Below are 72,089 nucleotides of genomic sequence, written 5' to 3'. Positions count from 1 at the left end.
TGTTGGACAAAGCAATGGTAGGTTCTGGAGGCAGACGCCCACATGTTATAATTGTGGAGAGTTGGGTCACATCAGCCCGCAATGTGATAAGCCACCAAGGATGGGGGGAGACATGTATCCATTGCCAAGACAGGTGCTAACTAGGTCAAATGATTATGGCATCGAAATTAAGGGAGACGAAGGAACGAGTGGACTGACCCAGGAGGAAAAGGGAAAGACAAAAGTGCTAAGTGTAGTCACCTTGGAGAAGGCATCAAAGCTAGAGGATACATTAGTGATGCCTATTGGGAAGAGGACCACAGAGGATAAGGAAGGAAGAAGTGCCCCAGGTCCTAGTAAGAAGAAAGGAAAGAGCCATGAAGGCGAGGATGTCAAGGCCAAGAGGAAAAGGAGAGCTCGTCGAAAGTTTCATGTTTCAGATTTTCCACTAGGGGATGGGCAATTAAGCTATCACTTGAGGGAGGATCTGACGAGCAGGAAGGCAGATGTTACTTTTGGGCAGCTTATAGAGATGGTGCCTAAGCTAAAGCGACAGTGGAAGAGGATGGTTAACCCAATGGAGAAAGAGCCAGAGAGAGGTTCAGTGAAGGTGTTGGCAATGGACGAGCTACCAGACATTTGTCCAATAGTAGATGTGTGGCATAAAAGGAAAAATTTGGGACAAGGTTATGTGGATGGCGGAGCCCAAATATGCGTCATAACACACTCATGCGTTGAGAAGATGGGTCTCACAGTGGCTGGGGTGTCAGGTTTTCGGATCAGATTGGCAAACCATCAAAAAGTAAAATGCTTGGGTGTTGTAAAGAGCTTAGAAGTGGAGGCATATGATGCAAAGGCAGTGGTTGATTTTCATGTGATGCCAGCAGGGTTGGGAGCATATCCTATTATACTGGGCAGACCATGGTTACGTGCAGTGGGAGCTGTTCAAGATTGGCGACATGGTACGATTAGCCTCTATGGAAAGACAGGTACCAAGAAGCTTTATAATATGGACACAAGGAAAACGATTAGAGGAGCTTTATGAAGATGAGGATGAGTCTAGTGATGAAGACTCTTCCACGGTGACAGATGAGGACAGTGATAGCACTACCAGTAGTGATGAGGATGCTGATGTTGCATTTCTTTTGATGGACAAAGAAATCCAGGAGATTGGTTTAGTTGCATTTGCGAATGAGGTTGAAGATGAAAGTGAAGGGCCTTATGAAGTGATTGAAGGGCTGATGCAAACCAAGGTTGAGTTGTCAAAGAAGCAGGAATTAATGACGCAAATGATTAGTGGAGACCTCTCAGCTATGGAGAAGGATATATTTTTGCATATGCTGGCTAGTTTTCCTGATTTGTTCATTACTTCATATGAAGAGATCAGAGGGTTCAAGGGTGGAGAGATGCATATAGAGCTGAAAGAAGGTGCTAAGCCAGTGCGGCAAAGGCTAAGAAGGATGGGTCAAGAGCAAATGGAAGCCTTGCGGGTAGAGGTGGACAAGTTATTGAAGGCAGGGTTCATAGTCCCTGTGGAGACCACAGAATGGGTGAGTCCAGTTGTAGTCAGTCCAAAGAAGGATGGGAAGTGGAGAATTTGTGTAGATTTTAAACCCTTAAACGCAGCCACTAAGAAGAACCCATATCCTCTTCCATTCATCGATCAGATCTTGGATTCAGTGGCAGGTTATGAGAGGTACAGTGTGTGTGATGGTTTTTCAGGCTATTTTCAATTGAAGATTGCTCTTAAAGACCGCACAAAGACAACATTTATTACGCCATGGGGCTGCTATTGCTACACAGTGTTGTCGTTTGGGTTGTCAAATGGACCATCTTTCTATCAAGAAAGAGCAAATTGGGTGCTGGAACCATTCATTGGTAGTTGTGTTAAGGCTTTTATGGATGACTTCTGTGTTTATAGCAGTAGGGTTGAACACCATGAGAAGCTGCAGATGGTATTGGCTCGATATGATGAATGTGGAGGACAACTAAATCCAAAGAAATGTCATCTAGCACAGCCAAGGGTGAAGTTATTGGGCCACATGGTGTCAGAAAATGGCATTGAGGCTGATCCAGACAAGGTTAAGTCTATTATTCTTCTTCCATCACCTACGAGTACGAAGCAATTGGCAACCTTTATACACAAAGTGAAGTACATGGCACGGTTTATTCCATTATCTTCGCAGCTTCTTTATCCATTACAGCAAGTGGCAAAGCATGATCCATTGCAATGGGATGACAAGTGTGAAGAAGTGTTTCAAGAGGTGAAAGAGGTGTTAGGGGGGTTGTCAGCCATGCAGGCTCCTGATTGGGAGAAAGTTTTTTATGTAAATCCATCAGTACGGGATGATGCCATTGGAGCCATGCTATTGCAAAAGGGGAAGGGCAGCCATTATATGAGGCCAGTGTATTGTGCAAGCCGAGTGAAGTTGGTAGCGGAGAGAAAGTTATCGGAAGTAGAGCTAGTGATGGCCAGTGTAATATTTGCTTGTCGACGATTTCGTCATTACTTGCTACCACGGCCTTTTGTTTTCTTGACGAGTTATGCCTTTTTGCCACAGTTAATTAATGGTATTAACATGTCAAATGTGGTGAAGAAATGGGTAATTGAGCTGCAAGAGTTTGAGTTCTCTTTTCTAGTGGAAGATAGTACAAGGGCTACCCTAGCTGATTTGTTGACCTACAAGGAGAATTAAGGAAGAGCTGGTGAGAAAGGTAGTTGAAGAAGTGCCGCAGATCAGCAATGCACATGTGTTGTTCTTTGATGGTTCATACAGAAAGAGCCACGATGCAGCTTCAGGGGGTATAGCACTTTATGATCCAGAGGGGAAGCTAGTATGCAAGAGAGGGTTCAAATTGGATGCGCATAGTAACAATGAGGCTGAATATGCTACTCTGGAAGCCGGATTACACATTTGTTTGAAGCATGGGGTTCGAAGGTTGAGCATAAAAGGTGATGCCTTGTTAGTGGTGAAGCAAGTGCTGGGTGTGTGGAAGAGTAAGAACACCTCATTGAAGGAAATGTGCTTTAGAATTAAAGGCCTGTTAAAAAAGTTTGAAGCATGGAGCATCAGACATATTGAACGTGCTCTAAATGGAGAGGCACATGAAGCAGCTCAAGGCATGATTGGGGAGCTATTCGTGTTGAGCACCAATTTACCTCTTTATAATGGCCGGGAAAGTTTGGCTCAAGAAGAGGAGTTTTTGCTAACAGGAATCATTCCAAAGGAGATTCAGAAGTCTAAGAAGTATGGCTTTGTGCGTAGAGCATACAGGTACAAATTGATTGGTGATGTCTTATACATGAAAGGGGCTGATCTCGTGTTGAGACGTGTACCTTGGCGGGAGGAGCTTTACAGAGTGTTGGAAGAGAATCATGAAGGCGCATCTGGTGGCCATTTTGCTCTAAAGATCACCTTGCATAAGATTTTGCAAGAGGGGTATGTATGGCCTAGTTTGCACAAGGATGTTCACCATTGGTGTAGGTCTTGCAATAGGTGTCAAGCATTTGGGAAGAGAGTGTTGAAGCCAGAGCTACGAAAAACCATTATGGCGTTTGATGTGTTTGAAAAGTGGGGGATTGATGCAATAGGCCCGTTACCTATCACAAGCAGGGGCAAAAGCTATATCTTGACGGCAGTGGACTATCTCTCTAGATGGGCAGAGGCTATAGCAGTAAAACAGATCACTGCAAAGGATGTGGCAAAATTTGTGTATGATGAAATATGTTGCAAGTTTGGGGTGCCATTAGAGCTACTTTCAGATAAGGGGCCAGGATTTAGAGCTAAAATGCTAGACTTCTTATGCACAAAGATGAAGATTAGGCACCAGCATACCACTCCTTATTACCCGCAGTGTAATGGCTTAAATGAAAGATTCAATGGTGATTTGGTACAAATTCTTTCTAAAGTGACAGAGCACCAAGGAAAGAATTGGGATTTGGAATTGCCTAGTGCATTATGGGCTTACCGTACTTCGGTGAAGACAGGTATTGGGTTTACTCCATTTCATTTGGTGTATGGAAAGGAGGCACTATTGTCTGTGGAGGTAGAGTTGCCTACGGTCAAGATGTTAGAGAAGTTGCTTGGGTCGCCTAGTGATGCATTCAAAGAGAGGCTCTTACAGCTACAAGAGGTTCAGTTGGATAGGATGAGTGCATTGGAACATTATGGGCAGATGCAAGATAGCGCTTTCGCAAAGATAAATGAAAAGGTCAAAAGTAAGGGTATCAAGAAGCATGACTTGGTTTTGCGCTACAACAGTAAGCTGTACAACACCTTCCAAAAGAAGTTTCAAATTAAGTGGGAAGGCCCTTTCAAGGTAGTGGAGTGTTTTCCAAATGGCACATATCAGCTGGCTAACCTGGATGGTGTTCTACATAAGTCAAGGGTAAATGGATTGCGTCTTAAATTGTATCATGCTAGATTGATGATGGTGGAGCAAGATGAGCTGTCTGTGGAGCAAGCAATGTTGGTGAAGGATGAGGAGACCTGTGATGCGGCGAGTCTCGTATCTCTCTTTGCTGTTGCTGATCATGAATGATCTAGCAGGCTAGGAGATGGGCAAATTATGTCAGGAGTTTCTTGGAGCAAGGGATTGCGCATATGTACATATACATGCATGGTGCATCAAATAAAGAATTGCCCATTTTCCTTAGCCAGGTGGTTACGTGGGGCCCACATGTGTACAGGTAGGACAGCATGTACATAGTTCATCGATTTTCACTATCACCAGTACCAGTATGTTTATTCTACAATAATGAGGAGTTTATAGCGCGTAAAACTTCTCGAGGAAGCTATCCGCGGGCCGACGACGTGAGGTCAGCAGGTGCGTCAGATGGCATCTAGTGGCGTCAGGAGGGCGAACGAGGTCAATATTTGCACGCGGATGAGGACGGACCCAACGTGGGTGTTTTCTTGTGATACTTATGCAGAAAGTTCATCATGAGGACCACTTTTTGGGGCCACTTCACGTGGTGGCGAGATGCATTATTGAGAAAAAGCTGAGTGCCAGGTGTGCGAATGATGCAAAAAGGTGACAACTATGCACTGCGAGGTCAGTTTTTGGCCTGTTCGGGGTCCGTTTGAGGTCATTTAAAAGGCCAAGGGTGCCCAACTAAAAAATCTAAGTGTGGGAACTGAAAAAACAGAGAGAAGACCAAAAAAAACGTGGAGAAGAGAGGAGGAACAGCCGCAGGTGTGTTTTTTGGGTTTTTGGAGCCTGTTTTGGCCGTAAACTGCTCATCCGAGGTCGGATTTGAGCACTTTGACATTGTAGACTGGGGTTTTGGGCCGTTCCGGACGCGATGGCGCTGTCCATTTTGCCAAATTCCTCACTCTTTTTCTGCTTTTTTTCTATGTAATCTTCTCCGGTGAGTGAAGCTTCTTCTCCAATTTGTGATTGTATCTGGTATCTTTTACCCATATTGTGTGAGCTGTTTGCCCCATTGATGTTGGCCCAAGCTCATTTGTATCTAAACATCAGAAATTCTCCTCTTTTGAGCTGAGTTTTTGTGTGTGTGTGTGTGTGTGTGTGTGTGTGTGTGTGTGTGTGTGTGTGTGTGTGTGTGTGTGTGTCTCTGTGTGGAGTGGGCAAGTGGATAGTCTCTCTCCTCTCACTCCAGAGGTGTGTTCCCTGTCTCGGCCAGGTGTGTTGTGTAAGCCGAGTGGTGCCCCATAGTGTGTGTGTGTATCTTCCCAAGAGTGTGTGTCGGGTCGTTATAGAGGCGCTGTGTGTGTTTTCATCCCGCTCACAACGCACTTGCTTACCTCATGTCATCGGCCCGCGGATAGCTTCCTCGAGAATTTTTACGCGCTACCAACTGCTCCTTATTGTAGAAAAAACACACTAGTACTGATAATAGTGAAAATCGTTGCACTATGTACACCCTGTCCTACCTGTACACACGTGGGACCCCACGTAACCACCTGGCTATGGAAATTGGGTAATCCTTTAATCGATGAACCATGCATGTGTATGTACATATGCGAAATCCCTTGCTCAAAAAAACTCTTGACATAATTTGCCCATCTCCTAGCCTGCTAGATCATTCATGATCAGCAGCAGCAAAGAGAGATACGAGACTCGCCGCATCACAGGTCTCCTCATCCTTCACCAACATTGCTTGCTCCACAGACAGCTCATCTTGCTCCACCATCATCAATCTAGCATGATACAATTTAAGACGCAATCCATTTACCCTTGACTTATGTAGAACACCATCCAGGTTAGCCAGCTGATATGTGCCATTTGGAAAACACTCCACTACCTTGAAAGGGCCTTCCCACTTAATTTGAAACTTCTTTTGGAAGGTGTTGTACAGCTTACTGTTGTAGCGCAAAACCAAGTCATGCTTCTTGATACCCTTACTTTTGACCTTTTCATTTATCTTTGCGAAAGCGCTATCTTGCATCTGCCCATAATGTTCCAATGCACTCATCCTATCCAACTGAACCTCTTGTAGCTGTAAGAGCCTCTCTTTGAATGCATCACTAGGCGACCCAAGCAACTTCTCTAACATCTTGACCGTAGGCAACTCTACCTCCACAGACAATAGTGCCTCCTTTCCATACACCAAATGAAATGGAGTAAACCCAATACCTGTCTTCACCGAAGTACGGTAAGCCCATAATGCACTAGGCAATTCCAAATCCCAATTCTTTCCTTGGTGCTCTGTCACTTTAGAAAGAATTTGTACCAAATCACCATTGAATCTTTCATTTAAGCCATTACACTGCGGGTAATAAGGAGTGGTATGCTGGTGCCTAATCTTCATCTTTGTGCATAAGAAGTCTAGCATTTTAGCTCTAAATCCTGGCCCCTTATCTGAAAGTAGCTCTAATGGCACCCCAAACTTGCAACATATTTCATCATACACAAATTTTGCCACATCCTTTGCAGTGATCTGTTTTACTGCTATAGCCTCTGCCCATCTAGAGAGATAGTCCACTGCCGTCAAGATATAGCTTTTGCCCCTGCTTGTGATAGGTAACGGGCCTATTGCATCAATCCCCCACTTTTCAAACACATCAAACGCCATAATGGTTTTTCGTAGCTCTGGCTTCAACACTCTCTTCCCAAATGCTTGACACCTATTGCAAGACCTACACCAATGGTGAACATCCTTGTGCAAACTAGGCCATACATACCCCTCTTGCAAAATCTTATGCAAGGTGATCTTTAGAGCAAAATGGCCACCACATGCGCCTTCATGATTCTCTTCCAACACTCTGTAAAGCTCCTCCCGCCAAGGTACACGTCTCAACACGAGATCAGCCCCTTTCATGTATAAGACATCACCAATCAATTTGTACCTGTATGCTCTACGCACAAAGCCATACTTCTTAGACTTCTGAATCTCCTTTGGAATGATTCCTGTTAGCAAAAACTCCTCTTCTCGAGCCAAACTTTCCCGGCCATGATAAAGAGGTAAAGTGGTCCTCAACACAAATAGCTCCCCAATCATGCCTTGAGCTGCTTCATGTGCCTCTCCATTTAGAGCACGTTCAATGTGTCTGATGCTCCATGCTTCGAACTTTTTTAACAGGCCTTTAATTCTGAAGCACATCTCCTTCAATGAGGTGTTCTTGCTCTTCCACACGCCCAGCACTTGCTTCACCACTATCAAGGCATCACCATTTATGCTCAACCTTCGAACCCCATGCTTCAAACAAATGTGTAATCCGGCTTCCAGAGTAGCATATTCAGCCTCATTGTTACTATGACCATCCAATTTGAACCCTCTCTTGCATACTAGCTTCCCCTCTGGATCATAAAGTGCTATACCCCCTGAAGCTGCATCATGGCTCGTTCTGTATGAACCATCAAAGAACAACACATGTGCAATGCTGATTTGTGGCACTTCTTCAACTACCTTTCTCACCACCTCTTCCTTAATTCTCCTTGTAGGTCAACAAATCAGCTAGGGTAGCCCTTGTACTATCTTCCACTAGAAAAGAGAACTCAAACTCTTGCAGCTCAATTACCCATTTCTTCACCACATTTGACATGTTAATACCATTAATTAACTGTGGCAAAAAGGCATAACTCGTCAAGAAAACAAAAGGCCGTGGTAGTAAGTAATGACGAAATCGTCGACAAGCAAATATTACACTGGCCATCACTAGCACTACTTCCGAGAACTTTCTCTCCGCTACCAACTTCACTCGGCTTGCACAATACACTAGCCTCATATAATGGCTACCCTTCCCCTTTTGCAATAGCATGGCTCCAATGGCATCATCCCCTACTGATGGATTTACATAAAACACTTTCTCCCAATCACGAGCCTGCATGGCTGACAACCCCCCTAACACCTCTTTCACCTCTTGAAACACTTCTTCACACTTGTCATCCCATTGCAATGGATCATGCTTTGCCACTTGCTGTAATGGATAAAAAAGCTGCGAAGACAATGGAATAAACCGTGCCATGTACTTCACTTTGTGTATAAAAGTTGCCAATTGCTTCTTACTCGTAGGTGATGGAAGAAGAATAATAGACTTAACCTTATCTGGATCAGCCTCAATGCCATTTTCTGACACCATATGGCCCAATAACTTCACCCTTGGCTGTTCTAGATGACATTTCTTTGGATTTAGTTGTCCTCCACATTCATCATATCGAGCCAATACCATCTGCAGCTTCTCATGGTGTTCAGCCCTACTGCTATAAACACAGAAGTCATCCATAAAAGCTTTAACACAACTACCAATGAATGGTTTCAACACCCAATTTGCTCTCTCTTGATAGAAGGAAGGTCCATTTGACAACCCAAATGGCAATACTGTGTAGCAATAGCAGCCCCATGGCGTAATAAAAGTGGTCTTTGTGCGGTCTTTAAGAGCAATCTTCAATTGAAAATAGCCTGAAAAACCATCACACACTCTGTACCTCTCATAACCTGCCACTGAATCCAAGATCTGATCGATGAATGGAAGAGGATATGGGTTCTTCTTAGTGGCTGCGTTTAAGGGTTTAAAATCTACACAAATTCTCCACTTCCCATCCTTCTTTGGACTGACTACTACTGGACTCACTGATTCTGTGGTCTCCACAGGGACTATGAACCCTGCCTTCAACAACTTGTCCACCTCTTCTCGCAAGGCTTCCATTTGCTCTTGACCCATCCTTCTTAGCCTTTGCCGCACTGGCTTAGAACCTTCTTTCAGCTCTATATGCATCTCTTCACCCTTGAACCCTCTGATCTCTTCATATGAAGTAATGAACAAATCAGGAAAACTAGCTAGCATATGCAAATATATATCCTTCTCCATAGCTGAGAGGTCTCCACTGATCATTTGTGTCATCAATTCCTGCTTCTTTGACAACTCAGCCTTGGTTTGCATCAGCCCTTCAATCACTTCATAAGGCCCATCAAAAGAAATGCAACATCAGCATCCTCATCACTACTGGTAGTGGTATCAATGTCCTCATCTGTCACCGTGGAAGAGTCTTCATCACTAGACTCATCCTCATCTTCATAAAGCTACTCTAATCGTTTCCTTGTGTCCATATTATAAAGCTTCTTGGTACCTGTCTTTCCATAGAGGCTAATCGTACCATGTCGCCAATCTTGAACAGCTCCCACTGCACGTAACCATGGTCTACCCAGGATAATAGGATATGCTCCCAACCCTGCTGGCATCACATGAAAATCAACCACTGCCTTTGCATCATATGCCTCCACTTCTAAGCTCTTTACAACACCCAAGCATTTTACTTTTTGATGGTTTGCCAATCTGATCCGAAAACCTGACACCCCAGCCACTGGGAGACCCATCTTCTCAACGCATGAGTGTGTTATGACGCATATTTGGGCTCCGCCATCCACATAACCTTGTCCCAAATTTTTCCTTTTATGCCACACATCTACTATTGGACAAATGTCTGGTAGCTCGTCCATTGCCAACACCTTCACTGAACCTCTCTCTGGCTCTTTCTCCATTGGGTTAACCATCCTCTTCCACTGTCGCTTTAGCTTAGGCACCATCTCTATAAGCTGCCCAAAAGTAACATCTGCCTTCCTGCTCGTCAGATCCTCCTCAAGTGATAGCTTAATTGCCCATCCCCTAGTGGAAAATCTGAAACATGAAACTTTCGACGAGCTCTCCTTTTCCTCTTGGCCTTGACATCCTCGCCTTCATGGCTCTTTCCTTTCTTCTTACTAGGACCTGGGGCACTTCTTCCTTCCTTATCCTCTGTGGTCCTCTTCCCAATAGGCATCACTAATGTATCCTCTAGCTTTGATGCCTTCTCCAAGGTGACTACACTTAGCACTTTTGTCTTTCCCTTTTCCTCCTGGGTCAGTCCACTCGTTCCTTCGTCTCCCTTAATTTCGATGCCATAATCATTTGACCTAGTTAGCACCTGTCTTGGCAATGGATACATGTCTCCCCCCATCCTTGGTGGCTTATCACATTGCGGGCTGATGTGACCCAACTCTCCACAATTATAACATGTGGGCGTCTGCCTCCAGTACCTACCATTGCTTTGTCCAACACCATTCCTAGGCCTTTCTTCACCTCTTGGCTGATTTTCAAACCTCCCTCGACCTCGATTATTTCCCACTGTACCTAGCATGTTTAGGCTGAGATTCTTCATCAAATCTACCACTTGCCTCATGTCTTGCCTTAGCCCATCATCTTGCACTGATGTAGTGACCACTGCTGGCATAACCCGAGTAGTAACAAGAACCACTGATTCATGATGAACCCCTGACATGCGACCTTGTAAAGACTCTATAGGCTGAAATTCAGACCTCATGGACAAAGACTCCACCCCTAACTGGTCATTTTCCTCAACTTCCACTCTTTGTTCCTTGCTACCTCTAGTGCATCTTTCTATGTCCTAGGCTTCTTTAGCTCCACTCTCCAATGTATATTCTCCTAAAGACCAGCCAAGAACCTGTCCTTCTTCATCATGTCAGGCGGGGGTACCTGTGGTGCTAAGGCCTTGCACATCCGCTCCCATGCCAATGAGAACTTACGTATGTACGCATCTACTGGCTCACCTTCCTTTTGCACCAAACCTTGTACTTCTTGCCACACTTTGTCAGGATCTTCTATCTTCACAAACTCCACTTCCAACCCATGCCTTAGATTGTCCCAACTCAATCTTACAGGTGGATCCACTGCACACAACTCCTCTTCAAATGTTTTGGACCAGACTCTTGCATCACTCTTCAAACAAATTTGGAGAAGACGTAACATCTGCGCAGGGTCATGAATCTGGTTGCTAATGCAGGCAACCTCCATCTTTTCCAAAAAATCTTCCACATCTTCATCACTTCTTCCATGAAACTCAGGATAAGAGAAAGCCATGGCTACCCAAGTTACAATGCTTTGAGAACCCCTTTGAACACACGTGCAAGAACCCAAAACTTTTGACTACCCAATCCCCAGAAACTTCAATGGAGCTCAACTTTAGATAAGGACAAACACATGCACATCAAATGAGTTTTCATAGTTGATCATCGGAATTACAACAGGCAAAGGACATTCCAAGATCTCTCGTAATATTCTTGGCCCGAACATAAAGACTATGCGCTGCTGGAAAAAAATCTTCCTGGACACATGAACATTTATCTGGATTCTTTGAGTTAAATGAAATGGAGTGAATTGAGGGCCATTTTGATCATCCATTAAAGCCAACCATGAAGCTCCCAAGAAGACACACCTGACTTAACCTCTGATTTTGCCAAAATTTCAGCAGCATAACAGCATAAATGGCTCAAAATACCACAAAACCAGCCATCATAACTTGGGAAAATTTCGACAGAGTTTCCCCAGAAATGGAGCAGTAGGAACCCAAAATATAGACTGTATATGTATGCATAAACTGTCAACAATAGAACCCGAGCATCAAATAGGACTCACTAGTACATAGCCTATGGCGAGGTCACAAAAAGGGTGCTCCAGCTACCTGTATCACCGAAAGGATCTCTACATTTGAGAATCCCCCAGCTCAATAAAAACCTCACGCTATCGACCCTCACACGAAGGCTAATGCAAATCGCGTATAGTCAAGTCTCAGAAATGACTATCTTCCAGACAAAGTCTCAGAAATGGCTGGGACTGCCAAATACAACCAAGTATGGCTCCACAAATGCGTACAATGGCAGTTTCCACAAGTAACGTACAATCCAGCAAACAATGCGCTCAAATAGGCGCCAAGTGATGCATACCCAGAACAACTGCAACTGACATCACTGCTAGTATATCACTGTACTCCAGCTACCTGTACCTGTGTGAATCACTTATACCTGTAACCTGTAATCCCGAATCTCGAAGCTTGAAGCTCGAAGCAAAAGGTACTCGAAGAAGATCCTCCGTGGGGGCGCCAAAAGAATGTGAGCGGGATGAAAACACACACAGCGCCTCTATAACGACCCGACACACACTCTTGGCAAGATACACACACACACACTATGGGGCACCACTCGGCTTAGACAACACACCTAGCCGAGACAGGGAACACACCTCTGGAGTGAGAGGAGAGAGACTATCCACTTGCCCACTCCACACACACACACACACACACCCAAAAAACTCAGCTCAAAAGAGGATAATTTCTGATGTTTAGATACAATTGAGCTTGGGCCAACACCAATGGGGCAAATAGCTCACACAATATGGGTAAAATAAGCCAGATACAATCACAAACTGGAGCAGAAACTTCGCTCATAGGAGAAACTTACACAGAAAAACAACAGAAAAAGAGTGAGGAATTTGGAAAAATGGACAGCTCCATCGCGTCCGGAACGGCCCAAAACCCCAGTCTACAATGTCAAAGTGCTCAAATCCGACCTCGGATGAGCAGTTTACGGCCAAAACAAGCTCAAAAAACCCCAAAAACACAGTTGCGGCTGTTCCTCCTCTCTTCTCCATGTTTTTTCTGGTCTTCTCTCAGTTTTTTCAGTTCCCACACTTAGCTTTATTAGTTGGGCACCCTTGGCCTTTTAGATGACCTCAAACGGACCCCGATCAGGCCAAAAACTGACCTCGCACTACATAGTTGTCACCTTTTTGCATCATTCGCACACCTGGCACTCAGCTTTTTTCCAATAATGCATCTCTCCACCATGTGAAGTGGCCCCAAAAAGTGGTCCTAATGATGACCTTTCTGCATAACTCTCACAAGAAAACACCCACGTTGTGTCCGTCCTCATCCGCGTGCAAATATTGACCTCGTTCGCCCTCCTGACGCCACTAGATGCCATCTGACGCACCTGCTTACCTCATGTCATCGGCCCGCGGATAGCTTCCTCGAGAAGTTTTACGCGCTACCAACTGCTCCTTATTGTAGAAAAAACACACTAGTACTGATAATAGTGAAAATCGCTGCACTATGTACACCCTGTCCTACCTGTACACACGTGGGCCCCACGTAACCACCTAGCTATGGAAATTTGGTAATCCTTTATTGGATGCACCATGCATATGTATGTACATGTTGGACGGGAGAGACTCACACACCCATGAAGTGCATGCAAACACTACCTAGATCAACATAATGTCAATGGAGAACACAGATGACACGATAGGCACACGGAGGAAATCTCTTTAGCTTGTCAGGCTGAGACCATCCTACACATACAACACTCTGGAAGGCCAACTAAACCACAATCAAGAACCTTACTGCTCTCAACTACACCACCTAACCACATACACATATACGGAAGGTAACTCACCTAATCATGCCAGATTCATACGAAACTTAAGGAACACCATCCCCTCACTAGGATACACCTGTCCCTAAGCTTCTACACTCAAAACCCTCACTCTAAACCCGTCTGCGGAAAACGTGTAGGATGACAGAGCTGAATTTTGAAAGTGCCCGAAACTGAAATTTATGAGTACCTATGCGTAGCTTATGTCGCCACGATTCTATAGACTACTAGCACGCAAAAACAGACATCGTTTGATACACTTACGGCCACAAATAGCTCGTAGATGCGTCGGCGTGTGCGCTTTGTCTCGCGTGGAATGCTTGGCGTTGTCGCGTAGCTCTCCTCGAGCCTACCGCAATGGTGCAGTCGGATCTCCAATGTGTTGAGCGAGCCGGGCGTAGCAGGAGGATGAAGCTCACACTCACTCTCTTTCTCTCTCACACACAGTAGACGGCAGCACTAAGTTTGATTATGATAAAAGTCTTTTTTACAAAATGACCTAGGTACCTTATATACTAAGGCTACCTTAGGTTTAACCAAAATTGGGGTTGAAAGGGTCAAATGGCTTTGTATTTACAATCTGGAAGTGCCATTACACCCCGGCTTCTGAAACTAGAATAACTACTCATTTCAAATGACATTTATAGCCATAATCCGCAGCATTTCATAACTCGCAAAAGATAAGACTTTGGTATGAAACTTTAGTTATGTTGTGTTGTTGACCCAGCGGTCAACAACACATATGCGAAATCCCTTGCTGAAAAAAACTCTTGACAACGTCTATGCATTTTTTCGTTGCTAACGAAAGTGGAAGCAAGATCATGGTACAATGCTTTGGTGCCAGCCACCAAGGAAAGGTGGGATCTGCTAAGAGCAACATTCCTAAGGTGTTTGGAGAAGGCACCACATCCGAGAAGCTATGGCAATTGCTGATGGAGTTGAAGCAAGGAAGTATGACTGAGTATGCAGCATACGAATCAAAGTTTGTGGATCTATGGGCACAATGGGTTGCATTGCTGAGGAAGGGTGAAGGGGCACCCATTTTCTTGAAGAAAGACCGGTTTGTGGCTGGTTTATGGCCAATCATTAAAGAGAAGGTGAAGGGATGGTTTCTTGCTACATATGAGGTAGTAGTTGGAGTAGCCCTCCTTAAAGATAAAAAGTTGCATCTACAATCCAGAACTACCGAGAAAGAGGAACCGGGAAGGGCCCAACCACACCTAGCTGCACTTGCAGTAGCCGTCTAGAGGAATCAGCCATAGGAACCGGCTGAAGATCAACAAGACTTGCTCAACCGAATCACCAACCAACTAGAGAATCTTTTAGTACATGTGGTGCAGCAAGGGCATGCACCTCTCAGAAATCCAGAGCAAGGAAGAGGGCAACAAAGACAAAAATCAAGACTACCATTGTTACAACTGTGGAGAGAACCGCCATGGCATGTACTATTGTCCTCATCCAAGAAGGCAGAACTTCAATAGAGGAGGAAGACAGAATCAAATCTCTCCATGAAAAGTGAGACCACCACCCAAGCAACCAGGGCCGATTCCACCGGTCCAACCGCAACCTCTCATTCCACCACTACCTCATTGGTTGGCCTCCCAAGGGGTCCAATGATAATTCATGGACCAATAGGAAGAGGGTGGTGGCCACATCTATACCCTCTCAAAAGGTAGGGTAGTAGGGGGCATGGGGGCCTATTTGTTCCCCTCATTATAGCTTTGTCCCCTAGAAAGAGAGAGAAGGGGGAGAAAGGGGGGGGGGGGGGGTTCCCTCCATTTTCATGGGCGCCCATAAAGTAACCCTAAAATTTCAAAAAAAAAATAAAATATCTAAATCTCACTTTTCACTCTCCAAAAGATCTCCTAACCAAATACATGGTCAAAAAACTATTTTCTTTGACCAAAAACTGCATTTCTCAGCAATACCCTCTATTCTACCTCTTCTCTCTTCTCTTTCTCCTTCTGCCTCCAAGCTTTCCATAGCTGCAGCACATGAGGAAGATTTTCGTAGATGCACCACTTGTCTCCCCCTTTCATCCACAGCATCCCTTTGAACTACTTCTTCTCCCCTTGCTCCCCATTAGCCACTTCTCTCCCTCCCGTCAAGCTTTCCATAGTTGCATCACAAATGGAAGCTTTCCATAGCTGCACGACCTGTCTCCCCCTTTCATCCACACCATCCATTTGAACTACTTCTTCTCCCCTTTGTTTCCCATTCAACCAATCCTTCTCATTTCATTCCTGAAACAATAGGCCTCTCTCTCTAACACCACAACTCTTCTTCTTCTGGTGCTACCATGTCAACCCCCTCCACTTCAAGGAAGCCAAAGAATGAGATAGAGGCGGTTTGCTTGTATAACACTAGGGATTCTGATGGGGAATGTGTGTTGTAGGTGTTTTCTAAAGGATCTTGGATCTTCATGCAACCTGCAGCTATCGGGCCTGATCGAGTTTGACACCGTGGCAGCCTTGACGAACATTGTAAGGGGAGACTTCTTGGTTTCAAAAACATAGAGTCAATGGCAAAGTGTCCATTGTTCAACACGTGTACTCTTGGCGTTCCATGCGCTTGAGGAATGGAAGCTCAAGAGATTTCCCAATATTGTAAGTCATAAAACATTGTTGGTTGCTGATTGTAAATGCTTGTTATTTGTTTTTTATTTAATAGTTGTTGGTGTTGTCATAGATATATTCCCATCCGACCTTGTTGAGGAACAACCAATCAAGAGTCTCCCAGGAACCTTCAACGCTCTTCATGCGGATACTAGTGTTATGATGCTTCCCAACTCGCCACCTTCAATTCTGTTGCAGCATAATCTTCTTCTACTCACACACATATGTAGTGCCAGCCTCGAAGGATGGATATGGTAAGATCATTGTTGTTGACAAACCTTCATTACTGAGTCCAGAATGGCCACAACCCGATGCGTTACTTTTATCAGTGAAGGAGAAGATGCTTTCCAATATTTGCTCCTCATTAAAATTTGGGAAGGCTTCCAGATCAGTAGGGCTTAGTTGGTGCTACCCCGTGCATGTTTTTGTACACCTCTTCAAGACATTGCCATTCTGTGTCACACCTACTATGTTTTGTAGCAAGAATATCATGTATGAAGCACTAAAACTGATATTTGCAGATAATTGGGGAATGGTTGAGGGAGCGCGCCAAGGAGATAAATACAAGTGTAAGGTGGGTGCTTTAGATATAGGGATATGATATTTGAAAGTGCACACTACTTTGTACTTACGTTTTCTATATGAGCATTGGATGTGTAAGAGTGGAAAGTGGATACCCTTACAATCTAGTGTTGCTAATTTTGTGACATTTGACATGCCCGTTACTTTGTCAAATGGTGTTTCTGAGATTGTGCAAGTCAGTGAACATTGGACACTCACCAACATACGGGAACACTTGATTATCTTGAGCTACGAAGATATCAAAGATGCTTACTTTCGTCTCAATCAGCAAAAGGTCAGTTTAGTTTATATGTTGTCTACATGTGCTAATTGTTAGTCTATTTGTTGTTTTAAATTGATAGGCGGATGAAGGCATCCATGAAAGTGCAAGAGGAGTGGAGGGTTGGTAGTGCACTATCTTTAAGTTGATCAGATAGATCAATGTAACTGCTCTAATGCCACGTTGTAAAGCCTTCTATTTAATGAAAATTCAAAACTTTTTTGTCATTAAAATATCACTTTCGTTGATTAAGTTTTCTAGATTTTGTTTGGGTGTTTGTGTGTGCACCCATGTGTGTTTGTTTGTATATCAAAGAGATCTGGGATGGTGTCTTTTTCTGCAGTCGGGGGGGTGTATATAAAGGGGAGGGGGCTTCTTACATTTCTGTCAACACTTAAAAGAGACAAAAAGAAGACACACACACACACACACACACACAGCCATGGCAGCACATGCTAGCACATCCTCCTCCCACGCAGCAGCAGCGTCGGAAGAGACACACACCCCCCTTTCGCGGTTTCTTCTTTTCTTAGAGAACACCAAATATGTTGGACGCAGTGATCTTCATGGCTTCTTTACCCGCACAGTGGACTTACAAAAAACCATGAGCTCCACAATGATACTTTTCACGACATCATAGAGTATATGCATGCGCGTATACTCAAGTATGTTGTGAGCTTTGAAGACAACGCCATGTTGTGGTTGCCATGTGATCTCCTTCGCTACATACACAAGGGCGACACAACATTTTCAAAGAGACTAGCTCGCTTTGAAGCGATTGCAAAAGAGGCGAACCACTTCCGTCAAGTGACAAAGGAAGTTGCAGACTCCTTCAAGAAGCGCAAAATTGGGCAATCTTTCTTGTCCAATAATATTGCCACTCTCTTCTTCCTTGTCAATGAGGAGCCCTCCTTGGAGGAGATGGAGATCCCACTTTTGGTAGTGGGTGGTGTGCTGGCGGATTGTAAAGATCCCAAGGCTGCACCTATAGATGTCCAAAGTGAGCAAAGACTGCAAGCTGTTGAATATCCCCGTGGCTTGGAAGAAGCAGTTGCAACGAGAGAGCAGATTGCTGGCACCTCCGAGGTGCTCGACCCCGAGTGTTGTGACCCTGCTGCGATTCCCAAAGTGGAGATCAGCCGTCTCAGCAGCATAATTATAGAAGATGAGGAGTATTTATTCTTACATGATCTTGAAAAGGCTTTTCGTGTCCGACTAGATGAGTGTCTTAGCCTCATATGCACCAAGATGGAGTTCCCCCTTGATCCTACATGAGAAGCTCTAGATGACAAGTTGCTTCCATTGGGGGACTCTCTTGCTGATACAATTACGCTAGTGATAGCGGATATTCTCGCTGCAGAGCAGAGCAAAGTCACGGACGAGGAGATCGTTTCCACACAAGCCAAAGTCTTTGCCAAACAAACTCATATCCGCCCCGATTCGCCTGGTTGGCAGAGCCCCCGCAAGGTTGATGAGAGAAAATCCTCTATCAACCTTGAAGCCACACCAACAATGGATGATGAGGATAAGCAACAAGAGGTAATACTAAGCATCTTCTATGTTGATAATTTAACCTTTCTTCTTTGCTTTTGGTTAATTACAATTGTGCAAGATGTTTTGGACGTGGACCTTTGGGCTAGCCAGAAGGGGGGAGAGCGCACGGTGTTTGGGCCTCAAGCTGCCCTTTTACCTAATGGACAATTTCAAGCCAAACAAAAAAATTATTTAGCTTTGGTTGCCAGCTGATTAGTCTTTTGTACAGCTGATTAGCATCTCACCTTCAACCATTTAACAACAAAAATGTAGACAAATAGAAAATAAAATTGGACAAAAAGAGACGGATTGTATTTGTCGCAAAGTGAAAATACATTGAGTTCTCAAGAAAACTTGAATCCAGTACAAGGGTTCCAAAGTAGATTGATTCCAATACAAAAGTTAGCTACAAAAAAAGGTTTTGACATCAAAGGTATCAGTCCTGTGCCTTAGGCAACCTGCAAGCTGCATGTCCTTGGCCATGATTGGTACATGCTTGGCATGGACAGCACATAAGAATGTGTCTTCAAAGAGACTAACCAAATAAGCCTCTACAACCTCTTGAATTGATTCGAGGGCAATTATAGACATCCGAAGCTCTGTGTTGTAGCTTTGTAGAACTTTTACATGTCCGTGCAAAAGGTGCTTTCCTAATATGCAGGTCTATTGTCTTCTGGTAATGCCGGATCTCAGCAAACGCTTGTCAAAATTGTCTTGTTTTTTGAGGTCGGCATTGTGGGGGCCTCTGAGCTCCTTGTGGCTTTGCTCTTTGCGGCTTCCTGTAGAATTTTGACTTCTAATGGCACTTGGGAGGTGGCTGGGGGCATCTTCATCTGGATCATAATCCTCATCTTCACTTCTATGCTCGGCATTGTTGTGTTGATCAGAAGGCATGGCACCCATTCCTTTGACCAATGACTTGTCGGCCACCACAGAGGGGCGACCTGGGCTAGATGGCCTCAGACCCATTTCGCATGGCAATGTCTTCCCACCCACCTAATGGTTCACTGGAATGTCCTCCCCTTCCCACGATGCACATTCATTAGACTTGTCCGTCTCTGTTCGATCTGGGTCAGCTAGCTCTTTAGATTATCGATTTGCACGCATCTTCTACTTTCTGTGCGCCTCAATAATCGTGCGATTCTTCTTTGCAGTTTTTTTTGTCCTTGCCATCGTGAAAGTGCTGATGGGGGCTTTTCACAAGCCAGGCTCCCATACCCCTCTTCTCTCTTCCCCACCCCATGGAAACCCACTCTTAGGGAGGGAGTGATAAAATGCATTGGAAAAATAAGAAAAACATAAAGTATGAGTATGTAAATAAGTAAGAAAGGTAAAATAGGCCACCTCGTGCCTGCGGGGCAGCCCATCCCCACCCTGCCTCCTTTTTCTTCACTGTTGCCCCACCGTGTGTCCCTTTTCTTCTCCTCCACTCGAAAGGTCAACCCCCTCTCTCTTTCCCTTGTCCTTTCTCCTTTCTCTCTCCCCTCAAGCTACCCCACCCGTGTCCTCACCAATAATACATTCTTTGTCACATGCCACCTCTCCTATCTTCCAAAATAGCATACCCCACCCCCTTTTTTCTCTCTCCTACACTCTCCCATGATCCAAATACCCCCCTCTCTCTCTAAAGTTCGAAATCTCTCTTGTCTTGTAGCCAGATGGCCTCCCCCACACTCACACACATTCAGTTCTGCTGAAAAAGGTGCCCACAGACCCACCTTTACATGATGGTTACCGGATTTTTCTAGTGTACACACACATCTGCACACATATTTACCTCTGTACACACTTCTCTCTCTTCCCTCTTGTAATTACTTATTTTCCATCTCACTCACTTTTCCCATCAACCCATCTCTCTCTCTTAGTCTCTCTCTCATGAGACTGTTGTTCTGGCGTATATACACACAGCTAGACAAGTGGGGCCCACAGTCACATGGCCGGTGCAGATAATAATTTCTTGATTTCTAAAATTGAGCCGAGAGTTCAAGTACAACAAAGCTAGTCAATGGCAGTAGCAAAGGCACAAGTGTAACACAACAAGTTTTACATCTCTATGGCTAAAGTGGAGATAAAGTCTTGTATGCAGATTAAGAAGACCATAGATACCTTATGAGCAGTAAAAGTAGCATAGGAGCCAATATCTTATTGATCAAAGTAAAACCAGACCCAAAGAACTCCCATATGTTTACAGATGTCAGTGGAGCTAGGTATTGCAAGCTCAAAGATGAGGTGTACATAGAAGTTCAAAAAGTAGATCCAAGTGGTTATCCAAAAATCTGCACAAGCCAGCAGACCATAGAGTTGGTTCATATGCGATTAGGATCATTGTACATGGATTACAATGGTCGGATCTACAGTCGAGAGCCAGAAATGGAAAATCCAACAAATCAATGATAGAAGCTAGTCGGAGAACCAGGTCAAAGGTAGTGTAAAGGTCAAGATGGAGTAGTCTACAACCCAACTCTATGTGTTTTGAAAGAAGATGCAGACAACTTGCAAGCACAAAAGCAAAAACTTCTCAACAAGAGATCGACATGGAAGAACCAATTGAAATATCACCAGTCATGGTGTATTGCTCAGAGGAAAGGTGGAGATTTTCCAAAGGATTGTCCAAGAAATTCGGACAACAGAGACCTAGCAAGCACAACACAAAGCAAATTGGGAATATGGATTGCGATGTAACTGCATCTAAATCATCATTTTTGGTTCAATCAAATGCTTTCATACTACCATAAGAAGCACGAGTAAAAGCATTGCAAAGTTAGAATTTGCATAAAGATGCATAGGCACTTGAAAAGCTTAAATTGGAACCGTTCAACAACAAATTTATACGTGAATTTAGTCAGAATGTCTAGTTATGCATATACTTTGATAAAAAAAGATGTAAATATAGACGAGTCTAAGATCTATGATGTCTTGGGTCCTAAAACCACAGAAGCACATATCATAGAAGACCCATGTGATAGATAATATCATGGGGAAGATAATGATATTTACACCTTGACTTGGGAGTTATTTGTCATGTTTCACGGAGGTACACAAGTAACTATATAGAAGGTTTACAGATACCAAACATCAATAGTGCTACACATAGTATGCCTTAACAGTCCCAAAAGGTGAGATTAAACCAGAGAAACAAGAGACAAACACTTTTGAGCTCTCATCATTAGGAGAAATATGGACTTTGCATGGGCCTTGTAAGGAATCCTAATTTTTAGGGATTAAGGCTAATGTTGAGTAGGGTTAAGGTGACAAGGGCATTCAAGAAGCTAATTTTGAATAGGTTTTTCTGGTCTTTTTTTAGACGCATGTAGGATGTGGACCTAAGAAGTCACTTTCTCTCTCTAGCTTTTTGAAAGTGAAGGGAGTAAAGGGGTGTCGCTACATCGGCAAAACGTGGGTCACTAAGAGCCAAAATTTGACTTTTTTTCAAAAAAGTTATTTTTACTTATTTTCTACTTAAAACTCCCCCTCAACATATATACATATCAAAAAATCATTTTTTGACCTTTTTTTAAACCTACAAGCACTAAAAGTCCACCCCCCCCCCCCCCCCCCCCCCCCCCCCCCAAACAAAAAAAAACCTTTGTTTTCTTCTCCTCCTCCCATGTTCCTCCCTCTCCCTCCCCCCTCTCTCTTTTCATCGTTTGCTTCCTCATGCAACAGCTGCCATGGTACTCATGGACATCACAAATTGTATGCATCCACCACCATGTACTCCACACAACAAAAGCATACATATTCTCTTGTCCGCAGCGTTTGCATCAAAGCCTGCACATGAGGGTGAGCAAAGGTCATCCCAGGAACGTCATACCATCGTTGAAATGAATGTTGAGGGCTCTTCAATATCTTGGAAGGAGAGAAGTAGGCTTGTTAGGCTATTGCAACTGGTTGTGTATGGGTATAGGTGCTTCTTTGCATTCATGGATGCACAAAATGTCAATCTCTTCAACTCAAAATAGTGGCATTACAAGAAAGTATTGCCTTTGAAGAGGGAGGTTGAAACTCTCCAACAGCAATTGCAGGAAAAGGATGTGTACATTATGAAGCTTACCAATACCATCACATGTTTGAATGAAACACCCCTTGGTGCAAGGTAACAATATACTTCTTTCTTTTGGTTGTGTTCTTCTTATCATAGACTTTGAAGTCTAAGGTGTTGCCTCTACTTGTTTTGTAGTGCTTGGCACAAAGGTTGCTTTTGTGCACAAATAGTGAAAGGCTTCAGATTAGAGAGGTCAAGTGTCACCACTTTTCCTCTAAAACAACCTTCTTTGTTACATCTTGCAGGTAGATACTTTAAATACATGCTTATTAGAGGTGGATAATCTCATCCTAATGTATATTTTAGGATTGTTTATTCCTAGTTGGATGGAAATACTTGCAAATTTGTACAGCATATACTTAACAAGTGTCTTTATTATACAGCTTGCAAATGTTGAATTCATACATTTTTTTGTTTGAAGAACATGTCTCTAACACGTCATGATATAAGATGACCTCTTACTATGCTAGTTGAGTGGCGTTGTTTGCAAGAATGGGTCAAGGATCTCTCTCTATCTCTCTCCAGTGCCATAGACTCATATAGGCGTAGAAAGGGATGGGCGTTGCCTGCACACTTGGATTTTATGTCGATTCTATAGGCTTGACTTGGTACCTACTACCCCTTGAAGTTTTGTACAACTGTGCTCTTTTGAACTTGGTGACGGTTATTTCATAACTTGCCTAAGACTGGGTTCACTTTGGGAATCTACAAGGTGCATTAGGACTCTGGAATAAATTGAACTAGGGTTGGTACTACTGTTTTAGATTGCATAACTAAAATCGGGGATCGCTTACATTGTTGGTATTGAAATCTGATCATCTGAGGTGAACGATTATTATTTTTTTGAGTTTTAACTACAATCTTAAGGCTTTACTTTGTTGGCACCCTCGTCTGGATTGGTTGCAATTATTGAGCATGTCTATGATGGTATATAAGTAAATATCATGGCCTGACTATTGCTTCCCATGTTGATAATTATAATACTTGCACTCTAATTGTAATTAGATCTTATTTTCCCTTCTATGTTGCTGATCTGATGGCTTCAGATTGTTGCTCCTAGATAATAGAACTGATATGAGTTATGAATTCTAGCTCATTGGCTAAAATCATTGCTGGCCCCTAATGCTTTCATTAATATGTTGTTTAGGAGCATTGATCCTTTACTTCTGGTTTTATGTTCCTTTAATGATACTAATAGATCTATATTATGATAAGTTCTATTACTAATGGCAACCGGGTGCTGGTTATGGTCTACACAGGTTATGATTTTGAAGAAATTCGATCTTTCATAGTTTTGAGTAGTTGGGATTATGACTTTGAGTTGGGACTTCTACTAATCCTCTGAATATTACTAGTCTCCCAAGGCTAGGGGTGCTGCCTTTTGCCTAGCTATAACCTAATGCATGTTGATTCTAAAAGACTAGTAGAGTCTGATGGAATTTGATTTGGCTATATTGGGACTAGCTAGAAGGTCACTTAAGAGTTAGTATATTGACTTTTTACTGATCATTCTGATAAATAGTCACAGTGGATATTGTCTACTTGGGTATTGTTTACTATTATTTAAGATTGAAATATGGTCGAGTTTGATAAAAGGCTTTCATTGTTGGATGCTCTCTTTTTTGGTGTGTGTCATAAAATATAATATCTAGCTTTATCCAAATGATTTTCTCATGTTAAACTGATCATTTAATATGATAAAATAAAAGGGAAACAAGAGCTAGAACATAGATATGTGTCTTTAGACCAAGCTCAGCACAGGGCCAAAAGGGAGATGGTTACATCTTGGCAAGGGCTCAAAAGAAGATAGTCTACTGAAGAAAAATGTGTTAACAATAGAGCTTAAAAGACCTCAAGGTTAGCTCCGTTAAAGTTCTCCAAGGTTAGTGTTACAAGTCCTTAGACCTAGGACCTTCAGGTTAGGCAAGCTAGGCCTGTGCTTGAGGTGTTCAAGTAAAAGATGAGCCCTAATTAGGGGCATGAGAGAGAACACTCACACACACAGACACAAGGCAAGCCCAAAACTCAAGAGGCACTAAGGCCACATGTCAGGCCCCTAGCAATATTGCCCCCATAAGGTGCCTGAACTCTATTGGATGACCTATAGGAAGGTCCAAACGAGAATTTCGATTCAATCAAAAAATCAATGTCTTTCTCTTAAAAAATGGAAAAGAAGGACATTTGTCCAAATGCTACAATTTAAAAAGTTAAGGTCTTTCTCTAAAAGGGAAAAAAAGAGGACATTTTTCCAAATGCTACAATAAAATAAATAAGATCTCCCTCTCTTTTATATACACCACAAGTCACACACACCCACACACACTCTCCGATTGTGTGTTGTGTACACAACTCCAACTCCTTCTCCAAGTTTGAGAAGTAGAGAGCCTACACCAACACCTCTTGGATATGGAATGAAAATCCAACCAAGAGTCAAGCTTCAATAGCATGCTCATCTTCTCTACCATCTATATTACTATGCTAAGGTAAGCTATAAAAGTAATTGCGAGGAAAGTAATTCTTTCTCGTAAGAATACTTCTTCTTCCTCTTCCCTACGCTCATTCCTTGCTATCCCTCTCCACCTTTGAAGGTGTTTGAGGTCTTGGGATTGAGGCCGGGGACAAGTTAATGCTTTGGTAAGACAATTAAGGGCATAATCTTGCTGCATGAAGCTTTCCATCTTCATTGCACCGACGAGGTCTCAAGAAACTTAAATCTTGTATTGTACCAAGTCTCCCTACCTTGGAGAATCCATAATTCAAAAGCCTTTTGGAGGGGGGACCCGGCTCCAAGTAAATCCGGTCCTCAAATGTTGTCAATTTCTCTAATTCTTTCTCTCTTTTGCAAGCATTGTTCATGCCAAGCTAACTAGGTATAAGGGTTATGTTGCTACCCTAATCAAGTATTCTTCTCATGTTTATGATGAATTCTCTTAAGAAATGCTCTCTACAACCATCTTAATTCCGCTATTCTCACGTTACAAGTCCAATTCTGTTATAGTTTGACTCTTAATAATACCAAGTGTGGATGCTTTTTGGCTAGACCTAGATAGAACTCACTAATCTTGAGCTAAAATTGTTGATTGAATTGAGTACAACTGTTGAATTGAAGCTCATTATAGATTATGAACTGATGCAGTTCATTATTGTTTAGGCTAATAGATATATTGCACTATTTTTTTGAATCAAATCTATGATAGAAACTTAAATCTAGGAAAGGCAGCCATTTGCTTCTAGCTTTTTGATTTTTAGTACCACAGTGTTTTTTTATTTAAAAACTAACTACTCTAGATTAAACACACTTTTTTTTAAAGGATTCTGGTTGCTTCTTGTACAGCTCAAGAGCTCCCACACTGGTAAAGCCTACTATTTCATGAAATTTATGAGGCAGTAATAATATGTTATTAATTAATTGTGATTGTCAATTAGAGTTTTAACTTTGACCTTTATTGATCACTCAGGAATAATAGGTTTACAAATCATATTGTTAGCACTAGTCATGTGTACAATCTTATATTTCATTTGTAACAAGAACCTCTTAAAGCCTATAGAGGTTTGGCAAAAAGGCCTCATGGGGTAAAAATGGGTGAAACACTTGGATCAAAAGGAGTGCGGGCCTTCTGATCAGAACTAAATCTAATTAATATGTTTAATTTCCTTAAAAATATGGCGTAACTATTAACTTTTACAACCTAATATAAAAATCTCACTTGGATCACAAGGGTGATGGCCTTCTCATCACAAACTTAAAAGGAATTTTAAAAAGAAAAAGAAACACTTGATCAGGAGGGGTAATGGCCTTTTGGTCTCAAAAAAAAAAGTGACAACTTCATACCATTTTTTTATAGAATGGATACTTGTCGGTATTTAACACTACATGGATGGTAGGTATAAGTTAAAAAGGTTTTAAGTAGGACATGGATAACACGTGATAGGTTCATTGACACTTGGAATATGTATTCAAAGCTAACGATTTTGTTGTCTTGTTTATATGGATCCAGGTGAGGACTCTATCTTTCTTAGGATCTTTTTGGTTTTGTTGTTGTTCATCACTGTCGAACTTGGCCTCTGTCACTTCAGAATTAGTTGTTCTTGACTACAAAACACTAGAATGATACCTCATCCTCACTATGGCGTACAAAAATGAATCAAAGACTGAATCATTTTGTGCTAACCCTTGTTCTTTGTCTAAAGCCAACTGTCTTTTGAATTGTTATGTTTTTGTGTATAAGTCTAAAAACAGCAACACACACACACACACACACACAGAGGGAGAGAAAGCAATTAACACATACTCTTCTTCGCATGGGGTTACACATGGTTGATGACATGCTGCAAAGGGGCAATATACTCTTCAAAAATCCAATTCACATAAACATGTTGCTTATTTATTTATTTTTGGCATAAATATAATAAGGCAATGGTGATACTCATTTGTGGGTTTGCATACTTGCTCCATACCTACTTTTTGGCATTAGATAAACATGATTAAACATATATATGCTTATATTTATACATATATGCAAGCATATATGTTGAAGGATGCTTTGATCTTTCTATAGAAAGAGCAAAGACGAGTGAAAAAGAGTGATACTTTCTAGGCTTAAAAGATACAAAATACCTAGTTGTTCTATGTGAGGATACTAGGAATGGCCACCACTTATATATCATGCAAAATTTGAAATTTAGTACCGAGTACTGAATTTTGGTTTGAAAGCTACACACTCATTTGATGAAGGTGAGGATGAGGTGCTCAATGCAAGATGAACGTAGGCCATGGATCTTCAAGAAGAGCAATAGTGGGAAAAGGAGTAGAAGGTGTGCAGGAGGCATAAGTGGCAATGTTGAAAAGGAGCAACCCACTACGCTACCCACGACATATGCAAACTGAAGATCCTCTCTCTCTCTCTCTCTCTCTCTCTCTCTCTCTCTCTCTCTCTCTCTCTCTGAGACCACTTGAAAGAAAGCACATGTGCAAGCTTGGAGTGTAGCCATTGTTTGCATAAAAATAGACCTTTCATCAATCACACTTCGAAGTTCGTACCCATTAGACCCCAACAAAAATAACAATTACATGCATGTCCTCCACATTAAAAAAAAACACGACACAAGCCAATTTTTGATTGGTCAAAGCTAGTGCCAACAAAGTATGTGTGCTAGCGTAGTGGTAAGAGGTTTACATCAATATTGGAAGGTTGTGAGGTCAAACCCCACCCAACCCGCATCCTTTCTCCTCAAAGAATTGGACGGTCCATGATCACCGACCATTTGAAACCGTAGATCCCCTTACAAAAAGAGGTTGTCAAATCGTGGATGGGGTTCTAATAACTTCTAAGACCGATTACTAGCACCGTACCTGCTATATTTAAACGCTAGTGCCAATAAAACAAGGCCAAGTCAAATTAGGCGTGCTCTTCAATTACACACCTCCATATAGGACGTTGCACCATATCTCAGCCGGAAGCCAGCTCGACACCCATTCCTCTCAGATTTTTGGACGGCGAGTGGGTGCTGCCTAAGATAGGCATAGCTCTTTTCCACCAATCATTGTGCAGTTGCTTTCCTACATATCTTTCGCATTCTGCCTATTCAAGATAGAGGAAAGCCACGCCCATCAAACTCTCTCCAAGCTTCCTTGTATCTGCAGCTACTAGCAATTTCTCTTTGTGTGCAACAAGTTAGTTCACAGTTTCTCTCAGATTGTTCCATGGTTTCTTTTTCCAAATTGATTCCTTGCTATGTACGAGGCAACATTTCTGATGTTTGTTGTGCTCCATGCTTTTATTTTGAAGGATTATCATTTTCTATGCATGTGCATCACCGTGCTTCCTTTCCTAATTAAGCATGTCGTTTGAACAAATGTCACGTTTGAGCACGAATTTTTTAGTAGCCTGCATGGAAGGCTTGAGTTCTCATCCAAATGAAACACACTATGAAACAACTCACGTGAATGAACTAGGTCCGGTCCCACCTGTGCTTTCTTGTTTTTCCCTTGAGAGATTCTTATCACATGCCTCTAATTCTAGTAAAACTGCCACAACTAACAATCAAATAAAAGTAGCCTTACAACTTGGAACCTTTGATGGACACACTAACTCTGCTTGAAGCTTTAAGAAGATTCTGAATGCGAAAACACATTTTCGACATGCAAAGACATGTGTTCATAGACATCATCCACTTGTATAGATTGCCACACTTGTATGTTTGGGATTGTATACTGTGCATGATGACGTTACTTTTCTTAGTGCTTGATTTTTGTTTGCATTCTCTGGCTGAGTTTTATGGTCAAGCATTTTTATGATCCTTGCATATGCTATAGATCCACATGTCCATCAACTTGTAGCACTAGGAGTATATTTCATCAATTTCCAGGTCATGGACTCATAAAGAAGCACTCGAGCTGGATTTCTCCGATTTATATGGTGCATTCTTAGAGTATGGATCCTACTCCTCCATGCCACATACCCCACCTCCCTCTCTCAGTGGTGTGCCAATTCATCCATCCCCATTTTCCACTAGCGTTTAGAACCTCGCCATTCTAGCTTCAACCACTACAGACTCCTCAGCCTCTAAAGACTCCCCTTCCCTCCCCAAAAAAGCCCAATTTTGGAAGGAACATATAGTTAATTTCTCTCCCCCGAGTCTGCTTGTTATTCTCAGCCTCCACCAGACTCGCAAGAGGAGTTGATTGCGACTGCGACTGCACCTATTACCGCTGGAAAGTTGCCGATAAAGCGAGGGAGGAGCGATACAAATGAGGTTGCTAATGCCGCCCCTAAAGCACCATTGCAAAAGCGAGGCAAGAAAGCCGCCAAGGACAGTGCATTGAGCAAGCGAGTTCGTAGAGAGTGTTGGGTCGTGCAACTCATTCGTGTCCGTTGTGGAATGATTGATGAATTTAAAAAAGCTCACAAACAAGGCTGGATCTTTGGAATAAAGTAGCTATTCAGCTTGGTTTGTTACATCCCGACTGCGGAAGGTTGGAGAAAGCTGCAAGAACTGATGGGGAAGGGTGTATGACTCCTACAAGAAGGACAAACTTTACCTCTTTTGTCTGGACATGATTGAAAAATCACTTGTCAGTGGTTTGATATCGTGGATCAATAAACGTATGATAGAGCCATGGTGGTGATTGATGCATTTACATCTGCACAACCAACCACATTGGAGATTGACAAGGTGAGCACTGAGAGATCATGGATAACCAAGTTGAGGATAATTGTGGAGAGACACCAAGCTCAAAGGGGGATTCACAGTCTACAACAGGTGCTGCAAAGTAAATGCTCCAATGGGACGAAAGGAAGAGGCTTTGAAAATCGAGGATTCCATGAGCAAGATGGACTCTTCCTCCAAGGAAATGCTTTTGCATATGAAAAAGGAAGCCGATGAACGGGAGGTCGAGCAAAAGGAGAAAATGAAGCTGTTTGGTCAGCTAGTTGGCACTCTCAAAGGCATGTTAGATGTAATGAAAAATCTTACCAAAGATTATTGATGTATTATTGAGTCCTTAAAGCATTATCATGGTTTTTTTTGTTGCTGTATCATGGAGTCTGGGCATGTGCCTGATTTGTGACATAGATGTTCTTAATTATAGTTCCATTGATAAATTAGTTTTTTGGACTCTTGTAGCTTCAATTGAAATACTTTTAATGTTTGTTAGTGTATCCATTTCCTTTCTCTTCGTTGTGTGCCTCAACTTATGAATGTTTCTTTTCTCTTAGCTATGCAGATATGGATCATCCCCTGGTGTTATCATTTTGTGTTATCGGTGTTGTCTCAGCCTACCCTAGCCTTGATCATGGTGTTGGAGACCTTTATGGTTGATGACACGGATCTACGGTGCAATCATAATGTGGTGCAAGTTGCATCAGCCATCCATGAGGGAGCTACACGAGGCATCCTAGCTCGATGGGAGCATAGTGGTCGACGACGGCATGAGCGCAGAGCATGTTGGGCATACCCCAGGCCACACAAGTTCCTGGAAGGATTGCTCATGTCATCATACTCAGACCGTATGTTCAAGAGCAGATTATGCATCAGTAAAAACACCTACAAGCTGCTTTTTGCTAGGTTGAGACCCCATTTGCAAAGGAAGGACACAAGTTTTAGAAAGGCTATACCAATGGAAAAGCAAGTTGCAACTGCTCTGCATCGCTTATCAAGTGGAGCAAATCTGCAAGTGGTTGCAGACTTGTATAGCATCTCAATAGAGGCAACACAAAAAATAGCTCTCGACTTTTGAGATGCCATCCATAAGTCTGGATTGCATGATCTTTACATCAAATGGCCGTCAACAATGCGAGTGCGCTCTCTGGTAGACAAGTTTCAAGGTTTGCAAGGCATTCCAAATGTTATTGGAGATGTTGATGGAAGTCAGATCCCTATTATTGCCCCACGTCGCCATCACGAAGATTACTTCAATCGCAAAGGTTTTCACAATATAATCTTGCAAATGGTTGTCACAACAAAACGCATAGTATGGGACTATCACATTGGTTGGGCATGGTCAATGCACAATTGGAAAGTGTTTCGGTGTACATACTTGGGACAACAACGCAAAAAATGGGGACCTTGACAATTACTGCTTGCTTGGGGATTGTGCTTACCCGGCAAGGTTTTGGATGCTTTCTCCTTTCAAAGGCAGTAAAGAGGGATTTACTTGAGAGCAAGCGCATTGGAACTTCATTCAATCAGGCTCTCGGATGGCTGTGGAACGAGCTTTTGGAATGCTTAAAAGTAGGTTCAGAATATTGTTAAAGCGTTGTGATATGCTATGGAGCTACGTGCCCAAAATGGTAGCAACTTGTATGGTGTTGCACAATATGTGTATCATTCATGGAGATACCTTTGACAATGCATGGGTGCGTGAGGCGCAAATGGAGCTTGAAAGAGTTCAACTAGAAGCTGTCTCTATAGAGATAGGGACCTGCAAAATAGTACACAAAATGGTTTGCATGAAATAAGAGCCACTACCCTTTGTAGTGCAGATGGAGAATCGGGCACAATGAGACAACCCTCTCGAAAGAGCAAGTGTACCGAATGGTAAGAGTTGACGAGACAATCTAGTAAAGGTGATGTTCAAAGAGCACCAGACGAAAACACTACATGTTGCTTTTGGTTCCGATTCAACAGATGAAAGTTATGGCAACACTAGCGACGACTCATAATAGTAAGCAACCACTTCTTTAGATTCTATTGATTTACTTTAGCTTGTCCTCTTTGCATGTAGAGTTCATTGTTTGTCCTGGTGTTTCAAATTGTAGTTTGTTACATATTGTCAGGACAAGGGTTCTACGGAGCAAGGCCCAACCTAGGGGGTCAAGGACCTAGGCCAAGGGCCGACTCGACCAGTGCGGACTGGGGATCCGCTTAGGGCAAGTGCTAGGAGCTAGCCTATATAAGGGGCGGTAGGGAGGAGGATCTCGAGGTTCAGTACCCTAGGTCTTATATTGGTATCAGAGCTGGAGGAGGGAAGAGCTATGGAGGAGGAGGAGGAAGCCTTGCACGGATGATCTCTCTCTCTCTCTCTCTCTCTCTCTCTCTCTCTCTCTCTCTCTGAGTTCCACACACACAGGTCGTGGGAGCGGTCCCTTGGAGGACGGAGGAATCGGGGTCGAGGACGGCCGTGTGCAGCGTCGCTTAGAGCGGGATAGGAGGCGGCTCGAACTGCATGAAACTGGGCTGAGTGTGGCTTGCTGGGTTCGCCCTGGGCTAAGAACGACAGTCCGTCACAGTGGAGTGGCCTGAAGCTCACGGAAGCGCTCATCATCGCTCTGAGTTCCCTGCACAGCCCGCCATCGTTTTTTTTTTTGCATGAGTTCATATTATTGAACATTAGAGTGCCCTAAGTTGGGCACCCTCCCCTGTTAAGCAGTAACTCCCGCGCGATGCATGGCATACGAGACGCCTTCCCTCGTGTTGCATGGGATACAAGATGCCTTCCCGGGTGATGCATGGGATACGCGAAGCGCATACAAGCAGATACGCAGGAAGCGAAGCACTAGTGGACGCCGATTTTTTTAAAAACAAGTCCGACATATTTCTAGATTCAAGCAGTACCAAGTCCGGTATCGATTGGGTGACGCCAGGCGATATGGTCGCGGTTTGCATACATGCAACGTCGTTTGCAAGATCACCGGCAAGGCACTTGGAGCCGGCAAGTGACGTCGAAGGACGTGGTTGACCTCGGCTACGGACAAGCAATGATTATCAGGTTTGAGATTTGATGTTATTGCAGTTTTCAGGTGTGCAATTGTATTGCAGAAACAGGTAATTATGCTAATCTTGGCTATGTTTCCCTGCAAGACTACCTATGGGTCAAGTATGCCCATGGTCATTATGTCCATTTTCTTGCGCATCGGGCAAGGCCCTTGATAGCAAGAGTAGATCACCTACTGCACCAACCAACAGTGTTTAGAAAATCATTTTTTGTTGTTATTATTGCTTCCAAATCATTCGCTTTTTGGAATGGCAAGATTGGTTGGTAGGTGTGCTTAATGAGGTACGCAGTTGATTTTTCTTTATTGCCATCTGCATAGCTGGTTACACAATTCTGTCCGTATCTCTACATAAGATAATGTATGCGATTGTTATGAGACACTTAGCATACATCTTTTGATCGTCGACCATGAATTGATGTAATAACAACAGGGCTGTCACTTGCTTATGAAGCATTTGACCTAGATGGAGCATGTCTCCAAGCACAGGCACGGCTTCGGACAGTTCACATAAGCACTCAAATTTTGTTGCATACAAGGGCCGATTTTTTTTGTATCTCAAGGAGACATACATGGCCTCTTACTGGACGTGTTAAAGGAAGCAAGGCTTCAATTTACGATTCTTGTATTGCGATTTTTCCCGTTTGGGGTATGCTATGAGCACACGCCTTTGGGAAATTTCTCCATATGCCTGCTGGATATTTCGGGCCAACTTTCTCTCGCGCGACAACGATGAAGCGAGTATATGATACAAGGGACGTATATGTACATACGACAGCCTCTACTCGTCCAATAGATATGGCTATGCGTCACTTTTATGCAAATTTCCTTCCACGGAATCTCGGGCCGACGGGTTACAACAAAGACCAGGTTAGCCAATTTTACGTTCTTCATATTTTTCCATGTTTACATCTTTGATGGGAAACTATTGCTTTTGTGCAAAGCAAAGTGTTTTCACAATTTTACATGAAGCAAGGCTTCTCCCTTGTGCCAAGGTACTGCCCAATGACTTGGAATCACGAGCAGTGGCACACAAGATTGACAAACTGGCAAAATAGGGAATACCACCTCACAAAATCCCAACCAGTTTAAATTGTGCAAGGCACGAATAGTTTTGGCTCTCACGTTTGAGGCCATCACTCCCGCCAAGGGCTTCACAATCTGTATGCATTGCATGCTAACCAGGTGGCATAAATTCCACCGCTTCAGAGATTACGCTTCCGCTATGACACCCGACACCCTGTCACAGACATACTAAGTTCTGGATAGTTTAAATTTATGGTTGCTGTCAACGCACACTACCACTAAATGGAACCTAAATCTACGACATATTTCACAGGCAAAGTGCCATTTTAAGTCATTTTGCTAAAGTCATGACCCCATACATGGTAAGAGGGTCAAGCTGTGGCTTGTGTTTTCTGTCCCCTCTCTCGTTGAGAGCATTATACATGCTGATTATTGCATGCTTATAGGATAAGCTGCCAATCAGGCATAAGATGTCTAAGAGCACAAATTCTGGGCACACACACACTAGAAATGTACGGACAGTTCCTCAACCCAACATAAGCTTTTGATACATATTTTGCTCGTGAGTCAGCTTGAGCCCAGGTGCTCTAACTCACAGCTAGCATTGGCTAAGATGCTACTCAAATTAGTCTTCATCGGTTCATCGATTGAACACTATTTTGCATAAGGGATATGAGACAAACATGCTAAGAGCCGTTGTCAGGCCAGGGGCAAGGCCCAACTACTGGCATTCTTTGGGTGATTGTTTTCAAGATATACTCACAACAACTGATCTCTACAAGAAATTATAGATGCAGCAATCAGTTGCGACAGCATGGCTGTCCATAAGAGCTCGGCAGTTCAATTGTGTGGGTCTCCTGCTCTCTCTATAGCACTACGGTGTGTCTATGGACACACTGTTTTGGGATAAGACCCGACAGGTGATTGTTACATCACCCCATAGGCATTAGGGATCAAAGTTTGATCTGCATTGAGGATCATAGTTGATCTCTCCCAGTTATACTTTCAAGAAAAGAATTCCGCAATCTACCAAACGTGGTAGCAGACGGACACACTTTTCAAGTTGATTCCCATCATTTTGAACACGGTTGACTATGTTGGTTACCATTATCTGCTAGTTGAGCAGTTTCTACAAAGAGTCTTACCAAGGGGTTGACTACGTAGATTCTAATCCACGGGCTTGGATTGCAAAGGCAACACCCAGGGTTCCCAGTGCAATGCTGTTTGTTTTTTCAACTAAGGGGACGTGCTCCTCTCCATTTGAATCCAGGTAAGTGTACATTACGTTCAAATCTCCAGGTACACATCCATTGATTTGGTGTTATTCTATTTTCAGTATGCTTTGCTCGGTTTTTCAAGACGTATAAGTACGCTTGAATGTTACAGAGCCATGCCAAGGGCATGTCGGCACAAAGTATTTTGGGCCAAGTGTCCAATCTATCTTTTTGCTTTATGCTGTTACGAACCTACTTGTAGGGTTCAATTTGGCACATGTTGTCACATGGGATACAACATGGTCTTCGTACTCAAGGAGTTCGGTTTAGCCAGTGTGGAGCAAGGTTAATGAGGGTCCCTCTCACTTCCGTTGTAGAGTGTTTGCAGTTACCTCCACACACAAGTACATCTTGTACTTGAAGGATGTTTTTTTTAACGCATCCTTACATGAGACATATTCCACATGTGGAGAATATGAATCTCTGGATTGCTGACACTGGAGCCATTATTTCAATTATGTGTCACGACAAAGTCCCTAGGTGTTGGTCACATTTGTTTTCTAGACCATTTTTTAGCACGACGTATCAGGAGCAATTTCATGGCCAGAAATTGTCGGATACTCAGAATGACTTGTTAAGGTACAAGTACTACTGAACAACGTTACAGATGGTTGTTTATACATATAGCAAGGCTATAAGTTGTTAATGAAAAGTTTTATTGTCTGTACCTAGAAGTGATCAATGTTTCACCTTTTATTGTGACTCACACGTTTCAGCAAGGCTTGCAAAAGGTTGCAACTAAAAGTATTTAGTTTCTTTTTAGAAGTATTTACATGTGCGCTAGGCGCATCACATTTGCCATCAGTATTGGCAAGGACCATTATAGATATACAGGTTCGGGTTAGTTTTTGCTAAGTGCATGCACACTAGGTGTTATGGGCCCTAGGGTTTAGCAAAGGTTGATTTGGAACGGCATGTATATTCCTCAGGTTGTTGCTTATGAAGCATTTTGCACTCTATGTGCATTATCTCTATGAGATTACTTTTGGGTCTACTAATCACCAATAGAGGTCATGGCTCGGTTTGGGCGTTTGTAGATTTTTTCAAGTTAACCACGATGGTTATACACTATTGTGCTTCCCCGTTTACCAGTCATCTGGGACGACTGTTTGTAAACCGTGAGGAAAACACACCTCAGTATTGTCAGTCATCCAAGGGGATAGGCAGATTACAAACAGTAATCTTGTGCTAAAGGATCTGTTAAGAGCATACGTTAGCACAACACACTTTTGAATAGATGATTTTCTCCCTATTCTACAATTTGCTTAAGTACGGTTTTCGACTTTGAACACCTGTTGTGGTGGGGTTGGAGATTGTGTCAATACTTTCATACGTCAAGGACTTACCAGGCGTGCTGACAAAGTATGTTGGCAAGTAACCTTCATTAGGGATGAACATGTAGTTCTTTGTGTTCCAAACTATTCAGAATTCTAAAACGAGGACACTCCCTATCTACGAACTTTTCAAGATACTCAGGCGAGTAGGAAATCTTGCTCACAACTACATGGAAAGTTACGCCAAGGTTTCCTTGCATTATTCCAATACCTTCAGAAGATCTGAAAACTGGTTATGCCTTTAGACAACTCTTAGTTGTGGTTACTCCTTTACAATACTCAAGTGAGTTATAAATGGAGTTACCATTTAAACCCAAGTGACTCTTAGTTGTGGTTACTCCTTTACAGCACTCAAGTGAGTTATAAATGGAGTCACCTTTAGACCCAAGTGGTTGCAAACGGACAACAATGTTAAAAATCAAGATGTTGCTCTTGGTTACATATGCTAAACCAAATTGTCTTATTTAATCTTCTCTTATGGCAAGTTTTGGATTTTGAAAAGGTTATGTCATGCCAATTGCTGTGACTTTGCTTGTCGTCTCGCAGGTGATGGTCATCCTAAAGGTGGAAAGAAAAATACTGTGGTGCAGTGGAAGTGTGTAGTTGAGAACAAATTGTTTTTGTCAATAGATCTTAATGTTTATGTTTTGATGTTTATAAGAGGATTGATGTAATGGAATTGCAACTTGTTTGGTCCATTGATTTGTTTTTTAGATTCTTGTTTGTCAAGAGTGGTTTTTGATCGTAAAAAAATCCACGCTTTTGATGTGTTGAATTCGCATCAACAAATTCATCAAATTTGCTTTGCGACGAATTTGCTTTGATTTTGGTGATTAGTTAATTTTGGCCGTAATTAATCCATGCTTTTGATGTACTGAATTTGCTTTGGTGATTGTGTACATTCTGAGTCGTTTTGTTAATTTTGGTGATCGTGTGTAAGCATATTCGCCATTTTGCTGCCCGCCTTAATGCTAGATAAGTTGGCGAGTGTGTAAAGTGTTGTGCCATTTAGGTGCCCACTATGTTTAACTGGTTGGCATGTTATGGGCGGTCACCATTTTTATTTAGGCTGTGTGTAAACACCCTAAAAGTAGAGGCTGCGTGCCTCGTCTATAAGTGACACGGGAAGGGAGACAAGGGATTGACAATAGGGGCTCCTTATCGGCGGCGCGAATGATTTGGACCGTCGGATCGAGGCAACTGGGGGGGGGGGGGGGGGGGGGGGGGGGGGGGGGGGGGGGGTAGGGTTTTATACACCCAAGCTCGCCATATGAGCAACGACGCGCGTCAACGTAGGTGGATAGGGCACGGGCCTGTGGGTGGGAGGTCGTGGGTTCGAAGGCTTGAGGCGACGCAGGAAGGCCTATTTTGTTTTCATTGAGATGGATCAACGGCCGATTAGACCTTAGCCGTTGATCCCTTGTCTCCCCCGTGACACTTATAGACAAGGGAGTGCGTGCCACGACACTATAGGGCACGGGTAGAAAGAGATGGGATCGGCGGCGCAGGTAGAAAGGGGAAATCTTGAGGAGGATTGAGGGTGGTAAAAAATGGGCGCCCATCGCGGACATGGAGACTCGAACCCTCGCCACCACAATGAGAGCCCAATGCACTAACTGCTATGCCCGCAAGATAGGGACATTGCCATATGGGCAAACCATATAATGATAAATAAACTTGGACGGCCCCCCTGGGCCCTGCTTGTCCAAGTTTACTTTTTAGTGTTCTGGTTTACCCGAACATCCTACGGTTGCACGTATCTCGATCTCTGTGTCCTAGCTTCGCTGTCGTGGATTCAACTGCTTGGGCTTCATTAAATGGCCCCTGCCCTATAGTGCTGAGGGAGTGCGCGTGAGCACCAATTTGGAAGAGGATTTGACTTGGACGATGCAGACAAAGGCATGGCAGACCTTGAGCTTTTGAAGGGAGGGCAAGTGACCAAGGTGGCTAGAGCGCCGAAAAACAAGGCGAGAAAGGCGAGTATGTCCTCTGATTCCTCTCTGTCTCTGATTCTCGCGATGAAAAGTTCAAAGTTTCTCTCACATCACACTCCCTCTTGTTCAAAACTAGAATCCCGCTTCTTTTCTCTCACAATACACCTTGCCAGCGTGTACAATGGGCACAAAATGGGTCCAGACTCCAGTGTTGCTTCTCTCTCTCTCTCTCTCTCTTCAAAGTTCAGGGCCCAGGCTCTCATCTGCAAGAGCCTTGATGACACCTGGAGATGGCGACGAAGTGCATGTGCACCATCCAAGCTGACGTTGCCCGGTTAGGCTTGCACCGGCCAAGCGCAGCAAATGCCACCTTCCTCTACATTCTCTGGGCCCACGGGCCACAACACTCTCTATCTGGATTCTGCACGCACAGAGTGACACAGGATCAGATTGTTCTCTGAATCTACCTGTGTGTGTGTAGCATGCTCATTTAAGCTGCCGCTGCTCTTCCTTGCAGCCTGCTTGCCGGATCTGGCAGCATGGCGTCTCCTTCTGAAAGCCATTCCCGCCCTTCCGCTCTCTACTCGACGAAGCGCCTACAAAGCTTCAGGTGCTCAGAGAGAGAGAGAGAGAGAGAGAGAGAGAGAGAGAGAGAGAGAGCGCTATTAACGCAGCTTTATGTTGCTGTTTTCAATCATCGTGTCTGCATATCTCTTCGCTTAAATTTGAGATTAGGACGGTAGTAGTTATCATTTGATTTTCGCATCTCTGCATTCAGGCGGCCTGGCAAGGAAGGAGGTGCTCGACATGTCCCCGTTGAGGATGCCGCAAAGGTGGGCAAGACTTCCTTGGACAGATTACAAGTGCTCATTCCCAGCTTCAAGAGTGTCAGCGAAGAGGACTCACAGGGTGGCATCGTGAAGGGCCAACAGAAGGTTGAAAAGGAGAAGACCTTGGTGCTCTCTGCAGGCCGGCAATCTGCCTGCGGAGCGCACAACTTGTCTGCTGAGGAGAAGGAGCATGGTGATGGAGACGATATTAATTTCAATCACAGTATGTACCCTTCTTCTTTCGGCATCCATGTTGAAGACAGTGGTGCCGATGGCCGCTCTGTGGTCACCTCGATGCAGGCATGCTCTCCTCTTCTCTTCTTGGCCAAACTTCTCTCCATGTTTTGTCGTTTCTTCCATATATCACTTCCTAAGCAGAGCCATGGCAAGCGGATTGCTGCAGGCAAGGTACGGCCTCCATATCCATGTCTAGTCTATTGGTGAATGAGGGCAGTACTGTTGAAAACGATGGCTGTTTTGTTTTGTCTGTGTGTAGGATGTGCTCGCTACCTACCATGAATCGATTTTGTATGGCAAGGTGGCCCTTTCTACAAGAGTGAGAGCTGGTCTCCGTGGTCCTCTGCTGAGCTCGATCTTCCTGTTGGTAATGTAAACCTGATCGTTGTATTAATTATGACCAAGCGTCGAAACTCATTCTATCTAATGTGATAAATTGCTCAATCACACAATTGATTGCTATCAAGCGTCCTTTGTGGTCTAATGATTGAGCACTACTGAACATAATTTAGCTAGCAAAGATAATCAACAGACTTTTTTTTTTTTCAATCATTAAACCTTGATTAGTGTGATGAAGGCCATGCTTAAGGACAGCTGAAGAGTAGCAGACTGACAAAGATAAACTACAATTTGTGACTTTTGCAGCTAGAGTGCATTGCTGCTTCCTTGTTACTGGCACTCTACGTGCGCACAACGTGCGTTTGAATTTGTTCTCTCTAATTGTTGCCTTCATTTTATTCATTGTCTTACACTTTATTCATTGTCTTACATTTTATTCATTGTCTTACTGGTTCTCAAACTTCATCAACGTTGGTAATCTGCAGGTACACGGCAGGAAACCCTAAATGGATTACCAAAGTCCAGTTTTGCTGCAGTTTCTTCTTTTTGTTGGATTATATCATCAAGCTTTACAGGCAAGCGAATCACTTTCGGTCATTGTGTACGTATGAGAGAGAGAGAGAGAGAGAGAGAGAGAGAGAGAGAGAGAGAGAGGGGTTTGATCAAAGCTTGTTCAGCCAAGAAACCTCAAGCTTGGATGACAAGAAACCAAATCCATCTCAAATTTTACAGAGGGTAGTTATAATTTTATTTGGCATTAAACGGGCTGAATAAATTAGGTTTCTGGAGCGTTGGTGAGACTTCTTTTACTTTTGGGCTGTGGCAGTAACTTTGATTTTTAGATGCTTGCAATGCATGCGTTACCTGTTTGTCTTTGATAATAAGACGAATGGGAGGGAAGCCATGAGACTAATTGATAAACAACAACAAACCCCCCCCCCCCCCCCCCCCCCCCCCCCCCCCCCCCCCCCCCCCCTCTCTCTCTCTCTCTCTCTCTCTTCCTTCGCCCCTTCCTCCCGAGGGGCCTAAACTAAGAGAAGAAGCAGAAGTAGCAGAAGAAGTTTTACTGACTTACAAAGTCTTGCCGTGTGGCCTAATTCTAAAAGAAGTTCCCACCAATTCCCACCAACTTATGGGACCCCGCCGATGGGGCTCAAGTGACTAAGACTAAAATAAAGTAAGACACACACACAAAAACAAGTGATAATGTGGCAGTGGTACGGACACTCTGCAAATCACATTGATTGATGACGTTGGAGAGGGAGAATGGGGGAACACACCCGGCACAAACACAAGGGCCTCTCTATAGCTTAGGGGATCCACAACACCCCTATTCTCTCAGAAAACACCTTCAAAGAAACAATCGACACTAGCAGACCACCGCCTGCTCGATCTCCATTGCCATGGCCTGTCTCCACCCTTACACACACACACAGCAACTCAATCTCACTCTCAGACAACACACCGTCGGTTCGGGGGGGGACACACACTTCCACACGTGGCAATTGCCCGTGAGCTGCCCCAAAAAACTCATTACCCTTTGTAAAAAAACCTTCTTGCCTTGCCAGTTTTTGGTCTTCCTTGGTCAAGCTACCACCAATAGCCTACTGACCCGATCTGCAAACTGTAAAGACCCGAGGAAACCCCCTGTTTTCGTCTTCAGATTGCTTGCCTCTTGTCCCACTTTGAGATTTCCAATGCCGTCATCTGTGGCCGCAAAAAATGCGAAAAAGCATATGCTACTTTCCCCTTGATAGTACCTCCCGACTTCGTCCTGCCACACCTAGCTGATCAAGTGTCCGTTTGACGAATTGTCGATTCGTGCTAGCTCCTCCTGATGAACACTTCCACCGAGAACCTGGGCGAGGCCGAAAAACTGTCAAATGACACATTTTTCAATGCGGTCAGGTGGGCTCAAACCCGACCCCGTGAAAATCTTCAACTAACCATATCTTGCTAACTAGAGCTCCGATTTGCGATCCGGGAAGACACGCATGCTCCACAACTCGAGCTCTACACATGTATGCACTGACATCAGCTCGGACCACCTGTCCCTAGCTGCCCTATCCGTCGGGGATCTGCTACACACTTTACCTTTAAACTGCAATATCTTGAGCATCGGTGCTCCGTTTGACGAGCCGTCTGGACCGGCTTCTAGAGCACACATATCACTACACTATAGCACAAAAAACCCACATCTCGGGCACAGAAGGCCACCAACCTGCTTGGCTCTTTGCAGCACACCTTTGGCCTAAAAAAACACTTCGAGCATACACCTCCGCTATCCTTGGATTGCCTAGGGCCTTGGTACCTGCCCTAGCCTTCTGCACTGTACTCACATGCTGCCTCTGCCTGACATAGACCATCTCCTAGCTCGGATCAACTTTGGTTGCACCAACGTGGCAGATTGTATGAATGTTCGTAATTTGCGCTGTTGGTTGTTGACATGGCAAATTGTACGGATTTTTCGTATTTTATGCTGACTGTTCTAGGGCTAGCTTATGAACTAGATGCTTTTGGGATTTGTAGCTTTTCATGTGAACTGCTTTTGAGAGGCCTAAGGCCTTTAGATATATGGCAAGGGCTCACTATCTGGTAATCTTCCGGGTGAAGGTGTAGATAGGTGACCTTGCTCTTGTATTGAGTTCAAGCAATATAAAGAAATACCGAAAGGGATGCTAGGGCTTGGGGCTAGCGCTCTCTTGGGATGAAACTCTGCCACTCCTTGTTTGCACTCTCTCTCTCTCTCTCTCTCTCTCTCTCTCTCTCTCTCAGTTAAGTTGTTTTGAAGTGCTTAAAAGTTTGTTCAGTCTGTTCTTTTCCGTTGGCATGTGGTGCCTTCCTGTTATAGTGGTATTAGAGCTCCAGTCGTGTGCTTCAAAGTTACCCGGAACGGGAAGGGGGGCCTTTGGAAGTTTCCAGAACAGCCTCCCCCTCAAAAAGGCGGAACGGGAACGGAGGCCGAAACGGTAAGTTTTAAGTATGCTTAAATTAGGTTGGATTTAACCTATATGTTAGTAGAGAGCCATGTACACCCATTAGTCAAAGAGAATCCTATTTAGGTATGCTATGCAATGATTCTTCGGTCGTAAGGCTTACCCGCGATTGCGCAATACACAATACATGAATTGGCATCATCTTGCATCTTGATTCTTCATAAAAAGAACATTAACTCAAAGTTGAAGAATAGAGTCCAAACTCCACACGAAAGTTTGGAACAAAAAGATGATAGATCATAGATTATAAAGATGGCTTACAAGGCCATCCAAGGCGCTACAAAAAAGACATGTAGAGGCTAGAGTGCTAAATAACAGTTGCATAGTTTTTTCATGCGGCAACCATGCGTCTCACTCGGGCGGGTATGGAAGCTTGATATAAGCCCGATTCAGACCCCCCCAAGATTCCATACGTGGAATACCATACGGCACTAAAATATTAGTGTATATATATATATATCTCATAACAAATAGCAATTAAAATTAAAACACTAGACCCTAGAGAGTAGCACATTTGATTAAAAAGAGGACATTTCTTATTTCAAACGTGAAGGTGATGTTATTGTATTTGGGGATATGAATGCTCGCATTTTCTTGCCACCACAAGATGGAGGAAATCTTGGTGCAATCAATTTGGGCATCGGCTGTCCCAAATGATCCTTGCATATTCCTGTAAAATGCAAGCTGATCCTTGATTTTGCGTTGCATGTCACGATCAGAGTGAAGCTTCTTCAAGATGATATTCCAATGTGTTTACCTCCGAATCATGCTCTTGCTCTGCACCTTGGAACTCTAGGTCCACACAAAAGCTGCACCATGAAGAGATGAACTATAGGCATTCCACTTGCTACTGCAAAGGTCTTTGATTTCTTCGAGCCTATCTGGGTCCTTCTTCTGCTCTTCAAGGGCCTCAACCATGCGATCCATTGCTTCATAGACCTTGCCAATGCAAGGTTGCATACCATCCATCACTCTAAGCAAGTGGATCACTGGTTTCACCATATACTCTTTAGGGACTCCCAAAACGCAGGATCCTCCACCTTCCCTGTACAAATGATCCCTGCGACTGTACTTGCATGGGTAGTCTCAACAAACTCTGTACTAATGAAGAGCTGCCGCATTGCACTTTGACACTCTACAAAGCGGCTTATCATTAAATAGTTGTAGGCGAAGCGTGTTTCAAAAAACTTTAGAAGCACTTTGTCCCTCGATCGCTTCAAGAACTCGGCTCGAAGTATGTTGTGGTTGTTGATGAAAGCAACCACCTTGGACGTGGATGCAATGAGATGCTCTATCCAAGGTAGTTTGTTGAAATTCTTCAAGAGGTTGTTAAGGCAAAGTGCCATGCAAAAGGACACCGTGATGTGAGGATAAGCGCCTTCCAAAATAGCTCCGACTGCCCTGTTTGATGCCTCCCCATTGGTGACTAGACCTATCACAAGGTCTGACCCAATGGTCTCTACGGCCGAGGCCCACTCACCCGCAAGGATTTCTGTTGGTTTCCTTGTCTCCGTGGCGTCATGGGAGTGGGCAAAATATATCTCTCCTTTGAAATAGGCAACAATGCCATGGATGGACCTCCTCCTTGTGTCGCTCCATCCATCCGCAATGAGGGTCACGCCATACTTCGTCCATTGCCTCTTCATGTTGAGCCACAACGGCCTCTCTCTATTGAGTAGAGTAGTGCGGAGGGTCTCGAAGAGGGCGGCACATTGCGTGCCCCATACTCTCCAATCCTCGTGCACATTGTCTTGAAGTACTCCGACCTACACAGTGCACACAAGAGGTATTAGGATTTACAATTTAGATGAGGATGAGAATTAAGATGGAAAATCATGAGAGAATGATAGTCTTACCGAGCCTCTATGAAGGGGATGTGATCATGATAGAAAAAGCGTGCAACACTTGCTTCCACATCCTCCTTTCTATTTGGATCCCAAGTGGAATGTAAGGTGCGTTGGTGAGGTTTGGGAGTGGAGACTGGAGTAGTATTGGTCATTGAAAATGGCAATCGAAATGATGTAGCCCCCGTCTCCGCCGTTGCCGCATTACTATCACCATCGATCGATGAAGAAGGTGTAGAAGAGAGAAAGACCAAGTAGTTGGGGTCGATTGCGGGATGCTTCGGCTTGGCCGCGTCTTTCTTCTCTTTGTTGGCTTCGATGGCGGCATCCTTGGCTTCGAATACCTTCAACAATTGCTCGTTGACTGCCTTGCATATTGTTACTTGTTGTCCCTCTAGCTTAAGGAGGTGAGCACGTACTTTAGTTGTGCCGGATTGCCGTTCATAGCCTCATAGTTTACACTTCCATTCACGTGCACCACCGGCCTTTCCCAACACTTGAGAATGCATTTCGTCCCACCATGAAGCTTTGTCCTTCTTCTTCTTCGTGCCCAAGGACACACATTCACTTGATGCGGAAGCTTGGGCCATGATGAGAGAGAGAGAGAGAGAGAGAGAGAGAGAGAGAGAGAGAGAGAGAGAGAGAGAGAGAGAGAGAGAGAGAGAGAGAGAGAGAGAGAGAGAGAGAGAGAGAGAGAGAATGAAATGAAATGTTATATTAACGTCTTCAAAAGGCCAGAGTGACCTATGAGACCAAACTGATACAAAAGTGGTGAATCTGTTACAATGTCTGAAAAGTGTGAGTGTGAAAACAAATGCGAAAAACTAAATACAAAGTATTAGATAAACTTCTTAAGAGCATTCTGGGTGTCTGGCTAGAATGCTTCTAATCCTTTGTTGTAGTCTCCTCCGATAAAGTGTGCTTCTGCATCTCGGTCGTGGTCGTCTCGATTTACTAAGCTCAATCGCCTTGTCAATGAGGGTGCCTTTGGTATGAATGTGGGTACTCCTTTGTGCTCGCTGCTGGCCTCTTGCTTCTCCTTTCATTCCTGCTTCTCTCGATCCGAAGAAATCTGTGATCTGCCTCTGAGGTTGTAGTGCTCTTTGTCTTCTCATTAGATTATCCCTCTGCCGATGTAGTTCCAGTAGGTACAGGCCTAAGCACCTTTGATCTTGGTATTGCATGACTCTATCTAGAGGTCCAAAGCTTTCTTTAAAGGCAATGAAAACGCCCGCGTATCTCATAGTATACGGTGCAATGGCATATGTAGTGTAACTCTGTCTCCGGCTCCATTCCGCATAACTTGCAAATTTTGCTCTCATGTGGGATTTCCCCAAATCTGCCAAATTCAATTTCCAACTGGTGTGAGGATGTACGAATCTGACCAATAGCACATCTCAAACCATGAGACAGGTGGGTATCCATGTAGCTCGGGCGAATCACAAAACCATCTTCAGATAGTTGTAGGAAGTTTTCTTTGTAGTCGGCCATCTTCGTGCCCAATTCTTGTGTAGGGTCTACCCATGTCCTCTTAGTGTCCAACTGTATAAGATCCTGGCGGATGATTTTATTAATCTCCGTTCGTGTGATTGCCAGTGATGGAGCCTCAAGAGAGTATTGGAAGGGGGGTAATCTTTCCATACTGAACCCGTGTCTCTAAAACCACGAGGACAGTTGCGCCATACCAGCATGATGCATCTCCTTTCATTGCTAATTGTCGAGAGGATTCGAGGGCCAATCCAGTATATTGGCAATTATTTGTATCCCATAAACCATGTATAGAGGACACTGATCTGGTAAGAGCTTCAATTTCTATCGGAGGGGCAGCTAGTTCCGCTTGGGTAATCGTGTGTGGTACGGAGGCCTTGGCTCTAATCATTCGGGAAATCATAGATACCAAAGGTCTCTCCATTGACTTCCAATTATCCTGATCCACAGATGGTCCCCAAATCTGAACCCCATAAAGCATAGCCGAAGCCACCGCAGTATCAAAGAGCCAAAGTTTTGTTCGTGGTTCTTGAAACTGCACTTGTGAACACATCCTCTCCAACCCTCCCAAGGCCGCAGAGGCTTTGGACAATCTAGCATCCCCTGCTTTCTTAAGAGTAAACTTCGGTCCTGTAAATACCACACCAAGGTATGTGTATGCATCTGTGTACTCTATTGTATCCTGGCCATATGCAAATGTAGGTGCCGATCTCCTAACCCACTGCGGTGTGGTGTTAAACACCATAACTATGGTTTTACCCAAATTTACCGATAGTCCGCTGTCTTCCGTGAATTTATGTAATACATCTAGTTGCCTCTGCATTCCATCTGGTGATTCTGCTATCAATACAATATCATCTGCATACAACAACAGAGGGATCCATGATCCTGCAAGTTGAGCACCTTTGTCACCCTCTCTATCATTGTAATCTAATACCTCATCTATATACATACCAAATAAAGTAGGGGACAATGGGCATCCTTGCTTTACTCCAACGGTGGAATGAACAATGTCGGAATCCCCTTCTGGAGTGCGTACATAACCAGTTACTCACCCGTATAAGGCCATGATCCCCCAAATAATCTTTTTGGGGACCCCTAACTCTTGCATTTTGCGCATCAATCTGGCCCTTGTTACTGTATCAAAAGCTTTCCGAAATTCACAAAGCAACAATACATCCTTCTCCCGCTTGCTCTTCCTTCCTCAATAATGGCTCTGAGCGTAAGAATATGATCTAGAGTGGAATAACCCCTCCTGAATCCAGCTTGTCTTGTTGCCCTTATGCCCTCATTCTCTGCCCATCTACTCAATTTTTGTTCCAGAATGGATGCATACAGTCGGGTCAATGTGTGGCTCGGCTGCCCACATCCTATTATAGATCTTTTCCACATAGACTGAATCAGTCTTTGGCGTGAAAGTATATCTTGTGTGTGTCTTCTTCCTTTGTACTTGAGAGGCATTGTATTGGAAGGAAATTGATAAGGTCAAGAGAGCATGATCCACTGCAATCCCAACCGGTCTGGGACCCACCTTAAAGTCCTCGATACTAGAAATAAAGCTTGGTGAAGTCATGACATAATCCACTGTACTGGCCCCATGCCTGTGCGGGAAGCATGTGAATCCCCCAGATAAAGGGAAATTCTCTAGACCATTAAGTATGGCCAAACCATGTGTAGTTGCCATTTCCATGAGATGTCTCCCATATTCAATGTGTTCTTTATCCTGTGAGTTTCTAGTAAGCCCCTCCTGTGATAAATCCACTTCTTTGAGTATTTCCTCAGAAGTATCATAGAATACTGCTTGAGAGTTGGCCGTTCTGGCATTAAAGTCTCCTAAGAGAACGATGTCTCCATCTGTAGAGAACTCCCATATGTCATTATTCAATATGGAGAAAGGGGACTGTCCTTTAGGTGAGGAGTAGACTGATGTACTTGGAGGGAAGTAGCATATATCGATATATAGAAATCTACCTTTCTCGGCTCTCATTCTCACTCACATATACCTTGCTTGTTCATCTTTCTTGATAATCTGTAGTAGTGGTTTCAGCTCCTCCTTAAATAAGATTGCTACTCCTCCTGAACCCCGGCTACCTCGTAGAGATCTCGTGTTTGGTCGACCAGCTGTTTCCCATAAATACTCCTTCACATGTGGCATAAGCTGTCCCGGTATCTAGTGTGTCTCTGAGTAGAAAACTATGTCTCTGTCCCTAAAGCTGTCTTCAAAGGCACCTACATCTAGCCTATATGATCCATTACAATTCCACGCCGCTATCCGGAGCGTCGCCCCATAGGTCTCGCACCGTCATGATGAGCGCTTTTCCAGAACCACTACTTTCCCTCCTCTATAAAAGGCGATTTTCCCCTTTTCTCTTGCTGCCCTGATCTCTGGCATCAACTCTTGCATGTCATTATTCAATATGGATAAAGGGGACTGTCCTTTAGGTGAGGAGTAGACTGATGTACTTGGAGGGAAGTAGCATATAGCGATATATAGAAATCTACCTGTCTCGGCTCTCATTCTCACCCACATATACCTTGCTTGCTCATCTTTCCTGATGATCTCTAGTAGTGGTTTCAGCTCTTCTTTAAATAAGACTGCTACTCCTCCTGAACCCCGGCTACCCTGTAGAGATCTTTTGTCTGGTCGACCAGCTGTTTCCCATAAATAACCCCACATGTGGCATACGCTGTCCCTGTATCTGGTGTGTCTCTGAGTAGAATACTATGTCTCTGTCCCTAAAGCTGTCTTCAAAGGCACCTACACCTAGCCTATATGATCCATTACAATTCCACGCCGCTATCCGGAGCGTCGCCCCATAGGTCTCGCACCGTCATGATGAGTGCTTTTCCAGAACCACTACTTTCCCTCCTCTATAAAAGGGGATTTTCCCCTTTTCTCTTGCTGCCCTGATCTCTGGCATCAACTCTTGCATGTGTGCCACTTGTGCCAATGTAAGGTCATCTCCCAGGGTCTGGGTACAAAAAGTACAAAGGACTGAAAAGAAAATAGTGGGTAGGGGTGGGGTGAAAGCTGATACAAAGCGTGAGCTGATACATTGGAGCTCTCTTGACAGTCGAGGCATCAGAGAGAGAGAGAGAGAGAGAGAGAGAGAGAGAGAGAGAGAGAGGCAATTGAGATCCTCGTTCTTTCTTACAATGCAGTGCTCCAGTCCGTTTGTATTACGCTCTCTCCATAAATGGCATTATCGATTTCATAAGCACTTTTCCTATATACTTCACACTCAGGTGCACTATATAATTCCACAGCCCAATTATTTACAACTGTAAGTTGCTTCATATGTCCACAACTACTTATTAATAGTTATTGTGGATGTGCTTGACAAGGTCGTGATGGTGATGTTTTACTGGCAGTGGAATTATGACAGACGCAGCAATACCTGAGGTTTTTTTGGTTTTTCGGCTTCTAAGGTGAGTTAAAGAATTCAAGATTTATGCATAGGTGGCTATTATGATGAAAAAACCTTTTGCTTGGACTCCTCAATCAATGCCCAATGCTAGCTTGCTGTGTGAGTGATTACAGCATAAAGTGCATACAGTGTTATTGATTGCAGAGTGCATAATACATGACCTCGAGGCTCAAAAAGAGTAAAAGCGCTGCCTAAATATTTTATGTTTCCAAAAATTTCTAGGGTTCTGTTTGGCCTTTGCTTTGCTACAATGTATCGTGAGTGAAATGCAATGGTACTTTGAGCTGGTAAAGGATGACTTGGTGCACCAGTAAAAAGACCATGCTTCTTGGACTTTCGACGTGTTGAGGTCCAGGTCCATATTATGAAGTACTTTTGAATAGGTGACTGATCAACGTTAATACATGACAGAAACTTTGAGAATTTCCATCTGCATGTTGGCTCCAGAAGCTGGCCTTACGCATCAATTGCTATCTTCACCCTTGTTTATTAGTTCACGGTTTACATACTTATGTTTTCTCGATAGAAACCCTTCTGCAAAGCATTCATGTAAATCGATTTTGGCCATGTTCATTGTGAAGGCTAACTTTTTGGATGTAAGATATGCTGGTGGTGTGCAACTGAGTATTTGTTTTTGTGACAGGGCTGTGCCATTCTTGTCATCTTGGGTGTTGTCAGGGGGGGCAGTGGCACAAGAGATCTGCCTGCTCATTACCTACGCTTTTGGTGTTTGTGAGTAAATCCTGAGACAATTAGCTGTCACTGCTCTGTTTTTGTGCTTTGTAAGTATGCTGTTATAAGTTCTTTCTTTCAACTTCCCTCTGAGTAGTCTAGGAATCCTTCTGATCGCTTGTTGATGGGGCAACTAATCAGCTAACTTTAACACTAACTGAAAGTAGACAAAACACTAATGAAATACTCGACACATACTGAGAATGCCTACCTGAAAACGGTTTTATTGCTATGAAAGATAAATCACTACATGAGTTTATCTACAAGATCATAAGGGTAGTTGTGACTGGTAGGTGTGTTAGGAGTTGGTGGGGAGTTGTGATTGGAGTAGCCCCAATCAAGCTGGGTGGGTTAACCTATTTTCTAAATTACAACAAGATAATTCACCCTTGCATGATATTTTCATTAGATGCTACGATTTCAGATTCTCCACCAGATTGGTGTGCTCCAGGTACTATGCGGTGGTCTTCATGGTTGCAAAAAATTGAGGTTGGAGTACTTTTGATAGGAGTTGGTGGGTAGTTGTGATCGGAGTACTTTTATGTAGCTGGGTAGGTTAACCTATTTTCTAAATTACAACAAGATAATTCACCCTCGCATGATTTTTCCATTAGATGCTGCGATTTTGGGTTCCACACTAGATTGGTGTGCTCTTTCCGGTGGTCCAAAAAGTTGAGACAAATCGAGCTCTTTTACAAATGAACTATGCCTTGATGTCCTCAGTTGCCAAAGATAGAATACCTTTTTCAATTGAGGAGGCACTTTCACAACCGAAGTGGAAGGAGGCCATGCCAAAAGAGCTCGAATCCATCAAGACAAGGCCACGCGGAAGGTCATTGTGTCAAAGGTCTACAAGACCAAGTACAAATTGGATGGTTCATTGGATAATCATAAGGGTCGTAATATTCCTCTGGTATAGGTGGGCTCTAAAGTTTTCTGTGAAGCTTGCTGATTTGACTGCCAAGTCCTTGCTCTAAAGAAGTCAGTGATCTCCCTCTGTGAATGTCTCCCATTGCTTGATCTCCTCAAGAGACTCTTCCTGTGTCTGTGCAGCTCTAGCAAAAACATGTGGCATCTCTGATCTTGATATCTCATCAACGGTCCAAAGCCCTCTTTGAATAGACAATGAAAGCGGCCTTGTACCCATAGTTACTTGGAACAGGAAATTGGAACAGGGAACGCGGAACGGCAACATGCATGAAATGCCATTCCCTGTTTCCGATACTCACGTCCGAAACATGGACGGGGGTTTGGAATGGGAAATTAGGATGGGAATGGGGAACGGAGACCTGAAAATGGCCATTCCTTGAAACTATGCTCGTATCTCATAATATACGGGACAATGACAAATGTGATGTAACTCTGCCTCTGGCTCTATATGACACAATTGGCATATCCTGGCTGTTGCTGATATTCTCCTAAATTTGCTAGTCTCAATCTCTAGCTGATGCGATGATGTGTGCATCTGACCAATAGCACATTGTATCCCATGGGATAAATGAGTGTCCATATAGGCCGGTCTGATAACATATTTATCCTTTGTTAGTTGGAGAAGGTGCTCTCTATAGAAAGCCATCTTCATGCCCAACTCTTGTGTCGGCTACCGGTATGCTTTTAGAAAAGCACACGCTTGAAGCTTTGATAACACTGTAATCACTTCTGGCGAGTGATCGGACGGAAAGACAGATAGAGCGGCAATCTACATACTTTAACATTTCAAACACTTAATATTTGAGAGAGACGACACGGCGCGGCGGAGTTCCGAGCCAAGACGCGTTGGCCCCAAAGATTGGCATGATGGAGCTGATGGTTATAATGCCTTGTGGGTGACTACCATGGGTCTATACCTTGCACTTTCCTTTAAGGGTGAATCTGGGCTTATGTTGGATTCATCTAGGTATATACCCCTTTCGGTATTTCTTTATTATTGATTCAAGTGGGTACAGCTCGCGATGGAACTAGCTCTTCAAGCTCTGCTTGCAGATGCCTTGAAGACTGGCCCATAGGGCACTTATAAAGAGTACATGGGTTGCTAAAAGCAGAGCCCCAAAAGCATAGGTTCTAAAAGTACTTAACTCAAAAAGCAACTGCTCCAAAAGCTAGCGCTCTGGCTGCTGTGAATCAGGGCCGCAAAACGCTGGAATCCGTACAAGTGCCTCGTGCCAGTCGCTTAGTGCAAAAAGCGGAAATTCCATATAGTCAGCTACATGTCATCAGCCAACGTATTTTGCGGGATTTCCATATAGTAGTCTGCCATGTCAGCACTTCAGCATAATTTGCGGGGGTCCGTACGATCGCCACATCATCAGCTTGTCTCACCATGTGGGCCATTTTAAGGTTTTGGATTCATTGGAATGGAGTGCTTAGCTTGATGAGTTGGAAGATGTAAAGAGGGAGCTCATCAATGAAGAAGGCTTATTGAAACCATGTGGAACTAATGAACTTACCTTAACACTAACTGAAAGTAGACAAGACGCTAATGAAATACTCAAGACTCAAGCTGAGAAGACCAAGAGAAATGAGAACACTTGAAAACTAATCTCACTGCTATGAAAGACAAATCACTATATGGGTTTATATACATCTTGAGAGAGGGTAGTTGTGATTGGTAGGTGTGATAGGAGTTGGTGCATAGTTGTGATTGGAGTAATTTTATGTAACTTCAATCAAGGTGGGTGGGTACGCAAACCTTTTTCCTGGATTAGAACAATATAATTCACCCTTACATGATATTTCATCACATTTATCATGGCCAATCGGTAAAATACATCAAAGCAGGTTTAAACATTAGGGAAGCTCATTCCACCCCCCTTGGTAGCATGGTAATCGTGAAATGCTTTTTGTGGGTCTGGAGGGTGAGACCCTTCCAGCAAATTAAAAGATTTAGCTTGATCAGGTGAAAAAATACCATTTCTCTAAAAACAAAAGTTGCCATCTATTTTGTAGCCAATATTTGATTCATCTGAATTGTGAAGTTCAATGTGTGACTGTTTAGAATGAATGATCTTGGTGGGGGATTTTCAACAACGTTCGCCTGGACACCAAACACCCATCCCAACAATATCCTAGGCTAGATCCCTCTCCTGACCTGGACATAACAGTGTCTGAGGACCTCAAAGCTTCGTGTCTACAATCAGGTCTCGGGAGATGAACCTGTCTTAATCCAATCGATTCTAGTTTAAATTATGGGTTGCAAGTAGGGTATTTTTCAGATTTAGGGGAAACAATTCAAACAAAAGAGGAGGTTTCCTAGAAGGTAGGGAAAAAGTAGAATCTTCAAGTTTAGAAAAGAATGAATAATAGCTACGTTCCTGTTATTCATATGCTACCATTGAGAAAGCATGTACTATATGAACGACGTTGCATGAGTGCTGTGGCAATTCAATAGTGTTCATCTATCAATAAAAGCAGATAGGGTACAGTCACTTGAATGAGATCATGCCATATTCAGGGCTCGTAGGTCTAACTTGGACCTTGTGTCTGCTACTTCCAGTTTTTTTAGCAGCTGGTATACTGCAATGGGTAGAATGGCGAGCCACTCCCCAATCTGTCAGGGACGCGAATGGCTGCCCCTCCTATGGATGCCTGAGCTTCTTTGAAGCTTTCTACTTTATCATTGTTACGGTGGGTAATCATCAAACCCCATTTTTGCTGTAATATTAGAAGGCGATTGACACAGTGGAAGAATATCTGTCAAGTGAACAGGTTTCCACAGTGGGATATGGTGACATTACCCTAAAGTCAAACTGGGGACGTCTTATTGCCATCCTTGTGATCATAGCTGCTGTTGTTTTCATTCCTGTGGAAGTCAACAAAATCCTTGATCTCGCATCAAGAAAGTACTCTTCATAGCCAAAACTACTCTCTTTCAGCACGTTTCTCTAGCTCAATTCATTTTGTAAAATGTGCATCATTTTGCAGACCTTATGGCGGCAAATATGCAGTCCAGAAAGTTGTGGGATCACGATTCATAATCATGAGCGGAAACATATCCTATCGAGCATTGGAGGACTTCCTCTCTGAGTTCTATCATCCTTCTCATGCCAAAGGTCTCTCATAAGCATGACTACCACTTGATTTTTTGAGTCTGAGTGGTTAGCAGCAATCATTGTTATTAAGAGCAATTGAGTTTTGGTGTGCAGACATGCGAGCTTTTCCGCTTCGATTGGTCATCATGGCTCCTTTCAAACCTTCGTAATGTTATGCTGCCAAATTGATTTTTCTTTGCACATTTGTTTCTCTTGGTTTCCTCTTCAGGGACTCACATGCCATGCCAAAAAAGCACTTATTTTCTTTTGAATTTGACTTCAGATTTGAGATTAAAGTTTTGCTGACAAAGTACAAAGGTCGTGTTGAGTTTATTGAAGGCACCCCATTGAAGGACTCTGATCTTGAACGTGTAAGTGCCAACGTTGCATCGGCTTTCTTTCTGATGGCGGATCATCTTGCACAGGTTAGGCTTACAGATCTGTATTGAAAGCAAAGCATCAGGTGAAACTTGTGAAGGGTAAAAGCTTCCGTGAAATGAGATCAGGATCCAGATGCTGAGGATGCAATGCAAATAATGCGTTCACTGTCAGTGCATCGTTTCTGTGGCTCCAAGGTGCGTTTGATTGTTGAAATGTTGAAACCAGAGAACCAAGATAATCCCATATGGGACGATGCAGATGGTGGAATTGAGATTGTGTGTCCAGAAGCCATCTGTTATCAACTTCTTGCTCGCAGGTGATAAGTCATGTGAATGTTGGACCCCTTTTCGGCTGGATTCTGTTCTTGTTTCACTGCTTTATCTAATGGCCAGTCTTTGTTAATACAATTAGTTATTGAGGAATATGTTTTGCAGTCCAATGCATGTAGTGAACTCTTTTGCAGTTGTCAAGTGAAGGGCCTATCGACGTTTGTTATCAATCTCTTCAAGTCTGGACTGAAATTACGCAATTCACTTCCTGGAAGCTGGATTCAGCAGTACTGCCATGGGCAGCAACAAGAAATTTATCCTGTTATTTTACCCTTATTTTTCTTCGAGAATTATTTGTCTTTTGATGAGGTGAGTAGGTTTCAAGTCGTCTTTTATTAGTCAGTTGTGCAGGCACACTTATGCAAAAACCTATCTAACATCCGCTGCTAACAATTGGCAGGCCGCAGAAATTGTGTATCGTGAATTTGAAATCATTCTGTTCGGTTTGGATATCTTAACTGACGAGGAAACACGCGAAGTGGTACTTTTTCCCAGAAGACGTATACTCATGTCTTCTGACATTGGATTGGTTATTGCTGAAGACCTTGCTATAGCAGAAAAAGTCTCAATGTATGGAAAACATTCTCTGCCATCCTGGGCTACAAACATATACAAATCATGCCACAATGATTTTACTACTTCTCGTGATAGAGGCAATCTATTGATTCATGATGTGAGGCAAAAAAGGTCTAAAACTGATGAATATAGATCTGGTCCAAATTCCTCGGGTTCAGGTAAACGGCGGGAAAAGAATCATCAAGGTAGCTTTGGCCTAATGAGCTCTGGCCACAAAGCCGAGTTACAAACACAGCTGCGCGAGATAGTATGTGCATCAACTTTGGGGCCTAATGGTACTCTTGCACCACTAGAAGAAACACACGATGAGGAAAGCAATCAGCAAACAGGGGATGAGAATCCCAAGGTCTATTCATTGCAAGAAGCTGTGGATCTGATAACTCAGTGGCCGCCTTTGAAACTGGAGAAGCCAGATTACTCAGTTTTAAGGAAAAGAGCTGCCACCATCCGGAAGAACCTGGAAGAAAGAACTATGACATTTGTAAACTTGGACAGGCCTCATGTACTCTTATGTGTACAGGGAAAGTGGCCTATGAATCTATTTTACTTTGTGGAACAATTGCGAACCCCTTTCCTACCCAAACCACCCATTGTGATTATGCATCTTGACACCCCCAATGCCACAGACTGGGGTTGTGTTGGCATGTTTGATGATGTTTATTTTCTTCGTGGGTCCCCAATTTATGAGATTGACCTGTTGCGTGCTGGGGTGCTGCAAGCAGGTAATTTCTGCTCCATTTATGCACCATTCCATGTGTTTGCAATGTAGTATTTTACCTATTGTGCATATAATGGCATTTCTATATGAACCTAATTACACAGAAAGTCCTCAGTTTGCTTGCAGGCTGATCTTATTTGAAGCATATCGAAAGGTATATGTCAGTCAACATACAAAACCATGATGCAAACCCAGTGTACAGACCTTTAAATTAATGTATGCTTGTGCATGCATCATGCATGCTGCATGTTGAATAATGTCGTATTAGCTAACATGCAGATTTCATGTTTTCCTGCAAGATGCATCCAGCTGGTGTGGTGTTGATTGTTTATATTGTAGGCGTGGGTATGCCATATTATCTACCTTCTGATGTAGCTAAACTGTTGATTTAGTGCTCTCTTGTGATTTATTATGGTGGACTCTACTCTGCCTCTGGAGCCATGATAGAAATTCGAAAAAGTTATCTTTGTGCTCGTTTGTGTATGAGTGTGTTGTGTGTGTGGCTGTCTATCGTTGTAATGGACTCAATAATCATACACGAGAAATTAACCGTCAGCTCCATAATGTATTGTTTATATTAACAGATACTAAAGACCCTAGACATCCCCACTAACATCATCAGTTCCCAATAGTAAGCATGTTTCTAGGAATTAACATGTGCTCCCAAGGAAGAAGCCTTTTGAATCTTGGCAAGGTTTCTAAGACCAATGCCACTACTCCTGTGCCTGCTTGTTGAATGTTGGACTGATTGCTTGATTTGTCTTTGTAAGTGGTTTACATGTTCTGGCAAGGTATTTTAAAAATGGAAGAGGATAGTGCTTGTTTCTAAGTGGGAATCATAACTGCAAACAAACTGCTCCTAGAAACTTAAAATGCATTCAATTACTAAAATGCTGGACATGTGGCCATGACAGAAAAGGTAGTACTCTTGTCGCACAGAGGCAGACTTGCAATCGACGAGGATCCAACAAGTGAGGACAATGGTGAGCTTACACCATCATCTCTTGTGCTAGACGTGGACAACGTGATGATCACAGCTACACTGGAGAGATTATTACACCCTGTGAGGGATCGCATCCTGGTGGAGTTGCATCGGGAGATTGAAATTCACTATTTGCGCCCAAAGCTTCGCTTAAATGCAGTATGTTTTGACCCGATGCTCTACAGCCGCAATCGTGCGGGGACTTTTTTATTTGCTCCAGCCTTCATGGAAGGCAAAGGGTTCTGTTCAGCTTCTCTAACTTTCTTGCTGTAAGTTCGACATGAAACTTTGCACAATTGTGGAGCATTAATGTGCATTTCGATGTCGCATGTTATGCAGTGTTCTATGATTAGTTGGGTGCTGGTTATTGGTTGCATAAATAGAGGAGATGCATTCATATTGCTGAATGTTGTTGCAGGTATGCGCTCTTTTTCAACAGAAACACGGTGGCAATAACAGAAAAAATGATATCAGGTGGAGAAGTGGTGGAAGGGGAAGGAGGAGAGCAGGTAGAGGGTGCAAGGCTGGAACAGGTGGAGGTCCCAAAGGGGTATGAAGGCAGGATGTATGGGGAGATGGTGGTGGGGATGTTGCAAGAGAAGCAATGGCTAGCTCTTGGGCTGTACCGTCCTGTGGGGTATTGCAACTCCATTGTCTCTTATGTCTACACTAATCCCCCTTCTAAGGAAATCCTTGTTCAGGGAGACCTTGTGTATGTGCTTCGCTGAGCCGAATCCCTAGTGCTGCCAAGCTCATAATCGTTGGTGTTGTGTCACATGTTCCCATGATGTTTGCTGCCAGGCTCATAATCTCATCATTCTCATGGGCATGCTGCATCATCAGTTATCTTTCTGGTGGCATGTCTTTCCAGCATTTGTTTAGTTCCCCATTCTGTAATTGGGCTTTCCTGCAGTTATGTGTGTAGGTTTTGATGTTCAGCTCTTTTGCATTTTTTCGCTCCCTTTGTTTTTTTGGGTATAATAATTGTGTTTTCTTCGGCTTGTTTTTTTTTAAAATAAAAAAAAAGAGGGGGTCCAACTAGGTATCTATTAGCATCCTATTGCCTAAGTTTTTCCTTTGCCGTTTTCTTGTTGGAGATGTACATCACGGGTTCTTTTCAAACACCTGATAAGCATGCTTATAACAGTAAGTTTATTCAAACACCTGATAAGCATGCTTACTTATGACAGTTTTTCTAAGCTTTCCGTCCCCCATCATATTGTCTAGTCGAATTTGATGGTCAGTTTGCATGGCCTACAAGGTTCCTGAGTTCAAACAGGTAATGAGGTAACTTTTCGGAGTGCAAATTGATAGGAGTGCAAAAAAGCACAAAGTTTCACTGATTGCTACAGGAATGTGACCTTACTTAGACCCTTCCTGCAAAAAAGTCAACAAACAACTTTCAAATGATGCCTTACCTTTGTGAAAACTTTTATCATGTGTACTGTCTCAAAGCAACTCAAGCACAAACCGGAATACAAAAAATACTCAAACATGGTCATTAATACAGATTGTTGTCGAATACCTGGTGCTTTGAAGATAACTCGGAAAGGTTGCCATTACAGAATTTTGGCTGGACTTGTAGATTTTACACCTGTCTCCCTATCGCTATCCTTTGAAGGATGACAATAATGCAACCAATAATATCAATTGGCTTGAGAAGAGCTGCATTTTGCACCTTTCTTAAACTGTGCGGAAGTAGCATTCTGTCAGCTAGTGGCGGAGACCAGGATGTCATGGTGGTAAACACCAATCATGATACCACTTTGAGCATGATGGCTCCTCAAGTCCCGCTCTAAATGTCGGATCTGTGCTTCTTGAATGTTCAAAACATTTTTGGCTCTTCAGATTTATTCCACTGTTGCTAAATAATGCTAGCACCAAGGTTTGCAATACAATATTCGAGTCGCTTGCTGGCACTGCTTGCTTGCAGGTAGTGGCATTGGTGTGGAGCCTGTTCTGTCTTTGTGCACCTTTTCAAGGCTCTCTCTCTCTCTCTCTCTCTCTCTCCATACATACATATATGTGTGTGTGTGTGTGTGTGTGTGTGTATATACATATATATATATATATATATATATATATATATATATATATATATATATATATATGTGTGTGTGTGTGTGTGTGTGTGTGTGTATACATATATATGTGTATATATATGTGCAGGCAGTGCTGCTGTCGCCTTGATAGTGACAGCCACTTGTTTTTCTTGAGCAGCTCCCTTGCTATTCTAGTAGGAGATCAAGACATCACATAAGCCCAAGTAACTTTGTCAAAAACACATTCAATGATCTAAGACTTGTGGGTGAGCATCAAAAGTATTGTGCTAATTGGGTTGTAAGTTCGTAAGCATGCGGTTAAGTTTCATGTAGGTGTGTTAAGATGTATACCTAGTGGTTCATTTCAGAATTCAATTGTGTTGTTAAAACATGCACCCTAGAATTTTAATGGACACGGTAAAGATCGTGGCCACTCTAAAATTAGTGTCCAAATTTTTTAGCCCTTCCAAGTACCAATGATCATGTCATTAAATCTAATATCTAACCAACCCAAATGATCCTCATATTAAATTGATCATTTAATGTGGGAGAATAAACGGGAACAAGGGTTAAGGTATATACATGTGCTTGTAGATCTAGCTCAACATGGGACCAATGGTAAAGGGGCCTAAATGAGAGATGGTCTATCAAAGAGCAAGGTTAACCAATGGAGCATAAGACCTTAGGGTCAGTTTCATTGAAGACCTCGAATGATTAGTGTAAAAGTCCTTTGATGTTAGGTAAGCGAGGGCTAAGCTTGAGGTGGAAACTCGGTCCATACTTGAGGTGCTTGTCGTGCCTGATGACTAACGTGTTTGATGATTGAGATGCTTGATATGCTTTAGGTGTTTGTTATGCTTGAGATGCTACGGTTGTACTTGAGGTGAGAATCCAGCTCAAGCTTGAAGTGTTTAAGGGGGTTACTTGAGGGGTATACTCTCCTACACACACTCACACACACTCTAATTGTGCATTGTGCAAAGTGCAAGAGCTTTCTCTCCTTCTCGAAGCAAGTAGAGGTTGAGAGCCTACACCAACACTCTTGGCTATGGAGTACAAATCCAACCAAGAGCTATGCTTCAATGTTTAAACTTGCTATCTCCTCCATCTTCATTACTATGCTATTATGTATGCTAGCAAGAAGAGTTATGATAAGTGAGGAGTTAATTTTTTTTTCTAATGAAATGTTTCTTCTTCTTCTTTTCTACCCTTAATTCTCTGTTAGCTCTCTCTACCTTCAAAGGTGTTTGAGGTCTTGGGACTGAGGCTTGAGATAGTTAAAGCTTTCTTTAAAGTTTATGTTATGTTTGTGATGTATGAAGTTTTTCATCTTTATTGCATCACCTAGGTCACAAGGAACACAAAGATTGTATTGTAACAAATCTCTCTTAATGGGAGAAATCATAATACAAATGCATATTAGAGGGGGGATTGGTTCCACATAAATTCGGTCCTCAATTGTTATGTTTTCTAAATTCTCTCTTGCAAAAGTATTGTTCATGTCAAGTTAACTAGTTGCTATGATTATGTTGTTATCTTCAATTATGTTCACTCGCTATGCTCACAAAGTAATTTCTCAAAAGTACTTTCATTAATTTTTGCTACTCAAGTTAAATAGGCCAATTCCATTACAGATCAAGATTCAAAATTTACAAAAGTAGGCCATCAAAATGGAGTACATGAGACAAAGATAATCTTATCTAGATCCACATTTCTATGTATGCATCAAAACATAAAGATAATTACTTGGAGTAGACGAGAAGATTGCACGTGTAGACATCAAGTAATTGGGCTTTGACAATGCACATTAAGGTTGCAACTTGGCTATGTATCATTACGTTTATGCAATATTTACTAAATTTGTTTTTGATGAGTAGATTAGGAGAATGTATATTTGTAGAGATTTTATCATAAATCTTGAGTGTTCCTATGGGTAGCCATATTTTGAACTTTGCAGTTCTGTTGACATCCTTTGTGATTCCTTGTGTCATTTGAAACTCTCAAGGCCCTTGGAATGGTGGATGGTTGTCAAACCCTAACATTGAAATTTAGATGTATATGCTTGAAGCACATATGGATAGGGGATGGGCAATACTTGTTTACAACACCCGATTCTTCCATATGGTCTATCTCATGCATATGGAAATTCTCCAATATTTATCGACATGAGTGTGTGACTTCTCCTTCGAAAATGGGGGGGGAGAGGAGGAATACATGGTGGATGGTGGGTTTTCAATTGTCTTTTGGCAGCTAATTGTCATTTAGTATATGTAGAGAAGATTGGGGGGCTTCAAGAAAACTAAATTCACTACTTGCATGATGTAAGGAAACTCTCAAGGGGAGAAAAGGATAATGGAAGGCTCAAAATTATTAAAAAAGCAAAGGTACTAGTGCACACACGACCACCTCTTTTGACTTTATATTTTGATGGGATTTTCAATTCCTAATTTCATCGTTTACTTATACATTTGAGATGTTTTTAAAGGATTTTTATTTTTCTAAGATTAGGTGGCACTACTAGAGATGATTGCATTTGAAAATAGATTCGTCATAAAAAGTGTCAATGTTTTTTCAATCATTTCATGTACCATTAGCTTAACTTAGGTTAATGAATAAAGAAGTTATGAGGAGATAAGAACTTATTGTAGGATTGTACACTACTGTAAATCAATTGGTATGGTGATAAAGGGGTAAGAGCTTGAAAAGTTCTTGAAACTATGTGCTTTGTCTGCAATTTGAAGCCTAGTATGGGTTTTGCTTGGATATACCAAGAAACTTTTAAGGGCATACATGTTACCCAAGGCATACTTTTTTCTATTAAAACTTGCATTTTGAGGTGTATAGCCAAGTCATGATGGCCGTATCGATATATTGGAATGAGCGTATATGCACCTTGAGATTGTGGCCATAGTCTATGGCCTTCCGGTAAAAGTGGAGTAGAATACATAGAAGAGTAAGACCAAAGATTTGTGAAAAGCTTTAGACTTTCCATGAGGTAGAGCCTTTGTGAAAAGATTAGTAGGATTATCTTGTATAGGAACATAGGCCAATTGACCTTTCTTACAGAGTCTTTTCTTGACATAATGATAATGCATATTGATGAGCTTTGTGCGAGCATGGAACATTGGGGGTTTCTCCCCATTGCCAAAGCACTGTAAGCTTAAGCAAAGATAGTGGTAGCAAATTGATGTCCAACACCTAAGTCAATTATAAGTTGTCTCATCAAAATGCATTCAATAATAGCTAAAAAAGTGACTTGTACTTGGTCTCACAACTAGAAGTGGCCATTGCTAATGGTTCTTGCTCAATGAAAATATGCGTGAGTTATTGAGCATGGAACAAAAACTCCTTGTGAGTACAGTAGTATGTCATTGAAACCAATCTACTTCGAGTAAAAAACATACAGCAATAATGATTTGCAATGAAAACAACCCAAGTATAGTGCCACTCAAGTACCCAACTAGGTTTGAGCATTGGTCGGTAGGCATTAATGTTGAGATTTTCTCCAAAGGGCATGATTTGTGTATTCAAAAAGTGAAGCATTTGTACAAATCATGTGTCATTTAGCGATGCATATGAGTGTATATACATATGTAGACAATACTGCATACTCTAGTTCACAAATGCCATGCTTGGATTCATCACATTGAAGAGAAAAGATTTGATGCCATATGTGATAAGAAGATTTGAATTTCAAGGGTCAAGATGATTTGGATGTGGCATGAGATTGAAAACATGAGAGAGAGAGAGAGAGAGAGAGAGAGAGAGAGAGAGAGAGAGAGAGAGAGTCAATGCTCTATTGGCTTTGTTGTGCTAATAGAATGGCTAACGATGATAAGCCTGTTCGATAGTTGATGAGAGAGGAATAACATCAGAGGAATCCAATCGAGACCTGAAACTATATTTGAGGTGAAATTCTCTAAAACATAGTGCAAATGGAAATTGTTGTGTTGAGCCGCCAACCAAAGACAAGAACATAAGAAAGAATAGACCCCTTTTAGCTATGCATCTTCACACTTGGAAGCCTTTACCCAATAGCAACGACAAACATGAATTCCCACAAATAGATGAGCATAGAGACTATTGCTTTGTCAACTTGTTGAGGATGCATTATGTCTTTGCTACCTGGCAAGTGGTATTTACTCTAAACATAGAGCAAATGAAAATTGTTGTGTTAAGACATGCCGAAACCAAAGACAAGAACATAAGAATGAAGAGGCCCATTTTAACTATGCATCTTCACACTTGAAAGCCTTTGCCTAGTAGCAATGGCAAAGGTAAATTTCCAAGAATAGAGACTATTGCTTTGTTAGATTCCTTGAGGATGTAGTATCTCTTTGGTACCTGACAAATAGTATCTACTCTCCATAGGTAGTTTGGCCATAAGGATGGTTTGCAATTGCAAATCTTCAGGTCTGCCCTTGTGGCCTCTATATCCTTGAATCCCACAAGATGATTCCAAAGCAAGTGTGCAACATTTTTAAAGTTGTGCATGGGATCAAGCATATGATTTGTTTTTAGATCTTTCCAGTACTCCAACATATAACATATGGAGGAATCTTGTGCCATTGATTTCTTGTCTCTTCACGACGATGATTGCATGTTGTCATTGTTACAAGTTCTAACTTTGGATCTATAAGAGGTATGTTTATCTACTTGACATACCAATCTATGGCATGTGTAAAATGCTATGCTACTAGGCCATCGTGACCATATGCTCTCGTGGTCCTCATTCTGTAATGGCCGCCTTTACCACATAGTTACACGAAACGGGAAATCGAAAGGGGGAGAGAGAGAGAGAGAGAGAGAGAGAGAGAGAGAGAGAGAGAGAGAGAGAGAGAGAGAGAGAGAGAGAGAGAGAATGAATGAAATGTTATATTAACGTCAAGGCCAAAATGACCTATGAGACCAAAAGCTTACAACACGATACAATGTTTGAGTACCAAAAATAAACGGTACTGAAAAAAAGGATACTAGAGAGAGAGAGAGAGAGAGAGAGAGAGAGAGAGAGAGAGAGAGAGAGAGAGAGACCCAATGGGGTCCCAACCAACCGGCTCAAGGGCCCCCCATACCGTTGCCGATGTGGTATTTGCTTTTGATTACGCAAATGGAATGTACACACAATGCAATACCTCAATGCAGACTCTATTGACTCGAATGATGCCAATGGCCACGGTAACTCCATAGGATGAGCCACCTCTGGGGCTGATTTGAGGCACCTTGAATCCTTCTCGATGTGGGATTGCGGATGGCCACCACGTGGTTGATTTGCACTCCCGATGTGAGAGGAATGAAGGGATGAAAACGCAGATCTCAAGGATGGCGATGATGGACAACAATGGAGCACTTGACGACGGCGAGGGAATGGTCGAGGTGAGGGCTCAATGGACTACCGAAGTACTGGACCACAATGAGAATATGCAAGAGCAGTTTTTGAGCTATTCCGTTGTGGGGAGGAGGGCTGAAAACTGAAAATGCTGTGGATTGATCTGCTGCTGGCTAATAGCAATGTGGTTGAAAATTGAAAACATTGGCCTGAGGGGGCTGATTTTAAAAAACGATGGGCTGAAGGTTGATTGCTGGGTAGCTTTTGCTTCTTCTCTTGGTGCTTCCTACAACGTCTTCTAGCGCTAGCTTCTTGAGACCTTTTATAGGTGATATTTTCTAGTTATAGGCTTTTTAGGGCTTATGTAAGGCATGTTCACCAACTTACCCAACAAATAAATCAACAATTGATTTATTAAAAATTGAGTCAATGGTTCCAGTTTCGGGTGAAAGTGTTGCATATCTCTCCACTCGGGAATCCAATCGACGCAGGGAATGGCTGGTTGGATTTCTTTAACCTATAACTACATGCTCGTCATGCCAGATGCCCATGGTAGTGTAATAAATTCTGTCAACTTGTGTATACAAACCATTTATGCAAGAGGGTTCCAAAACTGGAAAACCTAATCCAATGGGCTTGTCCGAAAATGCAGGTCTTGCGAACAGGCTCACAAGTTACCAGTACTTATCCTCCTAGGATTCTAGACATCCCTATCTAGGAAGAAGGAAAAAACTGGCTTTGGAGGTCGATGAAGCATGTCCACGTGGCACACAGAGCCATGTGCATGTGACAATTATTATCCTCGTAGGTGGAATATGACCCATGGGACCAAAGAACGAGCGTACAAAGACACTTCTCTCGCTAGAGGGCACCGGCTTTATAGCGGAGCGGCACACATAAGTGCTGCAGAAAAAGGATGGGGGTGAGGAAGATGATTAGAGGTGTATACAACAAAATTACGACACATGCTATGAGGTGGAGGTGGCTATGGGGGGGGGGGGGGGGGGGGGGGGGGGGGGGGGGGGGGGGGGGGGGGGGGGGGGGTGAAGGAGGATGGTGAGGGGCTTGTCGTGCTCGAAATTCCTCGATGATGGCTATACCACTACTGTAGACGACCCATTTGCCTACAGCCCGTGCCCTCTCTTACCTTTGCTCCTCGCATTTCTTCATCTTGAGTTGGAGGGGAGTTAGAGCCTTTCTAATCCAAATGGCGGTGCCCTATAGAAAGCGTGTTTGCTTTAGAAGTGCTATGCGGTCTTCTTTGGTTTCGAAAACAAGGTTCCCTTGGTTGGTGCGGGGATCTTGGTGTACAAACTTGATAGTGGAAGTATCAAACTTGATGGGTTGGATAGGCGCATTGAGCTTAGTTGAACTTGGTTGGAAGTTGTCAGCGTCCTCCCACTAAGGGGATGGCAAGCGACCAATGCAAACGGTCAATCCAAGACCCTCACGGCGGCAATGCTCTTGCAAGAACTCCTCCCTTTTAGAAGAGAGAGAGGGGTCATTTTCTTGAATTTGAGTGGCTAATGAGACCACATTGTGCGTAAATGTGTGCTCTATTTCTTAGGTTTTCGCTAGAATTCGGTCAGTGTCTTCCTACTTCTAAGACTCAAGCGACTGTTGGCGGGCCTTGAGGGTTCCAAGGCCCATTTTGAGCTCTTTATTCTCATCCTTCAACTCCTTGAGTTGGGCTTGGATGCAATCAAACAGGTTTGCCGTAGGGATGACCACATGGGATCGAGTTCGTCTAGGTGTGAAAGGTGCTCTGCCGCATTGTGCCATGGAACTCAGGGCATACTGCGCACGAACCTACTCGTTTAAAGTTTTCCATTAATACCTCCCCTCCTTTCCTTTGAGTTTAGTTTGGGGCAAGGTGTTGACCGCTGGGTCAACAACACAACATAACTCAAGTTTCGTACCAAAGTCTTATCTTTTGCGAGTTATGAAATGCTGTGGATTATGGCTATAAACGTCATTTGTAATGAGTAGTTATTCTAGTTTCGGAAGCCGGGGTGCAATGGCACTTCCAGATTGTAAATACAAAGCCATTTGACCCTTTCAACCCCAGTTTTGGTTAAACCTAAGGTAGCCTTAGTATATAAGGTACCTAGGTCATTTTGTAAAAAAGACTTTTATCATAATCAAACTTAGCGCTGCCGTCTACTGTGTGTGAGAGAGAAAGAGAGTGAGTGTGAGCTTCATCCTCCCGCTACGCCCGGCTCGCTCAACACATTGGAGATCTGACTGTACCATTGCGATAGGCTCGAGGAGAGCTACGTGACAACGCCAAGCATTCCACGCCAGACGAAGCACACACGTTGACGCATCTACTAGCTATTTGTGGCCGTAAGTGTATCAAACGATGTCTGTTTTCTACGTGCTAGTAGTCTATAGAATCGTGGCGACATAAGCTATGCATAGGTACTCATAAATTTCAGTTTCGGGCACTTTCAAAATTCGGCTCTACGATCCTACGCGTTTTCCGCAGATGGGTTTAGAGTGTAGAAGCTTAGGGACAGGTGTATCCTAGTGAGGGGATGGTGTTCCTTAAGTTTCGTACGAATCTGGCATGATTAGGTGAGTTACCTTCCGTATGTGTGTATGTGGCTAGGTGGTGTAGTTGAGAGCAGTGAGGTTCTTGATTGTGGTTTAGTTGGCCTTCCAGAGTGTTGTATGTGTAGGATGGTCTCAGCTTGACAAGCTAAAGAGATTTCCTCCGTGTGCCTATCGTGTCATCTGTGTCCTCGATTGACATTATGTTGATCTAGGTAGTGTTTGCATGCACTTCATGGGTGTGTGAGACTTCCCGTCCAACATTGGCGCCGCTGCCGGGGACACAAGGACCTAAGTAGGTTTCCTACTAACTCTCGTGTGATGGTTGCTTGATTTAGTTTTGGCTAAAGAAAGCGTTTTTCTTAAGTGGATCCGGAAGAGGATATTCCGCGATCAAGTGGATAGCCAGGAAGTGTGTGTATTGCCGAGGGTCTGCGACTAGATAGGTTTAGTTAGGATCTGTGGATTAGAGTAGTTGTTGGTGGTCGAGTGATTTGTGAGGTGATAAAAGGGTTTACTAGTCCGTGTGTGGCAGTGAAGCGTTTTTCTACTCATAGATGCAAAACCCCATATGATTTGTAGGAGTAGCTTTAGGTAAGTGATCCGATTCTGATCTAGAGGTATTCATCATTGAATTATTTGCTAAAGTGCTTGATTGTATTTGAAATCATGGAAAAGTGTGCTTTTGAGGGTAAAAATGCATTAAACAAGCTTTTGTGGATATTTTTGTATGACTGACTGATGTTGTGCATAAAAAAGAGCATTTGCAAGGGTTCTGTGAAGAAAACCTACAATTCTGTAAACATAGACATCCTACGCGTAGGATGTCTCAAGGGGGTTCTGGAGACCAAATTTGAAAATTCTGACTGCACCAGTGGGTTCAGAGGGTAGGTTTTACCCTAGTATCATATTGACTTGGGTGTTTTTCCCTATTTTTGTTGACCAAAAGCCAAAAGGCGGAGTCAGAAAACGCAAAATTTCAGAAAAGGCTTAAAATGAGTGATTTTTGCATGTTTTTGCAATTGTGAAGCATACTTGCACCTGCTGAGAGCATAAGGAAGCATCAGGGACACTTTAGTCTCAAAAAATTAGCAGTAGACATCCTACGCGTAGGATGTCTACAGGGTGATCTGGTGGAAATTTTGAAATTCTGAGTTGAGCAGTGTGTTCAGCACCTTAAGGAGAGTCATCCTGTAATTCTGTAAACATAGACATCCTGCACCTTAAGTTGACCTGCAATTCTATAAACATAGACATCCTACGCGTAGGATGTCATATGTGTGATTTTGCACTCCAATTTTAATTTTGAGCATACCAGAGTGATCAGCACCTTAAGGAGAGTCTGTAGTTCAAATTTGGATTCATTCTGAGCAAAAAGACATCCTACGCATAGGATGTCTCCTGCATGATTTTGAGACCAAAATTCTACTTTGACCATAGGCTTTGACTAGGATTTAAGGCAATTCTATAATGAAGAAAATCAAGACACTAATTTTTTTCTTTGTACGAGCTGCAACATCTGTTTCTGTCATTATAGGTCTACTGCCAGATCTAAATTCAAAAGAACCCAATGTCGTTTAACTTGACTCTTATCATCGTGGATAGAGAAAGTTCCATCCATCACTTGCTTCAGCAAATCTGTCAATTCGGAGTATTTGTGATTCTCAGAAACAACTTCTACAATCTGTAGAATTGAGTGATTGGCTTTCTGATCTTGTGAGGCAATGACAACTTTGTATGATTTATGTTGTGATGTTGACCCAGCGGTCAACACTTTGCTGTTGTTTTGGCTTCATCTGTTGCACTGCTTGTATCTTTGTCGAACCACAACAAGAACTATGATCCATTAGAGCGGACGTCTATCATCATAACCATTCATCTTTTGAGATCCTCTGATTACTTTTAAGTCTGCTCTTCTTCATTGGGGACTTCTTTGTTCTTGTGCAATCATGTTGTTAGTGTTGTTTGCAGCTTTGTCAGTGTAGGCCATTGTTCGACTCGCCATTGAGGAGAAGTATGCTATGATCTGAAAGTGGTGCTCCAATTCATTTGTCAATTGATTTGAGTAGCATTTCCTTATTGTTGATGTAGAAGGAATATGTACAAGAGGATGGTGATAGGTGTCTTTAGATTAGGGTCTAAAACCTGGATGACCAAAGGGAAAAAACCCGGTGGGAAAAAAAATTCCTTTGGTATACGCTCTTATTGGAGTCGAGTAGTTGAACGTGAAGTACATGTTCATGAAAGGTGAGTGCTTGGGTGAAACACGGAAAGAGTGCCTGATGCAAGTGCCAATTATGGGACACTCTATATGCATATGAGAAATTTGTCAACAAAAGCATGCAATGTGAAAGAAGGAGATGATGGGCGTTCGAGGAATAAATGTAGCACATGTGACATCAAAAGATGTCTCAATAGCTTCCACCTTTCCAAGAAGGGTTTTCGATGTAGAAGTTTCTCCACTCGTATCTGAGTGTGCTCAGTATGTGAGTGTCTTTTGGACCTTCTCCTTCACTTCACCAGACTTAATTACTTAGACTTCGACTCTTTTGCTCACCTATACCAGCATGAGCGACACAACGTAAATATGCTCAACTCTTCCAGCTTGAGCAGTACCTAGAATAGCTAAGACGCTTAGACCACAGAGAATATTACTTGAAGCTTTGAGACTAACACCTTACTCATTTTGTGGCGTAGCTACTCGACTCTGACTTGTATGACTTGTCGGTTGCATGTTGACACTGCTTTGTGACAAGTTCTTCGGCTGTTGTAGTGGCTGCTGAGACATACTTCATGAAGTTTCATCGTTTCCCTGTACCTTCTTCTCTTTGTAGTGCTCAGACCTCTCATCAGTCTTTTCTTCATGTGGTTTATGGATTTTTAAATTTTTTTCTTAATAATAAACAAGGAAAATCTTAAAACAACTCAACAAAAGAAAAATCATTCAAATAGAAATCTAAATGCTATGTACACTATACACATGTCCCTAGGGGCTCATATATGGATTTTGTCCCCATACTCCTCTGTAACACTACTATGAGGGCATATACTCTAAATTTTGTCAAAAAATTATCACAATAAAACGCAAAAATTCAATGCATCTCACAAAACATTGCCCTCTAATAGTCATAATGTTAGGTCCGCATTCAGAATGCCTCCCCCCTTCCTATTTGGAGTCATCCTTTACGACAGGGTATCGCAAAGGGTATGTGTTGTGCTTGGGCAAAAAGTTGTGCCTATGCAGGCCTTGTAATGTAGCCCTATTATGCATACACAGTCAATGCATGGAAAAGATTTATGTTGTGCAAGATGTGGGTATAAGCAATTTGCTTATTGGCATTTGTTGGCGAGGCTTCCTATTCTAAGCAATGTAATGGTCTCTGAAGCTCCTATATCGTTGCTTGATTGAAGCGACTTGCTCTCTTCTAACTGTACTGTAATCGTAGGAAGAATTGTAAGAATTCAAGCGGCGATGCACTGACAACAGTTTTGTTGTTCTTCTTTGGGACCCATTTCTTTGCGATTATTGGCTGTTTTGTTGCTGGCTCTCGTTTGGGAACCCATACTTGCCCATGCTTTGTTTGTGTTTGAAGAGACTTCTTTGGGATCCACCTTTTTGTTGTGTGAGTCGACAGTGGTCTTTGCTTCAGCCCTTGTACGCTTGGTTGGTGACGGGATTCAGGCTTTGAAAGTTGATACTGTGGTTGTTTTGGAATCCAAATGAATTCCTGACTTTTTTGTGCTTGAATCAACTTCTTTCGAACCCAAACCTGAGTTGTGAAAGCTTGCGACTTTGTGATATTCTTACCCGTTCGTGCACGCTTTTCTTGTTTTTGTTTTGGTGTTGGATCTTGTGATTTGTCATTAGAGATCTTTGTCTTCTTGATCCATATCTGTTTTTTGCCGATTTCGCTTTTTGGTATCCAGATTTGTCGAGCTTTTTGGCTTTGACTTGTTGTCCTGTTCTTTTGACCTGTCATGGTTGTTGCTGAAGGTGTTGGTGATAGTGATGGCCTGAGTTGATGATAGGGGATGTCGTAAGATTCATCACTATCGCTACTATCCTCAGCAAGGTTGACTTCTTGTACTTTCCCTTGATTTTTTGGCTGGTAGTGGAAAGTTACTGTCTGTTTGCTTGTGGGTGGTAGTTTCTTGGAGGACTTTTCTAGCCCATTGATTAGAGCATTGTTAGCTCGTTGCTTTGGTAGTATTCCTCCTAGTTGAGTCTTTGCATCCTTATTAGGATCCATGTATGAGGATGCTTGTGGTGGCTGTGTCCTCACCGAGGACTTTGGAATCCACTTTTGATGCACTTTATTCGTGTAGCGATGACATTGATTCCTGGGCCGTTGATCTTCTTGAAGCTCGAAGTGTTCTACAGAGTCATAGAACTCGTCGTCTTCTTCATCTTTTGATTCTCCACATTTCTTTGTTTGATCCTTATTTCGAGAGCTTGTTGATGTTTGGTTCTCTTCATTTTCCTGGATTACACTCACTGCAAAATAAGGAACGACATCATAGCCATTTTCATCACAAAACTTTGTTGTGGGAGCATCCTCCACGGCGCACACGTCCAAAGTAGCCAAGATGTGTTCCCATCCAAAAGGCTCTAACTCTTCTTCAGGAAATGGTTCTGGGATATAGTCCATATCCTCTATAACCCGTTCTAGGATACATTCCTCATGTTTCAAGCTACCACATTGTGAAGCTCCACACATCCACAGTTCTTTAGGCTTACCTAACCAAGCTGGCAGTTCTGATCCTGCAACTGTGGCGGAATCAAACTCCTCAACCGG

The 72,089-nt window shown here is 42.9% G+C and overlaps 2 protein-coding genes across 4 annotated transcripts; both read left to right on the top strand.

Annotated features, from left to right (window-relative positions):
* The first annotated feature begins 29,150 nt into the window (after positions 1 to 29,150).
* LOC147420820 (uncharacterized) lies at positions 29,151 to 30,921 on the top strand. Its single transcript, XM_086504586.1, has 2 exons — positions 29,151 to 30,130; positions 30,401 to 30,921. Exons 1-2 carry the CDS (start codon positions 29,968 to 29,970, stop codon positions 30,919 to 30,921), a joined length of 684 nt encoding a protein of 227 aa, XP_086360712.1. The 5' UTR covers positions 29,151 to 29,967.
* Positions 30,922 to 38,514: 7,593 nt separating this feature from the next.
* Positions 38,515 to 58,310, top strand: LOC147420819 (uncharacterized). 3 transcript variants are annotated; one of them, XM_086504078.1, is made up of 18 exons: positions 38,515 to 39,074; positions 39,243 to 39,702; positions 39,791 to 39,898; positions 40,177 to 40,226; positions 40,356 to 40,445; positions 49,361 to 49,444; positions 49,571 to 49,627; positions 50,270 to 50,358; positions 53,852 to 53,982; positions 54,064 to 54,197; positions 54,280 to 54,407; positions 54,501 to 54,552; positions 54,670 to 54,811; positions 54,893 to 55,083; positions 55,231 to 55,405; positions 55,497 to 56,394; positions 57,305 to 57,641; positions 57,791 to 58,310. In XM_086504078.1, the coding sequence occupies exons 1-18, from the start codon at positions 39,004 to 39,006 to the stop codon at positions 58,098 to 58,100; spliced, it is 3,507 nt and encodes a 1,168-aa protein (XP_086360204.1). In that variant the 5' UTR covers positions 38,515 to 39,003; the 3' UTR covers positions 58,101 to 58,310. The 3 variants fall into 3 exon arrangements, with proteins under 3 accessions (XP_086360204.1, XP_086360205.1, XP_086360206.1); XM_086504079.1 differs by lacking the exons at positions 38,515 to 39,074; positions 39,243 to 39,702 and having other exon boundaries at positions 39,810 to 39,898; positions 49,361 to 49,482; XM_086504080.1 differs by lacking the exons at positions 38,515 to 39,074; positions 39,243 to 39,702; positions 39,791 to 39,898; positions 40,177 to 40,226 and having other exon boundaries at positions 40,391 to 40,445; positions 49,544 to 49,627.
* Positions 58,311 to 72,089: the final 13,779 nt, after the last annotated feature.

The sequence above is a fragment of the Adiantum capillus-veneris genome, chromosome 28 (genome assembly GCF_014529385.1).
Source record: "Adiantum capillus-veneris isolate H3 chromosome 28, ASM1452938v2, whole genome shotgun sequence".
Taxonomy (NCBI): domain Eukaryota; kingdom Viridiplantae; phylum Streptophyta; class Polypodiopsida; order Polypodiales; family Pteridaceae; genus Adiantum; species Adiantum capillus-veneris.
Note: the sequence above shows the minus strand (reverse complement) of the source record. Positions and strands in the feature narration are given on the sequence as shown.

Excerpts from the sequence above, each read along its gene's own strand:
- LOC147420819 (XM_086504078.1), top strand. The coding sequence starts at position 39,004 with ATGGCGTCTCCTTCTGAAAGCCATTCCCGCCCTTCCGCTCTCTACTCG. Across the intron at positions 54,553-54,669 it reads ATGGCTCCTTTCAAACCTTC|ATTTGAGATTAAAGTTTTGC; the intron begins GTAATGTTATGC and ends ATTTGACTTCAG. Across the intron at positions 55,406-55,496 it reads ATTATTTGTCTTTTGATGAG|GCCGCAGAAATTGTGTATCG; the intron begins GTGAGTAGGTTT and ends AACAATTGGCAG.
- LOC147420820 (XM_086504586.1), top strand. The coding sequence starts at position 29,968 with ATGGGACGAAAGGAAGAGGCTTTGAAAATCGAGGATTCCATGAGCAAG. Across the intron at positions 30,131-30,400 it reads GCTAGTTGGCACTCTCAAAG|CTATGCAGATATGGATCATC; the intron begins GCATGTTAGATG and ends CTTTTCTCTTAG.